Raw genomic sequence first — 69,163 nt, forward strand, 5'->3', positions numbered from 1 at the left:
TTCAGTATTGCCTCTTTTGTGCACACCTTGCAGTCGCTTTTCAAGGTGTCGTTTGTTACAGGTCGTGTTAACCAGCGGCTGACCACTTGAGCTTGAAAACCTGGTAAACATGACGTACTCGTCTGATATGTCTGGACTTTACAAGTTGATGAAGGACACCTGAATGCTCCATTTAACAATTTAGCAGCATGCCGTGGATTGTGGGATATTTACAGAAGGGCTGCAAAGTAAACATGAGTTGCGTGCTCCAAACTCAGACTGCATTTCTCGGCTGCACCTGGAGGAATCTTTTGGACGGGGACACAGCTTGCCAGCTTGTTATGACATATTTAGTCTAGAAAATCAGACTTTGAAGGATCCAGCGCCTGAAATGGGACACAGCTTATTTCTAACAATAACCCCAACCTGAAGCCCGCTGTTCCTGTGAAACTTCAGATGGTGCTCTACTGTCACCTGTGAGTCACATGACACGCAGTTGAGTATCAACAGACTGTGCGGCTAACAGTTTGCACAGTGTGTACTTCCTCCATCACATACACACTAGAAAGCCCAAACTCTTCTCTTTCTCATGGTCATAACACACATAACACACTCTGTGAGTGCTCATTAATCCACTCATTACTTTCTGCTGAGCCTTCTCTTGTTTTTTTCTTGTTGTTTTAAGACTCCATGCTGCTTAATTACTCACATGCTGCCTCATTTCACGTGGCTCACCAAAACTGTCGTTAGCGAGGCTGGTGAATATTTCAACTCCAATCTCACAAGTCACATCGTTAGATTTAACGTGCCATCATTCTTCTTTGTCTTTTTAATTTCCAGTAAGTGCTAAATCATCGTCACTCTTCGTGTTACTGCTTCGAGATTCCTGTGGATGTGCCATTTTCCAAAAACCGAAGCCACAAAAAGAGGGAACATCTCGCTGGCGTAGATAGGACCCGAGGCTTGGAAACTTAAAGACGAATCCCACTTTTCAGCTCTTCTATCTCTGTTAGCATTGGTGTGACTGTGTCATATGATCCAGCATTTTCCTGAATTTTCAGACCTGTGTTCAGAAAGTGAGTCAGCGTTTAGCCATAGTACTTACCCGAGGTCATTATCTACAGAGTGCTTGGTTTCACATAATTAATGGCGAGTATTATTTCTGTACCACAAGGCACTAAAACAGAATTTAGGCGACAGGATGACGGACGATTGGTGTTTCACATGGAGATTAATGCAAACCTTCCTGCTGCGTCTGTCTGGTGTCATTCATTCACCGAGACATGTCTCCATTATGCTTACTGCATTCATGTATCTTGGTTTTCATGTTGTTCAAATGCGCCATCGCCATCATCAGTCAAGTTATGATAATCACCATTATCAATTTGCAGCATTGCACTTGGCAACACAAATGGAAGAAATGTGTGTCAAGAGGAATCATTGGACTACAGGACTGCAGCGCTGTAGACGTCACAGAACAACATTTCCAGTAATATACTGTATATAAAATCAAGCCGTTAAATCATCAACATCCACTCTAAAATAAACGATTCCTGTCCTCTTGGACTGTTTGTTTGAATCCTCAATCCATCAGCAAGGTTTCCAAAAAGCTTAAAGCAACCGACTGCTGGATCCAGTCCTTTTGATATGGTCAATAAAAAACACATGCTGACAGCACATAATGTGATTTTCTAGGAACGTGTGTGCAGAGCTTTCTGTGGTCTTAGTGCCTGTCCTGAAAAAGCTTAAGGCTGAAATACTTGACGTGCCAACAAACTCATCCTCCCATTCGTGATGAGATGTCAAACTATTGAGTCCATTTACTTTAAATGCGTGATTTAGAAAAGAGCTGTGTGATCTGCACTCTTACATTTAACTTTTAACTGGGTGTTTTTTTATGCTTCTGATTGTGCAGTTCAAGAGAAACTATGCTTGCATGTGTTTTTTCCACTTACATATTGATGTTAATAATGAGATCTGCCTGTAGTTTTTAATTGTTTTAACTCATATTTTCCTCTCAGTGGTTTGGGTGGTTACAAATGAGCATTTGTTTATTAAATAGCTGTTTACTCATCGTCCACTAGTTCAAACCAAACTGACATCCAGGACTTCTTTAAGTCTCCCTCAAAGTGTTTAGTCTCATTCACTCCCCAGGTTTGAGCACAGTATGAACGTATCTTCTGATGACATGGATGGTTTCTCATCACAGGCTTCCGAAGCATGGACAGCGTTGGAATTCCACACCAAGTCCAATAGTATCTGACAACAAAAACCACGTCAGATGGGCCTGACAACAACAAAACGAGTGCTCTGACTCACAGCAGATCTCTGGGTTCATGCTCTGAGGGGCTGCAGAGCAGGACAGGGGGGCGCTGAGGAATGACTCACATCGCCACCTTGTGGTGGTGATGGGTAAGACTGTTTATTGTTACTGAACCGCGGACAGATATAACTGGATCTTATGTGCCGTAATGCTGGCCATTCCGGCTCCTGCCAGAGATGATGATGGAGCTTTCAATTTCTGCAGCATTTTTTTCTCGTAATAGTTTATTCTCCAGAGTTTCATTTTGATTTTCAAAGATCATGTATTTCGTTTTATTTTTGTGTTGGACCATAAAATAAGCATTTGGATTTATTCTGAACTTATATGCTTCTCATGTATTTTACACCCTAGTTTTGCTTTTTTTTTTTTTTGTAGATTTCTGCACCTTAAGTTTACTTTTCCCTTCGCGCCCACGTGTTATTTCATATTCTTCAGACAAGTGGAAAAATCTCCTCTCAACCATCTTCAGTTTTCAGAAAGCATGGGTGGCTGAGGCTCAACCAGTCCCGGTTTATCCCTCCTGAAACATGCTTTGAGCCCCACGCTTTGTCTTGTCACCTGTGAGGACGCACGGAAGACTTTGTCACTTAGGGAGCCTTCAGGTGACCGTTTCAGCCATTGCATGACTGCACAAGCCTGACGCATCTGCAGAGGACGAGACTGCGGCAATGGAAAGTATTTCCAATGAAAGTGACTTTTGGCAATTCAACGAATCCTGGCGGAACTCAAGTCTCGTGAACGGGACCGGCTGGTCGAATCAGACGAACCCTCTGAAGAGGAATGAAGAGGTGGCGAAGGTGGAGGTGACTGTGCTCGCCCTGGTGCTGTTTCTGGCACTGGCGGGGAACCTGTGCGTCCTGCTGGCCATCCACACCACCAAGCACAGCCAGTCCCGCATGTATTACTTCATGAAGCACCTGAGCATCGCCGATCTAGTCGTGGCGATATTTCAAGTTCTCCCTCAACTTATCTGGGACATTACATTTCGGTTCTATGGACCGGACATTTTGTGCAGGTTGGTGAAATATCTACAGGTCGTTGGGATGTTCGCCTCCACTTACATGTTAGTTTTGATGTCCGTAGACAGGTGTTTGGCCATTTGTCAGCCCCTTCGCTCTCTGCACAGGAGAAAAGACCGTTTCTATGTCATATTTTCCTGGGTGCTGAGCCTGCTTTTCAGTATCCCGCAGATGTTCATTTTTTCCCTGAGGGAGGTCGGCTCCGGAGTGTATGACTGCTGGGGCGACTTCGTGAAGCCTTGGGGAGCCAAAGCGTATATCACCTGGATCAGTCTCACCATATACATCATTCCGGTGGCAATACTGAGCATCTGCTACGGGCTGATAAGCTTCAAAATATGGCAAAACTTTAAACTGAAGACGAGGCGGGAGCAGTGCATAAGCCTGACGCCCAAAACCTCCAAAGGCAACACGCTGGCCCGCGTGAGCAGCGTGAAGCTCATCTCCAAGGCGAAGATCACCACGGTGAAAATGACTTTTGTGATCGTCGTGGCTTATATAGTCTGCTGGACCCCCTTTTTCTCTGTTCAGATGTGGTCTGCGTGGGATCCAGCAGCGCCGCGTGAGGGTAGGTTTCAATTTTAAAGTTTTATATCATGCCGAGCGTGCGCCCTTGCTGCGCAAAAGGTTCATTTACTCATAATGTTATTACGCATCGGAGGCATTTTGAAACACTCACACACTTCCCATCTTTCCCCTCTTTTTACACAACCTGGGTTAGTGGAAATGAATGGAGATTTGGAACTGACGCATCCGTCTTGCTGTGCGCATCAGTGCTCTTTACGCACGAGAATGCCGGCGCTTGCTTTTCCAGTTGAGACAAAAAACAGCATCCTGAGTTGAGTTTATTTTGCTCTGCTCATCAAGGAGGGTCGGTCACTCGAGTTTTACGGATGACTCACGGAGAACCGGGTTCTGCAGTTATCAGTATCAGGAGAAATAACGCAGCCAGGGTGCGGTGCGGCTGGCACATAGTTTACAGTTACTGAGCTGAAGCTCTGACAGATCACAGCGCACAAGCTTTGACGCGAGGAAAAACAACACAAAACCAAAAGGTAGAGCATAATTTGAACTGCTGCTGCTACTGCTGCTGTCTGCTAAAAACAAATACATTTTGCATCGAATTGCATTTACATCCCAGTATGTGACATTTGAGTGTTTGTGCCAGTAGTACTTTTAATGCAAAACCGTCCCTACTATATACTCAGTTCTGTAAAGCCATCCAAATGTAAACATAGAACATGCTGTCCTTTCTAAATTAACTGACCTACACTACAAGCTGATCTCACTTATTAATCTAATGTTTTCTGGTGCTGTTAATGTTTCTGTTTCGGCCACACAGATTAGGAAAACAGACCTATAGTTTGTTTTTCATCCATTCCTAGATTCTATAGAATAATTCACCTGCCATGTAGTAAGAAAACAGGACAATAAGGCCTTTAAAGTGTAAAAACCGCGCTCAGACTTTTCAACTCTCCTCTGACCCCCCTGGCGCTGCGGAGAGCGACTGACGGCTAATCATTAATCAAATTAGTGTGCGCCACCACGCGCCAGGCGACTTGTACTTGTGCCTGCGGGGCACGTCGGAGTGCGTCGTTGACATTTAACCACAATAGGCCACTAAGCAGCCGTGTACTGTATGTGGTCCCTCTGTTTATCGATCTGCTGGGCCGTGGCCGCACCCATGTGACAGAGATTTAATATGCCAGTTTGACTCCACTGTGTTTTTGCGCCGCGTGCCTCTGCGCCCTTTCCATGATTTCATTTCAGTAATAACCTTGCGAGAAGCAAAGATGTGTTTGATCGGAATGGGATTAGAGTTTGTCTGTTTGGGTGTTTGCTGTAGTGGAAAAGTGAAGTTAAATCCAGTTAGGGCTGTTCAAGATTTGGCAGAATAATATGTCAATATTAGATATGTGAGTGAAAAGAAACAATCACCCCGAGGACAATACAAAGTTGTTTTCCAAGCAGCCTCCATCTATTATTTAAACTTCGCTGTTATTTCCCCAGACAAAGAAGCAAAAAGAGAAACATTTTCCACAAAAACAGACCAAAATAGGCAGATAATGTCAGGAAGTTTCTTGATGAGCCGAGAGTAAACAGACGCTGCTGCTGCTCCAGGCCTCGGCTCTTTTCTTTCAGCTTCTGTGTGTTTGTGTAAAAGGTTCCAGCTGACTGCTTGTGCATCGCTGCCATGCTCCTCAAGCTGCCTCGTTCACACCAGCTGTTTACACTTTGCAGCTAAACAGTTGCACAACGCACTTTGCTGTCATTCAGCTCCTCGGTGCTGAGGGGGCACATTGCTGGATGCATTGAGGAATTGGCAGTAATTGGCTCTGATGCTATCTCACAACGACACTCAAAGTAGCAGTAGCCTGCAGAAATGGAAAAGAAATTGTATAATTCACGTTGCTGCTGTAGAGCCTGGATCAGTGCAGGGAGGAGGCTGACGTCTGATGGCTTCCCTCCACGTGAACAGCACTCAGAAAGGACAGAATTGGCAGTGACACGTGCCAGTGTTTGTGTACAAAAGATAGGCTGGAGGGTCATGTGTGTGCAGATAAAGTGTCCATTAGAGTCATACTCAGCAAAGTGAGCGTGCAGTCCGCGCAGCTTAGAGCAGGAAGCCCTCACTGAAGGAGGAACCTCTCCGCCGCACAGACTGTGGGGACATTAATTGTTGGGACACTGAATCACAGACTGTACCTGTACAGCATGTTTGTGTTGCAGTGACAGATTAGCGACAGGTGAGGAGCACATACAGTCAGACTGATGACTAACGTGTGATCATTGCATGTGAGGCAACCTGCAGACTTACAGCAAATATTTAGATTGCAGCTGATCTCAAACACAGATTATGATTTGACACGGCTTATTCCACATAATCACTTCTATTATTTTACCGATATGTTGCATCAAACACAGCATCATTAACATACATGAAAACTGTCATTCAAATGGATTATTTTTCATTGGCGGTCACTTTTCCACACAGAAAAAAGTCTGTTTGTGCATGTTTGTGAGTGACTGAGCAGACTCCCACACTTTCTCCACCGTGGCCCGTTACTGAAGTAATCGCATCTTCTGCAATGAAATATTCACGAGTCCCTCGGACAATCAGCAACCAGGTGCATGATTTGTCCAAGTTCATAGTTTGACATTTTGGGAAATGTGCATGTCCGGAGTTGTGAGGCTAGTGTGGCTCTGTCCAAAGATATCTCTGGCTTTGTGCCGACTGTTTCTTGGCCAGGAGCAGCAACTTCCTTGAGCTTCCGCTCGTTGCCTGGCCAAGAAACAATCCAGCACATGGTCCCCCGTAAAACGGAAGATCCTGTTTCAAAAACCACAGTTTTTGAACAGATTAAACAAACAAAATATGACATATTAGTGAGAGAGCTTTTAGAGGTGATGGTCGGCAGATTTCATTACCTTTGAACAGCCGAGGCTGGCTGTGTCCTCCTGTTTCCAGTCTCCATGCTAAGCTAAGCTAAGCAGCTGCTGCCTGTAGCATCATATTAAGTGCACAGTTGTGAGAGTTGTCTCGATCTTCTTATCTAACTCATCAAGAAAGCCAATAAGTGTGTTTCCCAAAATGTTGAACCACTCCTTTACTACTCCAAACTCGGACAAGAGGTGTAGCAAACACACACCCTTGAACGAAATTTCGACCCCTCATCATGACAATCACTGTCATCTTTTATGCGCATGAAGAAAAAAAAAAATTGCATCATCCCTCAAAGTTCCACCAAAAATGCCACCATTCGTTACATTTAGCGAGCTGGATTTTCTGTGAAGGAGCTGGGACCTTTCACAGACGGGACGATAAGCACCCCATCAGGCTTATCGATGCGATTTTAGGAAATGTCAGAAGACGATAAAATGGCCCATTCCCGCAAGCTTTGTAGGAGTGACGTCACCATGATTTCACATTTAAGAGCTAGACCGATTTCATCATGTGGAGTAACGTAAAAAAAACACCTTCGGGTTTGACTCAGACACTCACACAAGCTCCCCCAGAAATCTGTGAGCACAAACATGTCCGCCTGCTGAGCCGGTGCCCTCGGACGCTGACTCACACTCTGCTATTGATTTGAATTAAATGCCCGATGGACATAAAGCCCAGTGTTCAGTCTCCAAGTGTTACATTTTTTTTCTTTATAAAGGTCACTACCTACATAGTGCACAGAAAGCAGATTAGTGCTAATGCACCTTTACCTCCACGGAACCAGAACCAGCATTAAGCGTTCTCATTAATGGATTGCAAAGGAGTCTTCTGGGCTGCCTGGGATCAGCTCTGACAGTCAGACACATGTGCCACCCAGCGGATGATTGTTCTTCCTTCTCATTCACTGTGTGATTTGTCTTTCTCCTGTGAAAGACACCGTGAGCCAATTCACTGAAGACTCCTTCGTGATCGTTCCCCCTGTTATTCAAATTAGACCCAGGCTCTGCTCTCGTCCGCCCTGATAAGAATGCTCAATAACCACCAGCTGGGTTTTTCTGCACCGTCGCCAATGATCTGTGCTCTCCATCCACGTCGGCACCATTAAAGTCTGCGTTAGAGCAAGTTGATGCGTGGCTTATGCGCTTTATTGTACAATTGTGTAATATCAGCTGGAAGATGGAGGCGTGCTTGCGTGCCTGTTTGTAGAACGTTTCATAATAGTTTCAGTATTTACCACATTTCTCTGGCATTTTCATGTGTACATCTGACAGTTTAGGACGCAACGCTTACTCAGAAGTAGATTATAAAACCTATGACACCATGAGAGACGGTAATTGAATGATCTACACACACTTTAACTCATGTTTTAGTTTCATAAATCAAACCCTTAATGGCTGACAATCAATTCTTGTTAATCGTGCGTGACTTTCATGCCAGAGATCATTTGCACGGAACAATTTCGTTAGCGCTCGGGGACTGTCGTTAGAGACGCCATGAGACTAACGGGAGCGCAGACAGGCAGGGAGAAAGATTAATAATCAGCAAGAAGAGGTTAAATACGGCATACGAGTCAATTACATGAATCCGAAACTCATTTGCCAAATGTCAGTTGGATGGTGGAGTTGACATAGCTTAAATGTCATCCAACGTGCCACTGCAGGTTGCTTGTCATGATGTGTTGCCAGGAGGCTGTGTGAAGAAGGTGTTCGCCTCCCCCCTGCTATCCTTGCAGGTGCTTTTGCAGGAAATTTTAGAAAATCAGTACTTTCTTAAACTCTCTGGTGTTTATTTCTCATCCTTGAGTGACGAATATAATGAAACTACCTCCTTCCTCAGAAACCTCTGATGTCAAGGACAGAGAATCCCTCTGGATATAGTGTTAATCATGCAGCTGTAACTCTATGATTGAAACTTTTAATTGATTCCACATTGGCTAGATGCTCTGAGGCTGTTCTGACTGCTAACTAGCATGCTGGGCTAATGCCAGTGGGCTAACATGTTCACGGTGACAAAGCTGACATGCTGGTGTTCGCATGTAATGTTAAACATGCTCTTACTTGATTGTGTTAGCATGCTAACATTTGCTAATTAGCTCTAAACGATGTAGCTGAGGCTGAGTGTAAAATTGTTAGTTTAGCAGGTATTTGATCATAAACTAACATTTCATTTTAGTTAAAAAAAAATTACCTTACAATTTTGCTAGATTAGAAAAAGGGAAAGTCAATCTAATAGTTATGGAGGCATTTCACTCAAAACCACTAATGTGAACCTGGTGGTGGCGTTAGAGGAAAAGACAGATGATTGCCAAAGTTACTAAAACTCATCCTCTCAGGACCATGTTCTGTGTGTCTGTACCAAACCTCATTGCAATGTATCTAGTAGTTTGAGATCTTGCAGAGTGGTGGACCACCCATCTCCATCTTCAACTCTATGTTACCAGCATGTCTAAAAAGCATGAATTGAGATCAAGTTGCAAATCATCACAAGTAAAACAAAATGCATGTGCATAAAATGTAAATGTCAGTCTACATGATACGAATGGCAGCAGACAAGCTTTCAGCCACTAACAGCTTGACTTTCTCAGAGAAACCCATCTGCTGCTTCATTTTTGTAGCACACTAACGTTCCTCTCTCCGTCTCATCTCCTGCAGCTATGCCCTTCATCATCTCCATGCTGCTGGCCAGCCTCAACAGCTGCTGTAACCCTTGGATCTACATGTGCTTCGCCGGGCATCTGTTCCAGGATCTTAGGCAGAACTTTCTGTGCTGCTCCGCTCGCTACCTCAAGTCATCCCAGTGCCGCTGCGAGCATGACTTTGACTCCAGTCACAAGAGCAACTCCTCAACCTTTGCCATTAAGAGCACGAGCAGTCAGAGGAGCATCACACAGACTTCCACCACATGAACATCCACCCTCCGTTCCCACCCTCAAGCTGCCCACCTGCCTGTCGCCAGATGCCATCGGCCGCAAGACATCAAGCAGTTCAACTCGTTCAGATACCTCCCGCCCTGAGGCTCGCTGTTCGAGGCCAGAAGGGAAGAAACAACTTAAGTCTTAACTGTTTTATTTACAGTACTTTACAGCGTAAAGTGGAAATGGAATTGTGAAATAAAAAAATGTACAGAATATTATTCAGCGTTATTTTGTTTATAAAAACTTACATGATAATCATGGCCAAGCTGAGCAATCACCTGATGCTTTTTGTTTGTTTTCATATTTTTCCTGTGTAAGATGTGCAGTACATATTCGCAGTGCAGAGAAAGTCAAGGAAAAACAGTCTTGACTGTTGATCCTGTTGTTGTCACCAGCAAAGCTTATGGATCCTGTTTGTCTGTGTTATGATGAAGTTGCTCACCTGGTCTAAGTATCGTGTACAATGTTGTTCACTTTGTTACATTTGCAATGGATTGCATACATGTAAACTGTTACTTGAGATATTGTTAGATGTGAGATGTCATGGCTGTCACTGGTAAAGATTTAGACATATATATTCAGAAAAAATAAATAAAGCACAAAAAGAACAAAAGCAGCAACACTGCACTGACAGCCTTATTATTCACACCTAGCTGGTGCTCATTAGAGCTCCTTTTGCCTCCCAATTTGGCTGAAGAAATCCTTGGCACGGTTGCTGGAAATGTTCTAGAGGGATGTTTGTCCGCACTGAATCAATAACGTCAGTGAGTTCCTGTAAATTTTTGGCAGCACACTGAAACATTGAACATCCTGTACGCTTCAGCCCGAAAATGCGTTATTGGGTCGAGATCTAGGGACTGTGCAGACCATTGGAGGTATCTCCAGGCAGCTGCTGTGTGACATGGTGCATTATCCTGCAGGAAGAGATAACAAAGGTATTCTTCCTAGCATTCTTTGTTGCACAGCTAATTAAGTCTGAGGACGTGAACTGTTATTTTAATTACAGCACATCAATTATTATTGCCAGTAAGGAGGAGAGACCTGAATTAAAGCCAAATCTGTACAATAAGAACAATCCAACAATGTTTCTGCAATAAAATAAGAACTTTGTGATGTTTTAATGTTCAGCTGTAGGACAGGTGTTGATTCAGCTCTCAACTCTATTATTCAACTTACTATCGCCCGCCTTACACCCCGCTTACAATACAAGCCCAACACCACAGAATTACCATTGCAAGCAGGTTGGTTATTGCAGGAATATTTAGCTTAAAGTGTTGCTTTACTTTCATTATCGAGTGGATTGCAGGATTAATTAATGAAGTGCAATAGCCATATTTTGACTTAAACAAGTGTATATATTTTTTATTTGAATATTATATTCAGGGGGCGTTTGCTTGACCTGTAACTTGATTATATGACCTTAAATAAGACAATCGTCTTCCCATGCAAAATGTTTTATCAGGAGAAACTCTCCACAAAAAAGGACATCAATCTTTTAAAGGCAACAATTGGCACAAACCATTTAACAGACCACATCAAAGACCTTTGCTATGAATTTCAAAGATTGTCAGTAACATTTCCATTCTCAAAGATCCTAATAAGTGTGGAGGGCAGTTTAAGCGTGCAGCACGTAACTGTGCAAGCTCAGTTAATCATTCGCAGGAAGCAAAAATATAAAGAAATGCACAAATAAAATCTTGAGACCTTTTGTGGAAAATTTGTTGTATTTCAGTTAAACCAAACATATTCATCTATACATATTCATGGTCTCGCTATAGATTCGGCTAATAAATCACTCATGCTCATTCATTACACCGGTTAGTCCAGCTCATTTATCAGAATAATGCTTTGACACAGCGTGCTGGTTCAGCTCATATAAACTGTAGCTGTGCATTTCACAGCACGACGAGGGACTAAAAAGAATCAGGAAAACACTGAGGTTGTGGACAAAGACCGGCGTGGTGAACGAGACACACAGAACAAGACACATAACATACCTTCAATCAAACACTGAACCAATGGTTGCAGCCTACTTTACCTGTTATAACATAACATAACATATCTATTAGTTTCAGTATAATTTGCCTTTCTACATTGCAGGTACACAATAGCAGCATATGATACTTTCCTATGTAATCAAAATAATGGGCCTCACAGAGAGTTCATGACTTTACTGCATCAGGAGTTAGGTCCATACTTGTTTACACACACTTGACTGAAATATGCAGGTTTAGTATTCCACTCATTATGCTTTGGTAAAAGGTAATAGATCATCTGCCGGTTGGTTCCAAGCATATTCCTAACACCTGCAGGTCTCCAGAAAGTCTGTTAGTCCCCTTGGAGTCATCACAACTGAAGAGGGAAATATGTCAGAATACATAAGAAAACATCAAGCAAAATAATTATGAAGAGAAAAAAAATTCATTTCCTTTCTTTTTGTTAGTTTTTCTAATAATGTGACACACATGACTCTCAAATTCAACTCAATCAATATAAAGTTCAACAATACCACACACAGCAACATACAGCATCACTGTAACTTTGAAGCGGGGCCAAATGTAATGCATACAGGCAGTGTCCGCAGGTGCAGCAGCAGAGCGGACGTTGTTTCATTTGCTGTGAATGAGCAGCTATGGTCTGAGCTTGTTGTGACACAAATAAATGATCCTCGTCGTGGCAGGCGGCCCTCGTCTCCCTCGGTGAGGCGCACTGAGCCTTCCAGGAGTGCCAGAGCTGTCACAGAACCACGTTGGCGGCTGCAGCTGTCACAGAGCGTCTGGTGGCAAAAGGCACACTGGGCACGCCATGACTCAGAGCGGAGAGCTTGAGGGTGGGAGGGTGGGGAACAGCATATGATGAAGGGAGGAGGAGGAGTATCGGGGAGTTTAGCAAGACAGGACTGATCTTATGGCGTATAAAAAGATACCACACATCATCCGATCGTACTATAAACACCACTGTGCGAGTACTTAGACTTCTTTGCGCAGTGCAACGCGCACACTACTGAAGATCTTGCCCAGGGCTTCGAAGAAGGGATCGCAGAAGGTCTGGATGCAGAGGGAGTAGATGCGGCTGATGCACTGCGACTCAATCAGACAGCTCTTGATGCAGGGAACCACAGCCCAGATGTGGCAGAATGAGATGCATGCGAACAGGAAGCCCCAGAGCAGAGCAACAGGGATACCGAAGACAGCAGACAAGATGCGGTAGCACCAGTACTTGGACACGGTGAAGGTGGTGTAGCTGAGCTTCCACACCCCGTCCAGGCTGTGTGTGCCGTCTGGCTCTGCTATGACATCCTCAAACTCCACCTAACAGGAAATTTAACAAGAGGCTGTCATTAATACACATCACTGAGCGAGCTTTGCTTTTATCCCTCTCCCTTCTCCCTTCACCAGACCTTTGTGGCCTCAAAGTTATACACTCATGCCAGTGTTAAGTGTGAGGATTATGCCTGTGAAAGCTGAAGAGTGCTAGGGTCAAATTTATGCAGAGAAACCAATTATCTGTTACACTTCATAGAATAAAAAAATAACTTAATCTAGTGGCATGCAGGCGAAGTTATAGAATGGCTTTTGATGCTGGGCCCAAATCATATCTAAAAGCTTTAGTCCAACACATTTTGTCTTTTGACTGAAGTTCACCTCATGTAAAATGTATGAGAGCAACTGTACGCTGGTCTAATTTGTTTGCAGCATGTGCCACCTGGTCCTCTGGGCAGTGTTGTACTCTAAGATGAGACTTGGCTATGAAATGCTAATCAACTTGTCTGTAATCATGGCAGATGCGCCCTGCATCTAAAACCTTCTCTCTTCTTCCAGACCGCTGGATAGGATCAGCAAGGGAAGCAACAAGTCACTGTCCGTTTCCTGCAGAGATGGCAGCCAGAGATCATCCTCTGAATGAATGGCTGGACATGCACAGGCTTATATTTTCTCTGCAAGGTCTTTCAGAGCCACTGCCAAATTCAGCAAATGAACAATCTGTGCTCTTTAGAAACAAAAGATGGACACTGGTGTGGCTCAAAGCTGGTAAATCTGATTGCTCAGAGGATAACTGACTGATTAGGGACACTGTTTCAATAGATATTACAGATCCACTTTATTTTGATGGTAAGGCAGAGGAGAAACATGAATCATAAATGTTCTTGTAAAGATACTGCGTGGATTATGTAACTCTTCTACCAGGCTCCTGGGAGTGAAGTTAAACAGTTCACTTTAAAAGCATATCATGTTGAGCAGCTCCCTGATGTCTGAAACCAGACGTAAGCAGACAAGTAAATCATTTCAAACTGAGCCATGCACACACTGAACACATGAACACATGCTGTGCTGATAACTCATGTACCAAATCACTGACCGTGTTAACATGAACTCCTTCCAGTCAAACAAAAAAGGATTTATATATTATCAATATTGTTATCTGTACATTTGGTCCTGTCCTCACTGAGAACATTAGCATGGCAACAATCGTAGGATAAACAGTCAACCACAGTGTATCAGTTTCACACTCTTCTACCCCATCCCCAGAATAAACTCTATGTCCTGCTCAGGCCACAGGAATAGCTCCTGGTCTATTTAAGGAGTTTGCCGACAGTATAATAACCTGTTCTCCTGTCTTTGCTCCTACTAACCACTTTATTCATTTTCTCCGCATGCTTCCTCACATGCCAAGACAGGAGCTTAGATCTTAATCCTTTCTGTGACAGGGCGGCATCTCCATGCTGCACAAACCTTCACCACGTCCTCATTGATCTGCTTGGGGTCTCGGTTAATTAGATCAATCTCCTTGGTGTGGCTGTCCTTCACGATCTTCTCCTCGTTGGTGTTGTACTGGTACTGATCCGCCATGGCTACAAGTCCTGGACGGCCCGGAGACGGCGAGAGCGAACCTTCCTGGATCAAACGGCTCAGTTCTCTTCTGAACCCCTGTATCACCACTGTGACGCTCCCTCTGGCATGCCAGTGGACAGCTGCTGCAGGCGCCCTGGTAAAAATGGAGGCCTGACCCCCACCCTGCACACACACAAACAGAAAATGCACAAACACGCACACACAATGTAATGCACACAGACAGAAAAGGCATGCCTTAAAGGAGAACCCAGGGCCGTGTCACATTTCACATGGAGTTGCGGGGCTAACTGGGCAGGGTTTGCACAGTGGCATGAACTTCCACCACACAGTGAGGCAGCGAGCGCAAACACACCCTCCTGCTCCAGCTTCAGTTGAGACAGTGTTTTGTGCCCTAATCCTGAAAAGCAAAAAAAAAATAGTTGTGTGTTTACAGCTACATTGCACAACAGAAGAGATAGATTGAGTGTCACCATGCGTAATTAATGCAGACAGTACTTGAGGTGAGCCTGAACTCACCGGTACGCAGCACTGGCACTTCTACTGTTTGTACTGTGACTTTTTCTTGTGCACCAGAAGTTTGTCAGAAGTGCTCTCCTCTGCTCTCTCCATGTCAGGTTCTGTGAAAACTTGATAAACTGCATTACCCAGGAGGCACTACGTGACGCTCACCTGCCTGGTCAATTCTAATAATTGAAATAGTTGTCCCCTTGGTTAAAAAAAAATAAACATTGTGCAACATCGGTATCTTTTATCCAAAATGTAATATTGATGATTTGCTGATGCACACACCAGCAGTGTCAATAAGGGAAGTACTGGCACAGACTTTTTCCACTTATAGCAATGAATGTAGGAATTCACATAAAAATACTAAAGCAAAATTCACCAGTTCATCACTTTCATCATGCTTGATGACTGTATGTGAGTTGGGGAGGTGGCCTAAACAAAGTCCAGCTAAGTTGATGTACAGTAGTTGACGAGATGTCATCTTAATTGTTGGCATTACGCCAGCTGGATAAAATCTGCTGTAGCTCATCTGTCAGTGTAACTCTGCAGCTGACTAACACTCTGTGGAATAGCAACACTGTGCTCCAGCCTTAAACTATCGACATATAGATTGTAAATTTCAGCCTGTGCTATTTTGTTGTTCGGAGGGCTTGTTAGCAGAGATCTGCTTATATTGCATGCAGTATTTGGAAATGTTCATGTTTCTGTGCCTGTGCAATGCCCCAAAACTTGTTAAAGAGCTGCATCGACTTTAAAGAAAATGCAAATCAGCTAGTGGGACTCAGAGAGAGAGAAATGAGGATACGTCGTTTGCTATCATATTCCAATCAGCATAATCACCATCCTTACAATAAAGTGGTTCAGTGGTTCATTTGGTGCAGAATAGAGTTCACACAAGGTAGTTGACAAGTGTGTGATTCCACATATTTCTGATTGTAGAAAGGTCCGACACATAAAACTCAATAGTCCCCCAGAATAAAACTCTGATTCAGTCATCCTAAACTGCGCAGTTGTTGCTATCAGTCATCGCTTTCTATATCAGCATGTTGCACAAACAAACTCCAAAAAGAGGAGGAAGAGGAGGAGGTGCCTATGAAAACTGGTACAAGGACTCATGGCACCCCCAGATCTCTGTCGCTATTTATCTTAGCTGGTCAGGTGTAAGAAAAGTACAGGAAGCGAGACTCCGGCACATGGATTGGCATTCCCTGCCCTGGTTCCCTGGTGGCTGAGACAGGGACGAGGAGGGAGGGGGGGGACTGGGATCAGAGCGCATGTGATCGGAGCCAACCCAATTAGAGGAGCACTCTTGGCGTGGCAGTGGAGGGAGTGGAGAGAGAGGCATTGAGGCAGAGGGACAGAAATAGCTCAGCAGAGAGTCATGGTGGGCATACCTCTCCGCTCCTGCCTTCCATTTAATGTAGACAGACACACACTCTCAGATCTATATTTAGACTCATATAGAATGTAATGGTAAGAGTAGGTATCAGTAACCCGGGTTACTATACAAATATCAGTCATGCTTCCCTTGAAATGAACATTTGGCACATACCAAATACTTCTTAATTTTTGTTAAGCACACGTAATATTCTTCTTAATATCTTAATTTCTGAAAGCAGTCATTTGTCGCAGGTTTTTAACGTACTTTGTTTGTGTTAAATCCTCAGTGCTACAGTTCAATTCTCTTTCTTGACAAGAGTTAGACGAGAAAACTGACACCACTCTCATGTCTGTCAGTTCAGTGTCAACCTTCTCATCCAGCTCTCGTTAAGAAAGTGAATACACACACTTCCCAAAATGTCAAACTGCTCACAGCCAACACACTTGTCATTTTTTACTTTGGTTTAAATCAAAGTAATGTGAATAAAGCAGTGTTTTCTTTTAACATTTTATTGTCATGCCCAGCTGATTTTCTTTAGTTTGCTCTATAGAGCACTTTCTAGCAGTCTTTGAAAAGTGCTGCACAATGTAAATAAAGACGTTTTCAAACCCAGCTTGATGATTAGACTAGTGATGGGACTGGTAGATTGTAACTCTGCTCCTCTGTCTGCACAGCACACGTCATGTTTATCTGAACCACATTCATATTAATGACATGATGTTTGCATTGAACTCAAATAGATTTTATTTAAAACAGAAAAATGTTGTTGCTGTCTGCAGAAATGTGCTGTGCCACGTGCTCGGTGTTTGATATGAACTGGATCTGATTTGAATGTGAAGCTACTTTGGCATCTTTGTTATTGCTGTCTGATGATTTGCTTCACCAGGGGACGTCTTTTACATCTTTTCGTCTTCAGTAATAAAATGACAACAAATATTTTAACTCCACACAAGACATTTCAGTACATTGCAATCAAAGAAAGACAAAACATTTATTAAAATTCACTAATGTGTTTTCATTCAACTTTTTTTTTTTTTTTTTTACAGTGGCTTTACATCAATATATATTATTAATGCTATAATTTAGTCTTTCTCAAAGAGGCTGTTAAGTTGCTCTCAACTCCCTGAATCAACACCTCTGAATGTGTGTTGGTCTCTTTTGCTTTACAGTTTTATATAGATCATTTTCTAATTCAACTGCAATGATTTATACACATTTGCATTCCTATTTTCTGTAATTACCCATTAAATAGTTTTAGTACCGTTTACCCAGCACATTCCATAAACACACGCTTGTTCAGGGCCTTTCTTAGGGTTAACTTTGCATCATTAGAGAAGGGACAACATGCCAAATATCATGACAGCAAAAATACAAAATAATCAAGATTATGATGCAGATTATAACCAACGTGCAAGGAGTTAGTATGTAATCTGTTACCACTTGCTCATTCTGTATATTCTCTGTTTTGAGCAAACATTCACACGGCATGTTGTTCTATCTGTCTGCATCCTTTGCCAGATGGACGGTGATTTGACCACAGCATTTTCCAAAACTGGTAAAGAAGGGGCTGATGAGAATGTTCAGTATGCTGCCCCAGACAGTCTGGACCCAGTGCATGTTGATAAGAAGCAGCTGCACACAGGGCATGATCAACCTGGAGAGATACAGGGACAACACGTGAGCTCATCCCACTGATAACAAACAGAAATTCTTCCAGGCTCCTAAAAAGGGGGGAAAAACCTACTGAGGGGGAAATCTGGAGTTACCATCTCAAATTCAAACAATCCTTATATACAGGAAAACATTTAGCATTTCATCCTCGCCTGTGAGTCTACCTCATCTCAGTGTAACAACAGTCCTACCAGATGTGGAGGCAGCTGAGCAGAGCGAAGAGAAGCCCTGCTGCCAGTGAGACCGGCACCGCCAGGAGGAGGGAGATGAAGCGGTAACACCACAGCCTGGACACCTCAAACAGGGCGTGACTCCACAGCCACACTTTATCAAAGCTCCGCACCGAAGGAGGCTCTGCAATCACATCCTCAAACGTGACCTCAAGACACACACAGACACTGATTTTAAGAGAGGGTTCTTTCCAAGCATAAGTGAAATGTAATACTGAGAGCCGGGGGCTTACATATGTAGGCATGCAAACTATATGTTACAAAATCTCAACATGCAGAATGATGACGGGTATGCTCACAAATATACTGCACTAAGCACTTTTTTATGTTGTTTTTTTTAATCACTTGTACTTTGCAGTGTGGGATCATAAAGACAGGGGCAAAAAGAGAAGTGTGTGTACGATCATGTCCACTTGAGGTCAGTATTTTGCAACATATTCACCAGAATTAATTGCCGGTCTTAAATTACCTGAGGTCATTGGCCTGCATAGACATTTTTAGTTTCATTTGTAAATTGCATGGATTCTCATCATCATGAATCATCTGGAACATTCTGTTTCCATAGATTCTGCTCCAGTTCAGCATTGCATTACTACAGTCACATCTGGTTCAGTGGAGACAGGAGGAACGGTGCAACGGTGCAGCTTGTGCTGACCCGTTGAGTTCTCTTTGCCGCCAGTCGTAAAGTACACATCTCAGCCTTTGTCTATGTGTGTTCTGTTGGTTAAATCTCTGTGGCGGTGCACATTAGTTACCTTCAGACTTTTGTTGACTCTCTTGGGATCCCTGTCGTGAATCAGAGGCCTTGTGTCACTGTGGGTGGAATGCAGATCTTCAGATTGCACTTTGACTTCCATCAGTTCCCCTCCTGGTCCCATGTCTTTTAATCTCTGGTCCTCCATTTCCGCTAAGTCGGGCTGTGTCTCGGCTTGGTTGACTGCTGTGTTCATGTCACTGGAAACATGGAGGATGAGCAGGAGGACGGCTCACCACTCTAAGCTCTGCAGGCTTGCCGCTGACACCCAGGTGGAACATAGTGGACCGCTGACTGCCTTGCTCCTTGTTGTGGAATGCCTTTATTGGCTTTTAAAGGCCTGTCTTCAGCAGCATTTTCCATGTGACACACTACATGGAAAGTCTCATTTAGACCAGCGTGACAAATGTAAGCTGGCCATCGCTAATAGCACAAAGTCAGCCTTCACTTCCGCCTTGAATATTAAAGGAGTGATGATTATAAGTGGCCATCATTTGAGCACTGTCATGGTCATACAGTCCTTTCATCATCAGGGGAGAGTTGGCAGTGCTGGCCCATTAGGAGCAGGCATCTCTGCACTTCAGCGGCTTCCTGCCAAGATCTGTCCTGCTAATCGGCCGTCTGAGCTGGAACTTTGCTCCTTCACTGACCCTGTCTACAAAAAACTGACTGTAGTCCGACTCATGTGTTACTGTTGAGTGCGGCAATAAGCATAATGCCTGCATGTGGTCTGTGCACCTTTTTTATCTAGCTTGTAGCAAAGGACTCTTCACAGCTCCCTCAGGACCTAAATGCTCCTGAGCATATGGAAACACAGGCTTTCAAGCTTTCATGTCATACAAACAACCTGACGTATTGTAAGTGCCTCATGAGATATGCTTCTGCCCACATGCACCAAGGCAAGTAGAAATGTAATGGCCTTTATACTTAATGCATGTCAATGCAGCCGTGAACTCATGGCTGTATAAAGCTGCTAAGGCACCGTGGCATAAAAATGAGTTGCGACCCACTGTTGACCCCCCTCTCCCACTCTCTGGGCACTGTGCATGTATTTTGTGGCCAGATACAGAGCACTCAGCAGACGAAATGCTGAGTATTACTTGGATGCAGACCACGGTGAAGTGAATTTGTTCACGAAAATGAACACCACATTCCTAAATATTAATAAAATAAAAACTAATTATCAACTAATCTGATTAAGATTGCAACCTGCATGAATTGCATTTTGCTCCCTTGCAGACGCGGCACTTCAGCATTATCACCCTGTGAAGTTGATATGAACTTGTTATTTACACATCCAGTAGTTATAAAGCAACATTGGTATTCATTTGGAGTTTCTGGACACCTGATGAATGTGAGCCTATTATTCACTCTCCTTTTACCTCTGTTTTGTTCTCCACCAACTCCCGAGTGAAATATCTGGCTCTTGAGCTGGTAAATTATCGAAACATGCAGCTGTCAGGCTATGATTCTCTTTAGGCTCGACTCTGCGAGCTTCCAATCTGGCATACAAGTAGTCATGTGCTGTATTGTTCATATGAGAATACTGATTTTTAAGATCTGCTCACAATTCAGGCCTTTTTCATATCAGCTGACATCATGCTTTCCCCAGCCTTGTACATCTTTTTTGGTATGTGACGTCCACTTTCTGTTCCATCCCCAGCACTGCTTTTCTTTAACACTGTCTGCAAGGTCCTTTTCTCCCCAAAGTGTGTCGCTACTGAATAACCAAGATGAATTTGTGCACTTGTGACACTGCACTGCTTCCATATTTCCAGGTTTTATCAAATCTATACTATATGTACTATATGTTTGGTTATTTTTTTACAAACAGCAAACATCATATCTGCCCTCCCTTCTTACCAAGTCAGCTACATTTTCCTGCCTAACTGAACTGTAAAAAAAACCTATGTGACAAACCTCAATGCATTTTTCATTCGCCTCTAGTTTAGAAATTGTGCTTGTTAACATGCTGTTTACTTACACTGATCACAGACATTTCACAAGCAGACAGCAATCTGACTCCAATATCCTATGTGCATTGGGACGTCATTCACATTTTGAAAAAAGCATGACCAGACATTTGGCAGACAACTCGTATCTCACTGTTTGTTGAAAATTCCTAGAAGCCAGCCCTGTCAGAGACGTCCAAACAAAGAGGAGGGAGGGGGGATTCGCTGGTATATAGCGCACTCTGTTGGCCGTGGTTTACCCTAGTAGTGTTTTAAAAATAAACCCTCATCACTTGTGGTTAAATGATCTGCATTTTCCACTAACACATGGTCAAATAACTCATTTTCTTTCAGTGTTTGCAGTAAAACCACAGTATTTGTTTTCCTAATTGCGGCAGCACTGCAGTGGCAGTGGAGTGGGGGCAAGTTCTGATTAGCAGATGATTAATGTTTGTGTGTGTGTGGAAACCATGGTGATGGAGAGCCCCCGACATTGTGTTGTGATTGTGTCTGAGGTCTGTAGATCCTCAGCTTAACAGATGCTAATTGAGTTACATCTGGCACGTCTCCTGACCTGTAAAATAATCATTGGAATCAAATCTAGTGCCATTAATTCAATTGAAAGAGAAAATATCACAGAAACACAACTGATGCTGCCAATTTAGAATTTAGGCCTCTGGAGAGGCAACACGAAAGTACCCTCACAAAATTAAAAGCACCAAGTGTGCTTTGTCTAGATTAGGTTGTGTGAATGCATGCTGTGTGGCAGGCCTTTCTGAAGCAGCAAAAGACAAGTGTAAGCAGTGCTCTGTAGTGTTTGTGCTGGTGGTTTGCTGGAATAGGAGCATCTGTGTACTTTTCATGGTGATATATTTCTACTACTCAGACATCTTAAAATGTACTGATTGTGAATTGATGGTGAAGATTTATTTGTCACAGTATGATGTGCTAAGTTCCAAATGTTTCACAAACAAATTGTGGTGCATAAAAGTAATTTGCGGCTGGATGGTATGAGAACATGCGTCATGAATGTCTTAGAATCTATTCTGAGTCTGTAGGTCAAAAGGTCCAGCTGAAGTGGACAGTGCTTATGTGAATTATCAGTAAGCATGTCTGTAAGATTGTCCTCTGCTGTTACCTGAATAACAACAGAAACCTTCTTTGTTCTTTTCTGTGTAACATTCCTTAATCCATGGACACACCCCAAGACTTCATGATTTCATTTTCATTTTCTTGCCAGCTGCAAGAGACATCAAAGTATGCGAACTGCCATGCATAAGTCTCATCAGTGTTGTCTTTAATCAGTTTAGGCCAGATCAGGCCTTTGACATTTTTGGCCTTCCATTTGTAGATATTCAGCCTGATGAGCTGGCAGTGCTTGTGTAACAACAGTGTACAGAAATACCAGAAATATCCGGCTCAGTAGGTGATCTTTGCTCCTGCTGCCTTCTGTGATCCATACAGTGCATAAACCACACTCAGGCCACACTCAGGTCCTATACATCTAGAATTAAATACCCAAATACTAAGTGTAAAGGATGGATAAATAATAAATAAACCCTAACACGCAGCATTGAAATATGAAAAAAGAAAAAAAACCTGCCATTTTCCACTTATGCACATGCAACTTGATTAGATTTGACAAGAGAAATCAAATAGCTGAGCTCCAGTAGTCACACCTGCCCTTCCAGATGTTTCTTGAATGACGTGCTCATGTCTTTCTAATCTGTTTAGCTTAAAAATCATGTCTGAACTCGGGTTGGAAATACAAAGCTCTGAATAGCGTGAATAGTGATTGCTAGTGACTGAAAAGTCTGTCAGGTCACAATACGAGATACGCTGTAACGGCCATCCAGTGTCCTAATTTGTTTTCATAGTTTTACAAATGCTACATCTAGATTCAGCAACTCCATTTTTCTCATTGTATGGACACGATGTTTCATGAAATTAAAATGTCAGCATGCACGCTGTTGATTTTTTTACCTTATGTTGTATGTCAGCGGCTATCATGTCCTGAATTCTGAGAAATCAGATGAATCGTATAAATTTGGCCTGCTGGTCTCATTATTTAATGGCTAAACATTTCTGAGGAGAAAATGAGTATGAAGAGAGAAGTGGCTACAAAAATAAAAAAAACAGGTTGATATCCATACATGTGTACAGACACAAAAAAGTCTCAGTACGTTTCCATGCTGTGTTTCTGCAGCACCCACAGGCTAGTGCAGTATTCACCACAAAGTATTGAGTACACAACCACAGTTATGTAAGAAAGGTGTACTCCAGTTAGAGACAGCCATGCAGCAAAGTGGTGTTTGACGTTATTTGCTGTAACCACACTGTTCTTCTTTATTCGTCATGTCTGCTGTTTGTGAAAGACTAATACAAACAGCAGAGGCCATAAAACAGCACTTTGTTACCACTCAGAGCATTATCAATGGCCAGTAATGATTTCCATTGTAAATTCTCTATCTCCGCCTCACCGTATCCATGTCACTGTTATAGCAGTCCATGCTCACAGCGACTTGTGCAACCTTACCCTATTCACATGCTAATGAGGCCGACACCCTACTCAAGCCTCTGCGTGTGGAAAGCAGGCATGAGCCAGAATTAGTTGACTCCGATCAGGATCTAAAGCCTGAAGCATACATCCAGCCGAAAGGTCCTCGTTGCTATGTGAGTCACAGGCTCACTCAATTTCCTTGACAACATGGGTAGATGACATTCACCGTCTATCGGCATATCTGTTGCACACAGGAACTCTGAGATTCACGAGAGGCCGCCGTGTTAGTGCTCATTTACTGATATGTGGGACTGGCTTTTCGCTGCTGTTTATCAAGTTATTGTTTTGATAGAAGAGACCACAGCTTAGAAACATTTACATCCAGTACTTTACAAAGCTCAATGATGTCAGTCACAAATTTACATATTGTTATTGACAGGCAACAATGATGCAGTGGAACCAACACACACCCATATGGAACACTTCCTTATTAAATACAACAAAATATTTAAATATCAATCCAATCATGTTGTTATTGCAATTAAATTTTCACATTTAGAAACACAAAACAAATTTCTGCAAACATCATTAAAAACGCAGGGCTCAGCTGTCATATGAATGGGAAATATGCAAAGGGCAAGGCTGCCCAAAGTGGGTTCAATTCGGCCCGCCAGATATTTCTAGCAATATTAATTAAAAATTAATTAAAAAAAATATTTAAATAAATAGCTGTTTATGCTGTTTTGTTTTCAAGGAGGTAGAACTGGTCTTTATGTATGTAGGATGCCCATTTATTATTTGTTATTCATTATTTCTCATGACCTGAGCACAGTGGGCAGAATTTTGCACAGGAAGCCAGTAAATTAAGGGAATTTGAGATCTTCATACCAATCTGCATCTTAACAACACAATAGCTAAAATAAGTGTGTGCTTTTGGTCCGTGGGCCACCATTAAGTTTCAGTTTTGGCCCTTCCCTGCCACATGAGAACATTTATCACTACCTCAGTATATTAATGTTACAGTACAGCCACAGTACCTTGACCTAAAATCAGAGAGCCTACCTGAATTAGACAATAAAAGGCACAGGCGCATTTGAGATGTACTTAAAGGACGAGGTCGTAAATCAATACTGACACATCCATATGTACACTTGAGTGATTATTGGTTGCTGTAATTTTTCCTCTTGTCCATACTGGCCACAAAGAGATGGTGATGCAAAAAAAACACCTTTAATTCAGCTGCAGATAATATGAGGCTTCAGCAGACTGAATTATCTAAATCAAGCAGTGATTTCACAGGACAATGACTGAAATAATAATTTTGATGTAAATATTGGCATGTCAGTATTGTTTAAAGATAGACTTAAAATGTGAACCTATCAGTTAAGACAAAAAGGCCATAAAAAACTGACATGGCTATTTATTTATTAGCACTGCAGTCCATAACTCATGTCTAAGCGTGCTCCTCGGGTATTTGTCCAGGGATCTTTATCCCCTGGTCCGTAGTGTTTCTGGGAAGGGAGTTGGCACAGCTGGACGGGGTTTCAGCTGTGCTGCTGGTTCTCTGGATAAACTGAAGGAAGTTCTCCTGAAGGGATCCCTCGTGGCTGGATGCCCCAAACTCCGCCGGCTGGGTCAAGCAGCAGCGTCGAAACTTCACCAGCTCTTCCCTGATCTGCCTGTTCAACAGACCGTAGAAGAACGGGTTAACTGCAAAGGAGGAGTAGGCCAGCCAGGTGACCGCCTCCTCTACGTCCCCGGGGCTCTGCATGGAGCCAGTCAGAGACATGTACAGGTGGAAGATGAAGTAGGGCAACCAACAAACTAAGAACTGGCCCACGATGAATACCAAAGTAAGGGCAGCCTTGCCTCCACTGAAGGCCCTCTCTGGAGATAGTCTTTGGGGCAGACTGCGGGTGGTGGTGATCATGGTGGTCTGGCTGTTGATGGAGTCCGAGCGATGCTTAGCAGGGCTCGCGTTTGCCCACGTAGGCACAGCAGGGACTTGCTGCAGGGCTGCGGAACGAGCTACCTTGTACACGGCACAGTAAACGGCAAAGATAACCGCCGCTGGGACCAGGAAACAGACTGCGCTGAAGATCACAGCAAACACATTTCTTAGACGACTGTGGCTTGCATGGAGAGAGCAGTGAGCTGCAGCAATAGAGCTCTGATGTCCATAAGCTGGCCATCCAAACAGCGTGACCAAAGCTAAGAGGACTGACTTAACCCAGATGAGGAGCATGACACCAATAGCAAGGTTGATGGTCATCTTGACCTCATACCGCATAGGGTGTACAATATAGAAGTAACGCTCCACACTGATGGCTGTGATGGTGAGAATGGTCAGACAGATGAGGAAAACATTGAGAAAGATGTAAACCTTACACTCCAGGACAGTAAACACCACAGTGCCAAAGAACGGTGAGCTGGATATGATACCCAAAGGCATGAGGAGGATGGCACACAGCAGGTCCACTGCACAAAGGTGACACACAAAAGCAAACCTCTTCAGGTGAGGCGCACGAGCAATGGCCACCATCACACCAGTGTTGGCCAACAGAGCAATGAGGTTAAGGGTCACCATACAGAACAACCCGAAAAGGTCTTTGATCTGTGACTGGGAGCTCGTGACGACGGCCACATTGGCAGGAACTGTAGGATTGGGCTCCCACAGGGCAGTGGTGAGATTTGTCAGTGAGTGATTTGGCACAGAGGCTAGCATGGGACCAGACTTGTCGGCCATTATTCATTCACCACTTTTTCCATTTGGATCTCAAATGTCTTCATATGTGGATGTCCTGTGTTGAGAAGACAGAAAAAAAGTTATTTCCAAACATGAATAGCACAAATATGCAGCATTTCAGACCATGGACCATCCATCCTTCTGTATACCATATGTTATCACCTCTACCAGTATAATATATGGTTTACACTGATTTAAATGAATAGCACCTAATGTAAACTATAGAATATATGCTTACTCAGACCAGTGAGGCGCCCCCTGGCCAACCTTTGTCGGTGTCGTTGATGTAAACAGTTGCTTGTATGTTTGAGGTGTAAACAGATACATTTGTGGGTAGGAATTAGGAACTCTAATACAGAAATGCCTTTAACATTTAATGTTGCAACTGTGAATCCTCTTTTTAGATGCTCTCGAATGTCTTTGACTCTTGAATTTTACCTAAGAAATGAGAATCCATGACAAAGAAGTAACAAAATGATGTGATAAACTAGATGGTATCGTATCCAAACAAAGGAGCTTTTTTGAGTTTTTGTTGGACATACAGGGGGAAAAAATCAATTGTGATACCATCAATCCGCTAATATCTGAGAAATGCAAGCGAGTCCTTTCTGTCACATAACTAAATCAATCTAAATAAAGTTTTTCTTCCCCTAAGGTCTACCTAGAAAAATGTCAATACCTGAAATTCATCCTATCTGCAGTGCATAACGATGTAGTAACTATAAAAAGAATATATTAAAAAACATCAATACCCTCATATCTCGTTGTGGGAGAACTTATTGATTGCTGACTGAAAATAAACTGTCTACATTTTCATCAGCAAAAAAAAGAAGCACATACAGCACTTACCCATGATCCACTCCGTTTGTCAGACCAAACAGGTTTACCAGGTGTCCGACTTGACAAAGCTCCAGTTGAAATCCCACATATGTTTAGATATGCCCTAAACAGAGGGAGCCCGGGTTCCCGCCCCCCCCACCCCCCCACAAAAGCGAAATAGTCAGTCGGCCAACTGAAAATCCATGTCAAGAAGTGCAGTTAACTAGGCGTCTGAGGTTTGCTTCTTCTGTAGAGAGGCTTCAGAGGTCCAGGCTTCTCACACATGTGTATCTCCAGTTAAAGAGATGCTGAGTCCATGATGACAGTAGACGGTAAAGGATGTTTCCTGTCTCTCCTCCAGTAACACTCTCATTCCTGTCCTGTGCTGTGTATGGCAGTGACTGTCACACATTGTGTTGTGTGCGTGGGTTTTTTTCTGCTTTCAAATAGACACACACTTCACTGTCCCACTTCCAGAGGCCAGTCTTCCCTGGGTCCTAATTTCCACCAGTTCCCAGGGGAAAGACAGCTGGAACATCACTGGAGAACATCACTGCTCCACTGAGTGAGGGATTGACTGTTGTTGTCACAAAAATAGTTTGCATCTATACAGGTGAATGTGTTTTTTTACACTCCAATCACCTGTATTTCAAAGCAGCATGGCCCTAATATTTCTATATTAATGAGAGAATATTTTTTTCTTGTTGAATTTGTCTTGGTGCTGAGGTATAAAAGCTAAAAATTTGATCCACCCTAACAAGTCTTGATCTGGGTTAACTGAACCAGTATATCCAACTGTTCTGGCCTTTAACTGTAGCAGCCTCCTTCAGCTAATTTGTGCAAAATGCAAACGGGGGAACGAAAGTTTCCCACAATCTGATGAACCGTGCCTGAACACTGTTTAGACACTCATCTCATTTTCAGAGGCAAGAATGAACTACATAGTCCTGTTTATGTTGATAACAATTTTGCAGTCAAGTTTGAAATCAGGATTAAAAACAACAGGTAGAAAAGACCATTTTCTCTGGAAGATTTGCAGACAGACATTTCTTTCTTTCTTTCTTTCTTTTTCTGAGGAGAGCCAGAGACGAACATCAGGTGATATTGAAATGCATTGTGATTGGATAATAATGTAAATCCATACACATGACTCAGGAACCAAAAGCAATTTCCAGTGGTGAAATAAGGTTAGCCTGTACTGTATTCAATTTTTAGTCTTCCATATATTCCCAAGTGCTTTAATTGCTTACTCTTCTCTTCAGGGAGGTCAGAGAGCAGGATTATTATCTAAACCCAAAGTCACATCAAAGGAGAAACAAAAAAAAAAACATGGTTATTGATTATATGCATTTCCATTTTGCAACACATGATGTAAATTTGAAGTTAAACTGAATGCAGAAAGTTTATTAGCATCTTTCAGACTTTTCATTTGTTCACAAATCATCTTTTTTTGGATGTATTACTGCCATAGAAATAAACTGTATTACCTTTTATAGTCCAGCAGCCTACTGAAAATGTCTTACATAAAAAAAATATATATATATTAGTAAACAATAACTACCATGTAAGCTGTAACACTGTAAAACACCCAACATAGCAAGTATACAAAATCGTCAAGCTCAACATCCAGAAGGAAAAACATTGCAGCAGGTTGGAGGGGCACTTTAGTTTATTAACTAATTCAAGTGACTGATTCAAGTAATGTCTTAGTGCAAAAATTCTGAGGGAATTACATTACAGTTGCTGCTCATTACTGACACCACATGGTGACATTTGTAATGTAGCTAGAAGACCTAAGGTGCAAGAAATCTGGCAAGACTATTAATGACTTACATGTTACATTACTTTGCACTGCAGGAGCACTTTCAGAGTCTTTCTTAACAGTTCAACAAAACATTCAATTTACACCAGTGTTTTAACATTCGCCACAAATTCCATTTTATACATCTGCTTGTAAACATATTGCTGCTTAGAGTATTACTTTTACTTCTGCTCTGCTATATAACATAATTCTAAACATCTATATAACTGCAAAAGCGTGCAGTAACTTCATCCGACAAAGATATTTTCTTTCATAGGGAGAGGGTTATATTACCATTTTCATTTGGGTTAAATAAAGCTATACGTAAAAGGTAAGCTGCTCAAACCGCAACTGAGATGCCAAACAGAAAACAAGTTGCAGCATATAATTCAAATTAAATAGTGCAAATATCTACAGGCCTTTCAGACTTTAAAATCATCAATCATCATCATCATCATCAACCATGATCAAGTAAGAAGTGTAAAACTATTTTTTTTTCATTGTAGTGCAGAAGAGTAAATCAAAACAAATCTAAATATTTTTTTATAATGCAAGTGCAGCCTATGAGGCTCAGGCCAGTTTTACAGTGTGCAAAATATAAGGCACAAAGAAGTATGAGTCATTTACGCGTCATGGTGAGAATATCTGCACAATAGCTGTAATAATGAAGATTACTATGTTATTATAAGAAAACAGCACAGCCAAGCCTTTTAAGAAGCCCCTTATACAGAGGGAATGAGGAACTTTGCTCGTTCAAAGGACCTGCTTCTTTCCTCGAGCAGAATTAGTCCCACATGTGCAGCTCCAGCAGGTAGCGAAGGCGACACTGGCTCTCTTTGTAGATGAGATACTCACTGTTGCTGAAGTGGCTATCTGAGAACTGGGGCTGCTCTACGGGCTTGCCCTGAGGCACGGCAATCTTCTTGCCTTCCAGGGTGATTGTGGTGTCCTTGGATGGATCTGAAAACACAGGAGTTAACAACTTTAACAAACACAAGATGCTGCATGATATCATATAACAAAGCGGTTGTCAAATGCTTTTATTTTTAGCAGAATTGGGGAAACAACGCAACTTAAAATTTGCGTTTTTAGACACGAAAGATGTGGCTCTCTCACAATACTGAAAATGAACTTGAGCACAAGCGTTAAACTACATTTTACTGTATGAAAAATTGAGGAAGTTCTGCACCTGGTTCTACGTTTCCTCGTGCCACCACACAATCATAGCCTGGAGGAGCCTTCTTCAAGGAAGAGTCGTCTTTGGTGATGGTCTTCTCTCTTCCGAGGGCCACCTCACTCAGAAACATCACTCCAGTATTTTTAGAGGTGCGCACTAAAAACACAGGACAGGGCAGAAAGATGTGATTTTTAAAATGCAATATTATCATTATAATTTCACTGTCAATCGTTGCCTTTTCATGCAGCCTCACCATAACATGCAGACTTTCTGTTTTCAGATGCAAAATAGATACCGCGACCAACGCGGCCTCCTGAATGGGGCATTATCCTCAGACCGCTCTTCAGGATGGCTGCCACCACCGCAATGTTTGTACCGTGCCACAGCAGACGGCGGTTCTCTAGACTGTCATTCTCGCTAAACCGGTCTCCCTGCAATGTGCAACGTATGTGTTATGTCACAGGAGTTCAGTCTTTTGTTTCACATTAGTCAAGGTTGACTGTAGGTCCTACCTCTGTCTCTCGATCCACTTCCCAAACATTGACAATTTTTGGTTTATGATAGTCATCTGAAGTGGCTTTCAAGTACTTTTCGATGACCTTTAAATGCAAAAAAAAAACCCTGTACATTAATATTGGTGGAAAAGAGGACATATGAATGGAATGTGATCAGAAATTAGTCCTGACAGTACAAGAGCCTCGAATTTACTGAACCTGACTGTCACTTCTTCACAGTACCTTGAATGTGTCTGTGCTTGTATCCATTAGAGTGAGCTCGCAATGGAGAGAATTGTAGTCCTGGTCTAGAGGGTGAGGAACTGTTTCTATCATCTCTTCCTGAGCCTTTTCAGTCTCTGACTTAAGAGTCTGGGCAAGCTCGATGTCAGCCAGCACCTGTAGAGATCATGTGAAGGGAGAGAGACTTTGATAGTGAGAAAAATTCAGGGAAAAACACCTCACTCCAACATAAAATCTAAAATCAAAACCAAAAACAAATAAGCATACCATAAGCATCTCTTTCTTCTTCTCCACAATTTCTTTGCTGTTGATGGTTGGCGGTCTGTTCCGGCCAAAGTTGTGTGGGATTGTGGTGAAGAACTTTGAGGAAAGTTCTTCCAGACGTGAGCCTCCTCTTTTTTGATTCATGGCTGCCTCGATCTCCTCCAACACTTCAAAGCCCTTCGCAATCTGCGTCTTACTGAGTTTGCCCAGAGGCATCTTCTTGATGTCTGTATAAAACACACACACACAAAACCACAAATCCCAACAAGACTACTGAATGATTTCTTTGTTTTTGCTGAGAAAAGGCACATCAAACTGTGTATTGTGCCTATTTGAAGAGCAAACTGTTGCTTCAATTACTTTTAAAATGAATGAAATGAAAAAACATGCAGTAACAATGATCATATTATCAAAGCCCAAGACACCAAGCAGATACATTCAGATTGCTAAGATAAGGTGCTGTGCTTTGTAAATGCAGACTTCAACCTTTGGTCAATCATTTACATGTTGCATTCTGCACTCTTTGATCTGCACTCTTTGAGTTTTAAATTGGAACTTCATTTAGATCAACAGGCAGCTTACCAAAACAGGGACGTTACAGGATGGTTATTTAGGGAGACTGAACTTAAGGCAGCTGCAAAAACTCGTTTTTATTGTTGCAAAGGGCTGGTAAACTGAGACACACCCACCTAGGTTCATACATTCCATCGCCTCCTTGAACATGTCATTGCTAAAAATGAGCTCAACAAGCTTCTTTGTAGCATCGTTGAGGGTGCAGGGCAGGACGTTTTTAATGACTTTGACAGCCTTTCCGTCGACAGTGTCCACCTGTGATACCAAAGCGTACAGGCAGTGAGACTTTGCCAGAGCTTAGTGTGCTGAACTTTTGAAATATCTGAAACACCTCCAACAAGTTCTTCGATGAAGTCTGGTGTAGATAGTAGTAATCGATTCAATGAGATGATGCTTTCAGGTTTCATATTCAAAGTTCATTGTTCTAGTATGATGTATGTCTACCTTGACCTCAGCATCCTCGTCTCCATCCACCTCGATCAGGGTGTACTTCCCAGCGTGAGACACAAAATTCAATCGATCGCTCCAGTTGTTCTTTGTCTTGTCCTTAAATTTTTTCTCAAAGTCTTTGATGGCATTTTCAGGTGAATTGAAACTGTTAAGTTTGCTTTGTCCCACTTCCCCCTGAATCAGAGATCAGAGATGAGGAAATTAGGGACAATAAATGCTGTAAAAGGCCAGATATTATCATCACAGTATATTAAACACCATCAGTTATGCCGATGACAGCATTTATTCAGATAATTAACATATTCATTAGCAGAAAGATTAGCATACACAATAAAAAAAAAATCAGGAAAATGGGAATCAAACAGATGTTCTCATCCCAGCTTACAAGTAAAGCAGTTGCAAATATTGAAAGTTCTAAAGAGATAAATAAACTTACCACTCTGCCCCATCTGTTCCATGTATAGTAACTGTTGTTCACGTTAATAACTTGAACAACATAAAACTTATTGTTGTTGTGTCCAATGTTTGTCTGATTGAGCATGCAGTCATAGTCTTCATGCACCTGTTGGAGACAGCACAGACCATTTCTCATACTGTATTCTTCTCTTTAACTGTTGCATACAATTCATTTGCATTTGTTGAGTAAACTCATAGGGTGAGGTGGGATTTTTCTTACCTCTCCTTGGCTCGACAGTGAGCAGTGCTCATCCACCTTCCTCTTCCCTTTCACCTGTGGCCCTGCAGCCAGAAGGGCCTCTTTGGCAGAGGTGAAGGCATCCTTGGGCTTTGGTGTCTCCGCTTTCGCCTTCTTGCCTCCTGCCTTGGCAGCAGCAGCTCGTCTCTTTGGTGGCATGATCCTGGCTGAAAATCCTGCACAGAAACTTGCCATGTTTGTCATCAGGGGCTTGATGCCTGGACAAGCTCAGACATGCCTGACGATACACTGGCCTGCTAACCCGCTCTGCTTGTTCAGCAACACAAATGAATCCCCCATAACGTGTACTTAATGTGTAATTACCACTCAGCTACTGTACAATACAGGCAATTCAACGTCATGCAGTAGTAGTTTTGATGTGTTTTGGAACAAGGCCGCCGGAGAGCCTCCACCCTCCATGGTTTATCCCGAAGACGAGCTGACTTTCCCCCAGCTGGAAACTCACCTTTTAACTTTAAACAGTGAGAGTCGGGCAGCCAGAGAGGAAAGCAGGCGGACAGGCAGACAGACAGGGGCTCCTCGGCGCTGTAGTTGTCAGGGTCTGGCTGAAGGCAGCTGGAGGCAGCTGATTCCGGGAAGTTTACATCCACTTTACAGTCGGAGGAAGAGGCGGAGCTCAACTGTAGTGTCTATTTCTCCCTTCTCGCTGCTGCTGGGGTGGAGCCGACGCAACTGCGGAGCGAGCTAACGGCTACACCGCCACCTAGCTTTGCCCGGTATGTATTGTTCTGTCGCAACTGATACAGTTGTTACAAATATTCACGTAAAATGTAATCTTGCCCGAAGTAAACTTCTGCTATTATCTTCTGTAAACACATGAAGAACACATAACTCCACAGCTGAACACATATGGTGCTTCAAAGAAAAACAAACAAACAAACTAGTTTTAGAGTCACAATAGCGTGCTAACGAAATTCACACAGATAACTAACGTTAGCTAGTAGTAGAGGAGCCAAGCATGGCTACAGATTTGATTTAAAATATATATTTAGTCATGTGTGACATCTTGGAGAAGTTCACAGCTGGGAACATACGAATAACGTAAATAATTTTAAAATATCTGCATCTTGCATCAGGGAAAATATAACAAGAAGAAGGAATAGGTCCTTATTTAAATGACCTCCTTATTCTCTCTTCTTCCGCTATCATATGATCTCTGTTAATTCAGCTCAGGTATGAAACTAAGGCTCTAATAATGAACTGTATGGGCAGGTTTTCTCCACTAAATTCACAGAAACATCAGGGAAGACAACTCTGAAGAAGTAAGATGTAGAGTAGTTGCACAGCTGTGTAGTGTGTGTCCTGTGTTTAGGCCTTAAATTAAAAGGTTGGTGTGATAAAGACTCAACTTGATAAACACAGATTAATATTACATGTATGCATATCAATAAATGCTATCATAGGTGGTGTTGTTGGCAACAATTTCCTTTCTATTGCAGACTGCTGTGTTTGATCATGACATTGTGTTCTCCCTCTCTGGAAACGTTAATTACAAGGAATGCTGCTATATTCTTATCATCTTCTAATTATGCCTCTAAATATTTACCGTAATATGATGGGGCTCTGTCTTTAACCTTTACACACTTTGACAGTCTTGTTCGATCACAGCAAGGAGTTGCTGAAGTACATGCTGTACCTGGTTTATATAATAACAGTCATGTAATGATAGCCACTGAGCAGATCTAATAAAGTAAGACAGCCTGCTTCCTCCATATGCAAATACTCTATTTACAGCCTGCCTCAGGGCTGCCTACATGTTGCAGCGTGCAAGATTATATGAAAAGTTTGGACACAAGATGGCAGTATTAAATCACAGATACTGTATGGGTGTATTTTCCAAAGCATCTGCCTCATGTACACATGGGTAATGACTGCTGTGTGTATTCGTGGGACAGCTTTGGGGGATTTTATCCCATATCAGCAGATGATGATATTTGTGCTGGTAATTTTCATGTAGAGACTGTTTGGTCTTGGCAGATGGTCTAGATTGAAGCTAATAAATATTAGACAGCTCAGATTTTAAACCCAGACTAAATGCAAATTTAATTCGCACTAACATCATCGTGTATTTTAAATAGTCAAGGAACTTGACTGTGTTGCACTTCTTCTGCAAGTTAATACATGGCTTCCTTTAAGGTAGGTTGAGCAGGATGCCCGTTAATCACAGGGTTGATGGTTTGATGCCCGCCTTCTTCTGTCCACATGTTGAAGTGTCTTTGAGCAAGACTTGTAAGCATGACAGCTCTCAATGTATGAATGGTGTGAATGGGTGATTGAGAGGCAAAGTGCTTTGTCCTATGAGCTTAAAGAAATATTTGGTTTTATAAGATAAGACTTTATTAGTCCCCAGCTTGGGAACAGTAGGCAAGCGGTAAATGACTTACAGTATATAGTATGACTTCAAGGTTTAGTCTGTTTTTCTCAGTGTTTACAGTGTACAAATCAACATCTCAAAATATTTTTACCTCTACCATCTCATGATGTTGTGCAAAGAAATAGCCAGACTATTAGTCGTCTTGATATTAATAAAAAACACATTTTATTTACATAAATTACAAGAAAGCACAAACTGGTTCACCAAAATCTACATTAAAAACGTCTTGTATATATTACATTTAACAGATTTACTATAATTTACTCCATTGTTGCAAGTAGAATCTTCAATAAAAACAAGGGCTATATGCGACTTTATTGGCATCTCATTTAAAATCGCTACGAGTCAAAGAACAAAATAAAATAATTGGGACATTGTACTCACAGCACTTTGAGGACAACAAAGTCAGGACGGTCGTCTGTGTGACCTCTTCAATATCTGAGACACCTGATTCAGGACTAGTGATTATATGACTGTTTACAATGCTTGGCAAAGGAACTCAGCTGTTCTTCACAAGGAGGACGTTGTGGAGTCCACCACCTCTCGTCCGTTACACACTGTTGGAACAACATTGGAGGCTGATGCTGAAAAACAATAAAAGAAACCCTTTAAATTCTTTTGGATTACACAAACAATACAGATATGCCCCTGCCATTTCATTTCCACTGAGCTTCTGCTGCAAACAGCCGTGATGACCACAGGTTTACAGACCAATTAGCAGCATGATAATCAAAGAATGAAATCTGGTGATTTGCAGTTATGTGTGCATGTGTTAATATCACAATTTCAATTAATTATCTAGAGACAGTGGGTGCCCTCTGGCCTGCAATTACTGATTTAGATGACAGGAAGGTTCTGCATTTTACCTGGCTTGTTTAATGGAACAAAAGAATACTGGAAAAACAGCCAGTGCTGGGAAAATCTGAAGTCCGACGTATTTAAATGTCACTTGTCATAACGTTTGGTAAAAATAATTCCCACTAAGAACAATTGAAATTGAATTGTATTAAAATGAAATTTCCATATATCATTTTATTAAAGAAAAAAATGTTTAAAGAATGGGCAGCCTATTGGCTAGCCTACGTGATTGTTACTTCATTCTGACAGTCGCACGGTGGGATTGAATGCAGTAACCTGCCTAACCACCATAACAGCTAACAGCTACGAACACGAGAGACCTGCAAACCTTAACAGCTATTTTCTGAAAACATGGTGTCATTCTTTATAGCCTGCTCATCAGTTGGTATTAAACTCAACAAAGATAATATATGTCTATTTTTCTCCTATTTATCCACGTCATTGAAATTTTTCAGCACACCAATTTTTCCAGAAACCCTGCCTCACATATCGACAAAGTGATTATGAGGAATGTAATAACGTCACATTTCAATAGAGTTACGAGAATTGTGCTACTGTTTTTTCTGTTGAGCAATAGCTACAATGATGCTGTTATATATCAGGTAGTACCTTGTGAGAAACTGGAGCCTGGGCCGGTGGTGACGCTGAAGCGGGTGGTGGCCACCCGCAGAGTGCTGACATTCTTCTGCGGCTGGAACAGGATGATGTGAACCTTGGGAGCGAAGAGGCAGCCCAACACCACCGACCCACTCAGACTGACGGAGATGCACATGGTGGTGGTCTGCACCTGGAGGAGGAAAGAGAGGTGAGAAATTCACTCTCAGTAAACAAAACCATGGTTAGATAACAGGAAGTCTGGCTTCAAGCTCTTGCTCCTGCACCTGCTGTATGTTTCACAGTTATTACTTAGTGATTTGAGTTTACTTTTATGTAACAGAAAAATAAAACTTAAGAGATTGTAGGCCCCATCAAGCACCAGTGTTAATGTTTATGCGCAGCCCAAGTCCCAGTGTTAATGTTGATATTTTCAGTGGCATTCATTTGGAAAAAAATAGTTATTCAAGTGTTTGATCATCCACAGAGCTGATTTGACTCTGAGGGGGTGGTTCAAAACAACCAGAAAGTGTTAAATTAACTCTGCTTGTTTGGAATCATACAAGAACTGACCTAAGGTTGAGGACTATAATGCTGCACAAAAATATTCATTTTAATAAGAAAGAGATTCAGAAGTCAGAAGAGAAATACTTTAGTCATCTTTCATAATTCAGAATCAAAGCCAGGTGGAACAGAGGAGGCAGCAGGAAGCTATCAGCTGGGACTGCTAAACAGAGGTGTTAAGCGATCTGTTTATTTGCTTGTCAATCAACTGCTTAACCCTCGCTCCTTTTCCCCATCACTCTGCCCACATCTTGCTATGTGTCATCAGTCTGCTCCTTCACTTCCAATCTCCTCGCAGCTTTCTTTTTTTCTTCTTTTTTTTTTCTTTTCCCGGATAACAGGATACAGCCCCGCATCGCATGGTGTGTGGCAGGTGCATCCCATTTTCACAAGGCACAGCAGGTGTCTGTCATCACCCTGAATGCTAATGTTGGTATTAAAGTGATGTGGGCACCAAGTATTGCACTGTGCACACACCGTTCTGCAACAAAGATAGCAAACAAGATAACATGATAATAGCATACAATTAGTTTAGACAGGGATGTAACTGACACCAAGTCAGTAAACCCATTTTTTATTTACAGAACTGAGTTAAACCCTCCATTTGTTTCTGACTCTCTTACAATGCGTAATTGATGCCAATAATTGTACTAGTATTCTTAAATTGATAGTAAATAATATGACGAAAGGTACTAATTGATGAAAATATCATCAGAAAATGATTTAGGACTAATACATTTTAGATATTTGTATGCAACATAGTGGCCACGAACGACCACAGTGTGTACCATGCAATGTGAAACAACTACATCACCAGATGTATTGCAGGTTGCCATGTGCAATGAATTCAACGTTAAGATTCACCTCATGCCACCTCTGAAATACAGTATGCACAGTGACATGCTCAGGCCCTGGGTTGAGATGTAAATTCACAAAAAAATCCATCATTACCTTTTTTTCTTTGCTCTATCTCTGACCCATATAGTTGAATACAGGGTAACATACAAAGGCAAAGGGACGGTTTATACATAATAATCTGAGCAATACAGAAGTGCACAGAGGCTTAATGCCCTCTACATACTTCAGAAATAGTTTTGAACAAAACCAGGGACAGTACTGCATAGGAATGACCTGTTAAGTGGTTTTAATAATTGAAAAGATGTTGCTTTGGAAGAGCAGTGGACAAGGAATCTGCCTTTGCAGTAATATTTTTCCAGATGTCTTCTGCTCAAGTGTGGAGAACAGGATGTAGAGCATGGCTACTATGGTTTTGGCTTGTGTCTGTGTACTGTTGTTTTTACTGTGTTTGGCCTTTGAATGTATTGTTTTATTTCGCACATACAACACGGCTGCTTAGATATGAATAATGTCTGCTGTGTTCAGGTAGCTTCTTTCCTCCAGAGAACCTCACTGCGGAGATGAGATTCCCCCTTTTATTGGGCTTCATGCTGTACATTTATTAAAAGGCTTTATTGGATCCACCAGCCACAAGTCGGTCTTGGTAGGCTGGCATGGATGTTAAATTGGCAAAACCCACAAGTAAGTCACTGATGGAGACCAGTGTGTAATTTGTGAGAGTTGACATGTCACAAGTGGAAATATAATCTTAATCTCTTCTGTAATTTTAACTGACTGTAATTAGACGTAGCAGATTAGTCAGGTCAATTAGCATTTATTGTAAAAAATATATATCTATGGTTTGGAAAGGAATGCCATACCTGTTCCCCACTGGTTTCATCAACTGATGAAGTGCACCACTGTAATTATATTTCCTCCACTAATGCTGCATTGGTAGATTTATTCTTGTGTTTCCTCTCAGAGGTACTTCCTGGTTCAGCTGATCACTATGAGAGCTGATACTCGCACTATGTCTATTAAGCGTGAGACAGCATCATCAATTGGATCTATAGCACTCGAGAGCCAAAAATACTATGGTGTTGAACTCAAAGGAGCTTAACTGACAGAGATTAACAATGATTTAGGAACGGCTGGTTTTTAATGATCCAGTAATGCACTATGCCGCAGTTCTAAAGATCACAGGCAATACCTTTCTGTCTCTTAGTACTGTCTGTACCTTTCAGTGTTTTCATAAAAGTGCTGTGACTTTTGACAGCAGTAGCTGTTTAATCAGTTGTGTTTGCTGCTGAGATGAGATGACCAGCACTGGCATATGAGGAGAGCCCCCTCCCTCAGGGTGCGGGAAACATCTTCAATATTTCATGTAATAATCAAATGTGTTATTCATGGCTCAACAGACTGTATTTAGTTTACTTTAACATTTCATGACAGACCACAATCAAATCTGTATTTGTTATTCAGCTGGAGATTTGCATCAGGCTGTGACAACAATTTGAGAAGTGGTGTAAAAATAGGAGAACACTAGTAAAATGTCCCTGCCTGTGAAAAACTAGAGACACTGTGCCAACTCAGTTGCTTCAGGAATTATTTATCGGCAAAGGGGAGTTTTGCGTCTATCTGATGAGCCCGTTCTGGCTGTGAATCGCTCGTGTTGCCTGGAGGGCCTAGAGGAAGGGTTCCTCTGAGCCTCACTGCAGTCTCAGGACAGAGGGCACAGCTGGGACTCAACATCCCAGCCTTTCACGCTCCATTCCACACAGCTACGCACAGGGACACACAGGGACGTTCAGTTCCCTTTAAGCCCTCATGGTCTTGCCTGCCTTCTCCCTGTTTCTGCAGAGGCAGCTGTGTCAGGGGATTCCTCTTGTCTGTTTCTCCCTTCTGCCTCTCTCTTGCTGTTCAGATCCCAGAAGAATAAAATCCCCATGACTCGGCCACCCTTTTCTCTAAAGTTCTATCAACTCAGTGTACAGTATGTTCACTGTATGTTGGATATGTTGGTCAGAACCTGGACATTATTTGTCTTGTCAGTCCCCATTTTTCCACATTACACACATATCTATCTATCTATCTATCTATCTATCTATCTATCTATCTATCTATCTATCTATCTATCTATCTATCTATCTATCTATCTATCCATCCATCCATCCATCCATCCATCCATCCATCCATCCATCCTCATGAATACTGTAATGAATAAATGAACTAGTGTCTGACTCAGTGAGCACTGGAGGGATTTACCTTTACGTTAGAGGCGTTGCTGCAGATATGAAGTTTAAAGCCTTAAGTTTTGAGGGCAGGTTTAGGAAATGCTGGGGATGGAGGGATAAAATGACTTCCTGCCATAAACCTTTTTTCCAGAGGAGTTGTGAAGGAGTTGCTGTGTCTTCCCTCATTTCACTTGTAAATGGTAACCACTGTTTATGTGTCTTTTGTTCTTAGAAATAGAATACTCCTCAACAAAACACTACGTAAGTTATACCACTGCTAGAAATGGGGTTTTGTTGTGGTAAGACTAAGGTATTTGTCAGCCTGTTACACTTCTCCATGACTTGAGCATCCATATTTTATAATTTGCTCTCACTTTATTAATATTTAAACTTTGAAGGTAAAAAAAGCTGTTAAAGTTCTTACCTTGTAGAGTAACAGACAGTCTTAAGTATGCAACTAATCATGAAGAATTAAAGCAAATGCAGCAATAAAGAATATATACTGTATATTCCAGAGAGCCACAGGCAACAAGACACAGCTGACTGCTTAATCAATAATAGCTGACGTTAGTTTGTGATTTCATGCATATGAAATCCAAATTCAACCCCACAAGAAGTTATTATCTGCTGAGCTGTATTCTGCTCAGATTTGAACCTGAAGCCATTTGAACAAATAATTTAAGACAATTCATTGCCCACAGCATGTATTTCATCTCGGAAAGAATAAAGGAACATTTCATGGATATGAGAAACGTGTGTAGTGATGATTCTATTGTTTCTTCATCTTTCTTCAACTTAACTCACCCTGTAGTCACTGGCAGTAACGTAGAAAATAGGCTGGAAAGCCAGCCAGATGATGCAGGTGGTGTACATGGTGAATCCGATGAACTTGGCCTCATTGAAGTTCTCGGGGCATTTGCGGGTCTTGAAGGCGTAGACCGTGCAGAGGATAATGAGGATGCAGTTGTAGGTGAGAGACATGAGCATGCTGGAGTCCTTGCTGTTACACTTGAGGGTAACCACGTCTCTCCTCTCCGGGCTCACTTCCTTTCTCACCCCTGGGGCCTCCACCAGCAGCCAGACCACCACCACAACCAGCTGGCAGGAGATCAGAGCACCGCAGATGGCGACCTGGGAGGCTGGGCTGATAAATCGAGGCCGCTGAGCTCCATCCTTCACTCCGCTGAAGATCCGAGCGATGCGATTGGTCTTGGTTAGCAGGGCTGAGTAACACACAGCAAAGGAAGTGCCTAAACCTAACCGGCGCAGAGTACAGACTGCCGTAGACGGTTTGGCAATGTAGATGAAGGTCATGCTATAACACATCAAAACTCCCAGCAGAAGAATGTAGGAGAGCTCACGTCCACTGGCCTTCACCACGGGTGTCTCATTGTGTTTAAGGAAGAGGCCAATGACGAACATCGTACACATTATCCCCAGACAGCTAATGGTGACGGGTCCAATGGCCCAGGCATCTTCCCAACGGATGTACTCCTCAGGCAGATCGTAACAGCCTGTCAGGTTGGCCAGGGGCCACTGTCCAAAGCTGCAGTCAGCACAGGTGAACTCATCCTGCAAATACTGGTAGGGCTGACAGGGGATACAGATCCAGCAGCACACATCTCCAGGCTGCATACTCTTCACCTCGTTCTTCCTGCAGGGGTCACTACACTGGGAAGTTGGTGCAACCTGGCCAGCCCAGGGGATCAGGCTGGTGTTAAGGGTCAGGCTCTGAGCCCAGTAGCCGACCTTATGGTAGACATAGCGTCCGCCTTCTTTATGGTAGTGGAAAATGTTGTAACGGCCAAGGCTGTCCCCAAAGGCATCAAAGCGCACTATATTCTCTGTGTCTGGTGGACGAAATGGCGCTGAAGGTGAAAAGAAAAGAGAGAGTGTAAGAAAATAAGAGATGTAAGGGGGGACACAGCATGGCAACTGCAACTACGATATACAAACTGTCAAAGTGGAATCAGAGCATGACAATCAACATTTGTTTCAATTTGTGACAGTTGGACTGGAAAAAAGGCTGTGGACTTTGCACCATGAACTCGCACACATTTTTCAGGTAGGACAATCCCATCTATCACTTTGCTTATTTATGTGTCTCAGGTGACATTTTATTCATCTCTCAGTACAGACTGAACAGTGACAGTGATGGGACACAGGTCCAAATTGTCAATTTACATGATAGAAGCCACAGTTACTATGATGGAAAGTTCATGGATTGAACAGTGGAACGGGAATTCCAGACGGATGGCATATTATGTACAGTAATTTCAATTTTCCTCATGAAATCAAAGCTGAAATAAACCATTTTACCATTTTTAGAGTTAAAAGGGACTTTAATAGAACTAGCAGTGCAGGATTTCTGCATTCCTGATCGGGAAATAGCGTATGAAGGGCAGCAACTAGTGATTTTCTTCATAATGGTTAATCTGCAGATTATAATTTTGTCCATAAAAAAATTGGAAAATGGTGAAAATTTGTTCAGCTTTTGTTTAAGAAACGACAGAAATGATTCATCAGTTATTACTGCAACACAATGTAGTTGCTGTTGATTTTTTCTCCATTGACTAATTGATTAATCGACTTATCGCTTCAGCTCTAATAATATTTGTATCATGTAATTGTAAAACACGGAATGTTGAATAGTATATATAGTAGTATTCACTAAGTGTAAATAGTATATAAAACAGCCATTATGTTATACATTGTAGAATATATATCAGAATTCCTTTTTATGTAGCACTAAATGTACATTCGTAGTTTATTATGATTTTTTCAAATAATAGTCAGTGGTCGGTCCACCTGTTTCTGTGTGTTTTCTCCTTAGGGTGTTGAAGTCCTGTAGGGACTGACTAAATTCAAGCCTCTAATCTAATCCAGTCTCTGGATAGTAAAATCCTTTGGGTATTTTTTTTCCACTAATTGTGAAAAGCAGAAAAGCACAGCTGGATAAGAGCACACCGGTTCACTTCTATGTCCCATCAATGAAAATGTCAGTATTTCCATAAATCGATGAATAAAACAATACAGCTCATTTACGGAAGTGAGAGCATTTGGATTGTTGGGTCTGTCATTTGTGATGTCTGGATGCATTGATGCAAATACTGCTACTCGTTTTGCGTTGCAGACAAGCAGGAAACCAGTGCTGTTTGCATGATCAGTATCTGCAGTGTTCAAACAGAAGAACGCTCTCTTTCTTCACACTTAAATCAGGAGGCATGAAAAGAAGGAGCCTCCAAGCACAAGTGTGAAAACAGTTTAATCTTTGCAAATTAAATCATTACAGAGTTGATCTGCTGCTGCAGTGTATAAACACGTAGAATTACTCTTGCACTAATCCAACATTTTATATGAATTGGTACAATGAATCTAAATTGATATAACCTAATTTGGCAGCATACAGTATGCGCAGAGTGCACTTGGGGAAATTAAATTATATCATATTGAGGTTTTATTCAGATGACGGAATAATGAGAACAAAAGATGTGTGGCATCATGAAAATTCAAATTTGTTTGATTTTACTCACCATCAAACTTGACCTTGAGAATGTAGTCCCTGTAAAACTTTCTGCCATTGCCAGGTTTAAGAGCATCGCACACCTTGGTCGAGTTGGGGCATAAGGCCTGCCTCATGTTATGTAAGGCAGCAGCCATTGCATAAACAGCATTCACTACAAACATGATCTTGGATTCTGGCTGGAAAGGAATCTCGCGGAGTGAGTGCTTCCCACAGCCCAGATCATGGAGGCTGCATTGGAACTGGTTTTCCCAAAACTCTCTGAACCAGGGATTCCTGGTGTTGTTGTAGGGGTGCAGGCCAGTGAAGTATTCATTAAACTGGGGGATCTGATAGGAAGCCAGTTCAATGGTGAACGCCCCGTCGGCCACAGCCTCGCTGCCTCTCACCACGCTCTCCTGCGCCCCCCAGCCGTCGCTGGCCACCCAGGTGAAGGTGACGTTCATGCGGTTGGCCGCCACCAGCAGCTCGCGGGCGTCTTCGCTGCGCGTGAACAGGATGACCACCTTGGCGTTGGACTTCTGCTGTAGGGAGCGGATCACGTTCTCATAACTCCAGCGGCTCATGGAGCGGCTCACCTTGGCTGAGGTGGCAATGCAGATCTGGCGGGCACGGGCCTCCTGCTGGAAGGCATCAATGCCAGTCTCACCATAGTCACCCTCAGATGCCACCGTTGACACGTACGTCCAGTTGAAGTAACGCAGGATCTCCGCCATGGCCTTAGCCTGGTAGAAGTCGGGGGGCACAGTGCGGGCAAAGTAGTCATAGCGTGTCTTGTCGCTGAGCTTGGCACTGGTGGAAGCGTAGCTGATCTGAGGGATTTGGAAGAGTCGCAGAAGGTTGGCCACCTAAAGTAAATGAGAGACACCAGAACGATTATGTTTGAACTTGAATCAGTCGTCACACAGAATCAGTAAACCTTCATTAAGGGTACTCTAAGTGTAAATGTGCATGTTATTCTGATCTGTTGGTTGGAAAACTGATAATTAGTTTATTACAATTCATACAGAAAACATACACCTGCCAACTGTGAGAATTGCTTTAATTGCTGATCATTAAATAAATGAATGAAACTGGCTACAGTACATGGTATTCTCCCTGCAGATGCAATTAGTCTCAACCCATTCAGTCTCTTATTTCTTCACTGGATTCCTGCTGAGCCTTTCACAGCTTAACTCTCCTGCTGACTGACTGGCAAGATCCTGCATTCAACAATTATCTTTTCTCATCTGTAATGCTGTCAACAGTGTTAACCAAAACATGCACGCGGAGGACTGAGTGGCTGCAGGTGTTAGTGGATGGAGTTTGTAGCAGCACAAAAATGAGCACATTTTCAGAAAGTTTGCTCTGCTTCGACGAGAAGACAGGCGCAGACAGGGGGGGACAGAGATGGGTTGAGGGCAGGGATTAGGAAGTGAAAGGGAGTCAAAGTATCAAAAAAATCTCGAAACTCTGCGTTTTCTGTGTAATAGGTTTTGTCAGTGTCATGACACTGCGCGGTGTGCAGAAGCAGCTACTGACTAGCTTTTGCTTCAGGCACTTCTGTGGAAGCCTAAGGGGGCCAGTCTGATCAGTCAAAAGAATGCCAACCTGGTTGACTTTAATGCCGACTCTCACACCAGCACACTCATGGACCAACATCTTGAATGCCAATGAATCATTCCTGAAGAAGTCAGAGAGGAAATTCACATTGAAATGAATCCATTCATTTTAGTTTATGATTCCTATATCGTCAACTATGATCCACGCCTGTGTGTGTGTGTGCATGTGTATATTTGTGTGCCTTTATATACGTATTTGCTTTTATGACCTTTTACTATTTTACACATTGTCATTGATCATTTTTGTGCTGCCCTGTCCATTTAATACTTAATTTCTTTAATTATTGCTTAATTTAGCTTGCTTTTATTGTCCTGTAAGGCACTTTGTAACATCTGTTTTGAAGTATGCTATATAAATACAATGTATTATAAATGATTGTAATGAAGGAAAACTACAACTTGCATAGGTTTTGGGAAGGACAAAACAAAATGTAACTAATCACAATTAAAAGGCATCCATACAGTGCAGCAGGGATGAGATATGTAGTATGGTGCGGTCGGTATTTGGCAATTTTAAGAGTTCAGGTTCAGTGCAGGTCAAGTCAAATGAGATACACAGACACTTCAATGATTAGTATGTATCAGTGCCGTATATGGCGGCAGTGCATGGAGACATTACAATAAATCTAGTGTGATTTGCCTCAGTGGATTTTAATAATGGAATCTTTGTTATTCTGCAGGATCAGAGAGATCAATTTTAAACGAGCCAATGGCAGCGATTTCCAGACCACTAGATTTATTGGAATTAATGAAAGAACGTTTCACCGAAATATGAAATGCAACAGCACAATCAAGAGCGACTGGACTCGATTTTTTACCACTACCCAAACAATGTCATACAGAGGCAGTGCTGAATAGATTTACCAGTTTGACATTAGAGCTATTTCTGACTCGTCTGTGGTGCAGCAAGTGAACAAAAACGGAATGAAAATCTAGATTGTTGAAACACATGAATGAGCATTTCATATCTGTTCAAAGGTTGGTTTCCCCTGAGATTTCCAGGTCAGCTAGAGAAACCCTTATTATGCAGACAGGCTAATAATCACATTTCTACAAAAAAATCATCTCTCCTCCTAAACAGTCTTGACAGCCTTTCTCAACATGTGGTGAAACAGCTGGAAGCAGTGTTCTTGCTCTCTTAGGAGGATATCAGAGTATGATCTAGAATGGCAAGTGACACATAAACAGTAAGTGATTAATCATTTTCACATCACTCAATTTTATATTAAAACCTGCAAAACCCATTCCCATTATAATAAATCCTCATGAGGGTCTTCTCCATAATTCCTTTATAATTGCATATGAATAGTTTTCATCATAAAAGATGTGTTTAATATTGAGGCCAGTCCACTTCTTGGATTTAGTTGTGTGAACTTTGAGTGAACTGGTCTTGTCTTTGCATTCAGCTCCCCACAAATACATCACAAAACAAAGCATTCACCAACTCTCAGCTTTATTTCCAGTCCACAAGAGGAATTAATCATGTTGGTGCCCCACGAGTGCTCTCCATACATGAGAGAGATCACTTGCTCATTGTGAACAATGGCTGAAAATATTCTGAATTTTTACTGAAAATGTTTAAAATCCACAGCCTACGTGCGTTCTAACATTTTCCAGGATGTTTTCTGTGCATTAAAGAGAAATCCCTGACTACAGAGTTCAGCCATTTATATTGTCGTTCTGTCATCATGATCATGATCATGAAAATATTTTTCCTGAACCCTCAGGCTGGTGTTCAGGCAACATGTGTTCAGCGATTAGAAAGCTGTATATTTGAGGATTACTGACTTGAAAGTAAGGAGTATGAATTTCAAATTATAAAGCAGTAATGCCTTTACATTTTAACAATAAGAAACAGCTGATATAAGGTCAAAATCTGTGCAGAAAGGTAAGAAGCATGCGCTAACACATGAATAGGTCAGTAGAAGGTATAGACCTTTTAAAGCCTGATATATGAGCTTGAAGATAATTAGTAGTATAGATGCTGACTGAACGATGGAGGGTTTTAAATAAGTTAACGACTTCCTGAAATTGCTGTGACAGACGTTTTTTGTTCACTTTAAGGAGCATGGACGCACTCTGGTTCCCATTAGTACGTTTTAACACAAAGGCAGTCGGAAAGGCCGTGAGGGCTCCTATAGGGGAGATACAGGAGGTTCTGGTAGGATTTGAATCCAGGCCAGTAAGACTTCATGTGATTCTTAAGATAGGGTCTTACCCACCTCTGAGCATTCAGGCTTTGAAGACAAAGAACGCACAGAACACATTCAAAGATTCAAAGCAGAAGATCTAGTTGTAGACAAAACAGCTGTCAATTTAAACCTTCACCTGCTCCTTATGCTCCGTAATATTAATTTAATGCTCAATCAGCTAGTCAAAAGTTTAACTTTGTAGAACCTTTGTCTGCACATTGGTATGTTATTTGACAGCGGTAATACTTAACCTCTAAGATAAATGTATTTTCCACCTGGCATAGTGCGTTAACGTGATCATTTTCTCTACACAGGTACAATACACATCCATTCTGCTGTAATTTTGCTATGCCCACGGTAGTGAATGAGTAATTTCTCTGAGCAGGGTATTAAAAGGAGCTCTATGCCAATTGAGTAATCCACTTACATGTGGCTTATGTGCCAGACGTGTCACCAATACAATAGGCGTATTGGAAATCATACTATAGAAAAGCCAAGTCTCTTCCACCTGCCAAAGCCTGAGCCTGACAGAGACCTTTGGTTGATATCAAGATTCAAACTGACCATCAAAGCTTTATTTGTGCCAGATCCTCCAGCAACGTGATCCAGGACCTCCCAGACTGGGACTGGTGCCTCTTTGATTGGATCCTGCACAACCTTTGTTAATCTTTAGATACATTTTGTGCAATATTAAATGTTATTGCCCCACAGCTAAGCAAGTGGGCTTTTGTGTTATGACCTGGTGAAATGAGTGTGCTTTATGAGGGGCTGCTTGTGTTACGGAAAAAAATCATTGGATGGACAGAACAGGTCGTCCAGTGTGCTTCAGGCACTGTAGGTTTTGGCTCCATGGCTTTTTCTCTCCCCCTGACCCTCTGAAACAGCACCCTCTCTGTGTTCCGGGACCTCCTGATTTACAAAGTAAGCATAATGACCACGTTCTTCTTCTGGACGCTTCCTATGATCATACATAAGCTTTGCCATTGTGATGAACAGGAGTGATGCAGCTTTACCTGCCCCCCTGCCAAGTCGCCATAATTGCACAAGGATTCTCACTGAAGAATCTCAACTGAAACGGGTTCAAAGGAGCACAAAAGTCCTAGGGCTTAATATGCTAGAGGACAAGAAGAGCTTGAGATATAAGTCGTGTGACATCAGAAAAGCTGAGCCAGAGCCGGAGAAGATGTGCAATGCATCAAAGGCTTCTATGGCAAGTTTGTATCCTGCAGACATTGTTGTTCAGCAAATTGCGCTTGGAGGGTGTTGTGTCTTCCTGCCTACAGCTGCAAGTTTTAAGGAGGCTGTGAGAATGTGTTTCCTGCGTTGTGAACAGAATTCAGGATGTGCAAGCAGCAACTTGTCCAACATATAGACAGACCTGAAAGTGTATTATTGTCTCTGCTGTGGTACAGTAAATTAACATTGAAGTCTGTGTACATGTGGAATCAAAGAGGAAAATGATTGTGTATTTAATAGAGCATATTTTAGTAAATGTAGTAATTTCACCACCTATTCATTTATGTATCAGATTTTTTTTCTGTAGTCTTGTGTTTTTCATGTTTACAGCACTAAAAAGACAACCATATGTTCAGCCTTTTTGTCCTTTCTCATTTCTATTTATACAGAACGAGGGACAAGAGGAGGGTTGTAGAATCGGTCTATACAAGAGGATTCTGAACACCAGCAGACTCCCTGAAATCTCGGCCCACCCTACAAGAATTGTTGCCCGCATGTAAGGCAGACCTGATTTTTGATTCTTTCATAAGACTAAGCCGCAAGTAGATATGCCTGAGGTTTTAGCTGCACAGTATGGCTTACGGTCTCACACTTTGAGTTCTAGGGATCGTTGTGCATTAGACAGCACCTTATTTAATTAAGAGAAGTGGCCCAGTGTGGCTTTGCACTTCAGGGTCTGTTACTGAGCAGATTACTGTGAAAGTGGTTTCCTCCCAAGCAGTGAGAGCATTCAGGACCTGGTAGCTGCATTTGACACATAGACACCGAGTAACAGGATTGTTCTTTTCAGCTGTCGTATACTGTTTCCATAGAGATACCCCTAAGGCACCAGCGAACACTATGAGCTAGAATAATTCAGACGGCCCCTGTGAAATGTCAAAATACAGTTGTGCAACGCAGCAGAAAAGCTCTTTATACATGATAAAAATTTGATAAAAGTCCACAAATTTGTACATCTCAAAATGTCTATGAAAATGACCAACATGGTGTTTTAGTTTGCAGTTCGTTGCCCCTATAAATGCCAGATGTGTAGGATTTATTGGAAAAGTCAGTCGGTGGTTTGTTCATTTTTATCCGAACGGATTGCCAAAGGGAGCTCCCCCTTGGCCCCACACCGCCAACCAACACACATTTAACTGACCCTAACCCCAACCCAGGATCACAGAAATATTACAACATAACATATTCAACTAGACAACCCCTCAGTCCCTGCACTGTCTCTGCTGCTAGGGGATAGAGAGGGGGGATGGCTGGTTAACAAGGAGGATGCATTTTAGTTATTTCGCTAACAAAGGGGGTGGCATGCATTCTCAAATCGCCTATGGGGTATTGGTAATTAAAAATTCAATAGAAATGCAGTTTCTTTTTGCAGCACAGCTCAAGCACATTACACATACTGCACTTAATACCTCTGACAAGGAGGTCAGCAGGTTTATGGAAAAACTACTGGCCCGATTTTCATGAAACTTGGTGGAAGGGTGGACCATTAACCAACGAAGGGTGGGAGAGTGGGCCTGAATCACAGAGTGGATACACAAATAATTTTTCACGTTTGTGAGATCTTAAACTCATGTAAGTGGTAGTAAAGTTTCATACTGACTAAACACAGCCAGTTGTAGAAGTACAGTGACTCTACATCACAATCTACATTCACGGTACCAGTAATCCTCTGGAATAGCCAACACATGTAGTTGCTCAAACTTCATACAGAAAGCAGGTACAACTGTAACATCACCACAATTGTAGCAACACTTTTTCCCCAAACTAAGGCATAGCTATGGAAATGTAAATACACACATATCATGCAAGTGTACTCTTATTTTCTTCCAAGTGTGAATTGAATGCAATAAATTCCATCAGAATTATTAAGGAAAATTTTGAAGGAAAAACAACAAGCACTAATACTGACTATCATAGTAAATAGACTGGACTATTGGCCTTGGTGGAGGTCTCTCCGGATATCATCTAGCTTTGATTTGTGTCTGCTCCACATACTGATGAATGGATGAGAGACATTAAAGAGTAAGAAATAAAGGTAGGAGTGAGATGGGATTACCCACGTTGCCCCAAAGTTGAGGCAATAATCACATAACAGAGCTAGAGGAATACAGGGCCACAGAAATAAGAGACTGAGAGAGTGTCGTGGTCCAGGAAATATCAGCCCTACTTTGTAGAGATGTCATGATTTTTTCTACATGAAAAGCCCATCTGCTCTTCCCAGAAGACTGTCTCAGTGTGCTTCTACAGCAATAACACTGTATTCCCAGAGCAGCAGTCCTTAGCTCCACTCAGTATCACACATATACAGCCCACTGCAGTGCTCCGAAACACACATGCAAACATATTCATGAGAGGTGGACATGCATGCATATGCAGTATAGCGTAGTGTACTGTATAGTTAGAGCATGTGCTGGATCATTATTAGTTTATTTCTTTTGATTTAGTTGCTTGGCAACAGCTTTAACAGGGTGGAAATACGAACTGTTAGATACCTAGAGCAAGGATGTTTTTGATCAGGTCCTGCCCCCACATCCTGCTGGATAATATTAATCTCCTTTATGCTGCAGAAGTCTTTCAAGGCCCCCAGAGTCATGCATTCAGACTACACCGCATGTTAAGATATGGCTGCACTTCCATTCATTTACAATGTCCGTAACTCAGCTTTTGACATGCTCTCGCTTCCATTCACTTCATTTCTTTCCTTTGTGACTCAGTGCATTAACGTCTCTTTAGAATTGGTTCTGCTGTCAAACATCACAGGCATGCGCAATGTGATCCAGCAGGAAAGTTACGTTTGACTAAAAATCCACATGCATGACGAACCAAAACGGGGCGCAGCTGATTTTAACATTGATTGATTTATCATTGAGTTTGTGCGGTGGACATTATATGTATTTCAACTGCACAAATAGTGCGTTCTGCCAAGCCACTGAATAATCCAATCACGTGTGAATTATTCACGATTTTGGAGGCACGTTCTTTACTTTCAACCATGAATAATGCATTTTCACTGCATGGTTTTACTGATACGTTTCATCATTATTGTTCTCTCTGGCATGGATTCTGTCATGTGTGTATCCATGTTTAAATCCTTTGTATGACTCACAAATGCTCCAGAGATTGGCACTGTCTACCTGCAGATGAAGACAATTCTATAAATAGGCTTGTTTGTGCAAGGGAAAAAAATGAGATTCTCCTCATAAATTTACTTTATTATTCCGCTCACACAGTTGAGTCTGCAAATGTCAAGCAGTGTGTTCATATCAGAATCTATACCTTTAAATTCCATCTTCTGAGTGTCTTCTCCTGTCTGATTAATCAGTAAAAATTACAACATCTCAGACAGTGCGCTAAAATATTCCAATTAATTCACAAAGGTGCCATCATACAATAAGAGCTTTCATCCAGATACCCCAGAACAAGCCAAGGTTCTACATCCAGACATCGATTTGTGCGCGCTGCTCTGAAAGATCAGAGCAGGCCATTTTGCATTGTTTGCAGATGGGTTCCAGAAATTCCCTCTCTCTGTGTTTCATGCCTGAGAATAATTCTTTAGTGCGTTTGAGTATTTGACATTCCAGAGGTGTTGTTCTTCTAATGCACCCTGGTGATTATGATGTTTTTCCTGAGGGATGCTCTCTTACCAGTGAGTCATATTTAGCAGCACAGACTGCTGTCAGGGCAACAAAAATGTAGTCCCTTCCATGTATTAATCTCAAACCAGCCCTGAGGCGAGATGTTCCTGGACTGCAATTGTGGAATAAAATACATCTCCGATTAACCGACGCCTTTAGGTCACTGAGGAGCAACAGCTCTACTGTTCTCTATAAAGCACCTATATCCAGAAACATCCATCTACAGGATGCTGACTGACAGCATTTTGGAGCTTCAAAGAATTTGCTTTTTGTATACGACAATACTACTGAATATCCTGCACTGTAGTTAACAGTGTATCTTGCAGGGCCGCAGCTCTTCACACATGAATGAAGATGCTGAATGCACTGAACATGTCACCACAAGGTCATTATTCACCTTATTCACCTTCAACACTTGAATCACATAAATATTTCATAAATATTTCCACAAGTAGATTCATTCAAACTGTCCAGATGGCATCACAGACTTCCCTGTGACTGTTTGAGATACAGGCTTTTGATTCTCAAATGGTTCAACGCCATATGATGCAACGTGACTCACTAAATCCCCCCCCTATCATTTCTGCCTGTCACTGTCTCAGTGTTTCTGCGATACATGATCTCTCATTTGGTCGCTCTACATGCTCTGTGCAGGGCAGGCACACCTCTGCCAAACCATCAGACAGCCCGGCAGCAACCACAGATGGGGAAGACGGGACCCAGCCTGCAAGAGCGTCATAGAACTTCGCCTCCGCACTTAACTCAATCTGTGCCCATGTTACGCCAGCATGGCTAGGCCTGCAGCCAGATCCTCCCCCATATCTGCGATTGTCACACCACAACACCAGCAGCACAGCAACACGCTCCTTCATTGTGACAGATTTGGACAGCACTCAGCGTTCTCACCACCTGTCGGTTCACCATGTTCCGCCATGTCGCTATGGCGATAAAGGTCTTCAGACCAATATTGTTAGTTGTCCTATAACTGCCTTGCCTTTGGGGTGAGATATATGCATCTGACTTAACTGCCTGCCCTTCACACAGAGGGGGCATGGTAACCTCTCACACAGCCAGGCTGGTTCACTCAAACGTCTGATCATACACAAACCAGGCAGCTACAAAGGACTGAAACATGATGTAGAGATGGTATCTGCAGACAAACAACCAGTGGCAGCACAGAAATGCACACATTCACACGCTCCAAATGCAAATCTTCGTGTAATAACCTTGCCCCCAAAAACACAGGCGCACACGCAAACAGGTCCACCTTGTCTTGTATTCAAAGGGCACACCTCACACAGGATGTAAAACAGGAAGATTAAATAAATCACACATGTTATATTTTGTAGCGGACATAATTATCTGATCACAATTCATCTTAAAAACCTAGCAAGTGATTTGAAAAATAAAATATAAGATATAAGCAGATTTAAGGTTCCAGAGACAGCGAGTGTAGTCGCTCAACAAACCAGCTCGTAGAAATATAGTACCAAGAGTTAGCACACCTCATAACTGAACCACGTTACAATGTAGAGGGTTATTCATGGTAAGAAAGGGAACTGTGTTGAGGAAGATTCAGTGAGAAGCTAGGGCAGACCTCAGACCTCAGGCTTGTAATAGTACAGTCCATAAATTACCTCAAGACAAGGGCACTCTCTGAGGAGCCCCAGATGCAGGGTTCCACTAAAATTACAGCTCGTTTATCAAATCCTTTAATTCCAAACTGTCCTTTTCACCAGGAATCCCAATATAGGTGCTCTGAATCCTCCTCTTACATCATTTCCCAGGAGGTCTCTGCCTGAATAATGTATCAATGTACCGTACTGTATGTATGGCATTGTGTTTTTTCAGCAGGGAGACTAAATAATTTGCTTTGGAACTACAGAAAACAGACTTCCAGTCCAATCAGGCAATGATAAAAAACCTAACGAACTTTTAATAGTAGCATTTACTCATTCAAATAAAAGCAGATATATATGAGTAGATTTACTTTCAACACACTGCTTTTAAATTGTCTACAAAATATGGACGAGGTTTTCACATGCCCATTTTAGAAAAAAATGGTAGTACAGAAGGTAGACGCTGAAGCAGCCATTCACTATGATACATTTGTTGTTGGCATATCGTTGTCTACTGCTGGCCACTGTTGTCTACAAATCATGACTACAAAGTATGGAAGGATGCCACCACTGCTGATTGTCCAGAAGTACCCACAGCAGACTGCCACTGGCTGGGGTTCCTACAAGATCTGTGGTTTATCAATCATCTGAAGCCAATTATTATTTCTGGATGGGCAGAACTGTGCTTCTTTCTTCAAACAGGCAGATATCTGGAACACGAGGCTGCGGGTCTCGAGTGAGGTGAACCGTACTCTTCAGCCGAGACAGCAGACATGCTCTTCTGGCTGACTGATCCGGGATGATGACTTTTAGTTAATGCTTTAAGGCATGTATATTTGTGGATACTTACAAATCTCATTTCCACGTGACACACTTCTGTATCTCTTTTCACAATGACTTGAAATTACGCCGATGTGGCAGCTATGTTACGAGGGAAGATTTGGAAACCCAATTAGCAGAGCTTTCATCACGTCAGCCTGAGTGAGTGGAAAGGAGCCACTGCTGCTGAGAGTAATCATGCCGTCACTAGTCATCCTGTCAGCCCGTCCCGAGCGCAACATCTGTAGCATGTCTGCCTCTGACAGGGCCGTAGCTGAAGTGTGAATTACCAGGAAAGAGAAAGAGATCTTCTAAATTAGATCAGCCGAGCATATGGGCATACAGGTAAACAGATCCTCCTTGCGGAACCGATACTCATTAAGTCCCTGTGTTAACATCTCACAAGGGGTAATTGCACATGGTACTTAGGTCTAAATGGACAGTTATATGACCATCCATCACATTCTGGCTCTTGCTTGTAGTCCCTCCTCCCTCTCTGCCTCTCTCTCAAGCCAACAGTAGCTGCTGCTGCTTGACTACATCTTCTGTAATTGCACTGTCTTACAAAATAATGTCGCTTTTGACCAACTAATGTTGTGTTATCAAACAAAGATGATCTTCAACAGCAAACAACAGCAACAGCAAATTGAAAACTGCAGATACAATGCAGACAGCCCCACCTCCTCAGTTGGTGTGTTTTCATTAGCTCCTACCTGAATGGAGACATCGCTGTAGGAGCCTCCTATGACCCCAGAGATGGCCAGAGGGACGTCATCGTGGATGGCGTAGGAGCCATCGGGGCACGTATACTCACTGTCATCCACTTTGGTGAGGGAGGCCCGGACAAACTCCAGAGACTGTTCCAGTGCGTAGGTGTCCTTAGAGCAAGTGTCCAGTATATGAGCTCCCAGTCTGATCCCAGGCAGGATGCGCTCGTCCTTGTTGATTTCATCTAGTGCTAGCAGCATGGCCTCCAGTCTCTGGATCCCTCTCTGAGCATTGATCTTCCCACAGTCCTGTGCGCCCTCACCCTTCTGGTGCACAGGGAACAGGCCGCCAATCATCAAATCTCCGTCCAGCGTGATCTCCCTCTTGGAGTCAGTGTTATAACCTACCACAGGCAAACCCTGGGGAGCCTGGGCAAAGAGAGATACATATAAGCACAGCAGGCTGAGGTGGGACAGCCAGAGGGGTCGGGGCACAGGGCGCACCCCCGACACAGGGGATTTCCCCAATGACATATCCCTGGGCAAAACAAGGTCACCGTCCTGCCTGTGGTTTCTGGTCAGCGTCTGGTCAGCTTTGAAGAAAAGAACAGTAAGGCGCAGCGGCACCAGGTCTCAAAGCACCAGTGTTCTTATTCTGACAGAGGCCATTTAGAGCATCAGTGTCATCCTCTTCGTCCTTCTCTTCTTCAGAGTTTTTTGTAGATTACAGCCTGCAGATCAAACAGAGAGAAATTCAGTCACAGCCTTTGAGTTGGAGCACAATGATCCCTTTGTCTCACACATTGTGTCTGCCAGCGACAGACTCGTCCCATGGAAATACTTGACATCTGCACAAGCAAATATTTGTATCTTTTGATGTATTGATGATAGATATGCTGGACAGAAAAAAAATACTGACAGCTCATTATTAGTAGCCATCACAAGTGCTACTACACAGCAGAAGAAAACTAATCAAAGAGTCTAATTTGACAAAACACTTATTTCACTTGGTTTACAGAAAACAAAGGGACAATGGAGTCAGTTGTATGTTCTCAGGGTCCTGTGTTTTCCAGATTTATATGGAATAGAATGGAAACATGACCTGGTATGTTCCCCTAGTTCTCTATATGTGCTCTCCCAGGGCTAGAGTGAAGAGTTAGGGTTTTGACTTGAGCACAGTAAGTGGGTTAATGTGTGTGCGTAACAGAATACTGAACATACATAGGACCTTGGGAACACAGATACTCTCCCAGGGGACAGTTAGAGGACAAGACCTGACATGAGTCTGTTATGCAGAAGGAATATTGAAGAGGTACATACAGTTCTGTATATTAATAAATACTGGTTGAAATAATCAACCAGTAAAATGTTGGCAGAAGCTTTAGTTAGAGTTCAGCATCAGAGCAGAGTTCACTGAGGACAACACAAACATCCTCCAAATGGTTTTCTTGTGTTTTCATGCAACACACGGTCAAACCGTCATTGTTAGAGGCTTCACTCAGAGTGTGTGTGTGTGTGTGTGTGTGTGTGTGTGTGTGTGTGTGCGCTTTATTTTGAAACTTCTCTCCTCCTGTTACATTGTCTGTCTGACCTCGAGTTACTTCCCTTCTAAGGCAGATGATCGCACAGCTCTTTTATAATCACATGTGCACATGCTCCTGCACACCGAAAGTCTACAGAGATCATGTCCCCAAGGAACGCTTTGTCAAATCGCATCAGCTACTCACGCATTCTTACAAAAACCCCATAATTTATGCACTACAAAAGCAAAATCCACATGCAAACACAAGGAGATAAAGAATTGAAATCTATTCCAGGCATACAAATTCATTTTGTTGCCTACTGATTGCATTAGTGTGATTTTATCTAGAGCTACATAAGCGTACTCATTTGTTCGGTCTGTAACGTGCTACATGATTTACTTTCAAGACAAAGCAAAATGAAGCTCCAAAATAATGTGAGTATTTCTCACTCCAAGCTAAAAACAGCACGTTAACACGGTGCATTGGGGGTTTCGTTGTTGTTGGAAAAACACTGCAGAGTTGAGCCTTGTCCTTGAATTATTAAGGCATTTACTGTTTGTCTACATTTAAACTAAGCATAACACACAATTGATCCGGCAGGTTAGAGGTTAGGGTCAGCTGCAAAATGAAATCCTTGCAGCCAGAAGAAAGAAAAATATGCACAATCTCAGTACTACTAAGTTACAGCAAAATACAGTCGACGACAGATTGTACTTTGCACTGAATTGATTCTGCAGTACTAGCCATCTGTTAAAGGAATATTTATTTCCCAAAATGTCAGGCTATTCCTTTAATTTAGACTTTAAAACCACATAAACCTTAAGTGGTCTAGCTTTTTTATTAAAACTATATTATTTTCCTTCTACTATATGAAAGCCCTAAAATAAAAGTCTGAAATAGATCACCATGGTAAATAAAATTAGTTTTTTTCCAGTTACTCAAATTTGTCATAAATCTGGCATCAATACTGTGCCGAGCCACATCCCCATTTAATGTGACACTATGGATTTATACTATATGGATTTGCAACAGAAGAGTCGCAGGGTTATTGTTCAGTCCTGCTGTCAGTCCCCACAAATCCCAGAGGCTTAATTAAACAGAGGGTTGAGTGTGGGAGAAGTTTGTCGGAGTGAATTATTGAGCTAGAATGATCTGTCTCATATCCACTGTCTCAACGAGTCAAGTAGGCTGACAAGCAGTAATTAACTGTATTGATGAGAGATTATGAAACCATAGGAGGGAGATATTAATACTCATATTTCTTTCTTTCCATTTCAAATAGTAACATACCTATCAAAACAACGTATAGCTCTCAACAGGAGTCAGACTGCTGACCACATTCTTTGGGGGTTTTCTCTGTTTCTGTCTTGTCTTTCTCTCTCTATCATCTCTCTTCCTGTTGTTTCCATGGAAACTTGCCAGCAGATAGAGAGGGTGAAGAGAAAGTGGAAGACAGACCAGGACAAGTGGACCAGTCAGCCCATGCATGGTGCATGGTCAGACCGGTCCTGTGGGAGACCCGGGAAGCCTTCACTGTGAACTGACTGAACTGATCTGACTGCAGTCGGAGCCATTCATGTTCTGCCTTTTAAACACATCCCAGAAAGAACAATGACTGAAGCCTCCCTTTCAAACCACCCATGTGTTTAGATATTGCTTTAATATCTGTTTGACTATCTTTGATCAGAAGTGACTTGATAAAGAATTGCTGCTGAAATAAGATGCGACATGTTGCATTACATTTGATAAACCCTCAGCAAAACCTAAAAGGTCTTTTTTTTTTCTTCCACACAGAATAAGTGTGTGGATGTGAGACCTTCCATTTGCTCCCTCTGGGGCATGTCAACAAGCGAGAGTCCAATGCAACAGCCTGTGCACATAGGCCAAGTCACCGCTACTTCCCTCGCATTCAAAGGCAGCTGCAGACAGGTGAAGGGGCGCAGTTGTGCACAGCAGGCGTGCTCTAATGTTTGGCGGGTGTATTCTGGCTGAGCTGTAGCTGTGCGCCGTGTGAAACGTTGCCGCACAAGTGACCAAATGGTGAAAGAAACTCCAAGTCTGGGCTGTTAGCTGACCAAATGTGTTTATTCTGAATCGAATTATGCATTGAAAAAATGTTGGCAGTAACACTGGTGAAGCACTTAAGCTCACAGCCTCGAGAGAGAACGGTGACAAAAGGATTTCTGGCTGACACATTGTCAGTCTCCTCCCCTAGATTGGAGTCCCACAGGAGGCCTCCATCTCACCAGTGGACTCTATTTCTGTCTTTGTCCACTAAACTTCGATTCAACCTATTGTGATAGGACGCACTTTCCTTTTGGAAAATCTACCTAGACATACGCCGTCATTGCAAAGCCACAAGCAGTAAAGGTTGCTAATCTCCATATCTTCTCTACTTTCAGACGCTTCACTTGCAAATCATGCTCAAAGCAATACTTTGACATTTTGGGAAAAAGGCGTATTTGCTTTTTTGCTGAGAGTTACATCTGAAGATAGGTATCGCTTTCATCTTTCATATGTTAAATATGAAGCTACAGTAGGCAGACAGTTAGCTTAGCATAAAGACTGGAAACAAGGGGAACCAGCTACCCCAGAAATCTCCAAAGGTATCAAAATTTGCTCTAAAGCTCCTTAATTAACACACATTTAGTTTGTTTAATCTATACATTAAAAAAAAAAAGCATTAGAGCATTAGAGGCGGTAATAGGCTGATTTTGTTACCTTTGAACAGAGCTAGGCTAGCTCTTTCCCCATTTCCAGTCTCTATGCTAAACTAAGCTAAGCAGCTGCTGGCACTAGCGTCATATTTTCCTAACTGACATGAGGATCAGATCGACAGCATCATCTAACTCTTACCAAGAAAGCAAATAATCTTCCGAAATGTCAAACTATTCCTTGTGTTTACTTTGTCTAGCAGGCACCAGGATGGTTATGGTATTTTTACGGCTGTGGGTATTAACTCTGTTTCCAGCTAGATCAGTGTTAGGCAATCCCAAAACGCTGTGTGTATGTGTAAATGACAGATGCTAAGAGTAATATTTACACGTTTGATGTAATATCCCACCCAGGATTCTGTCTACACGTTAACTTCAAAGGAAAACTATGCCGCTCATTTTTCCTCTCTTCTCCTATGCAGCCATCTCTGTTTCCCTCTTCACCAGATGGCCTTTTTAATTCAAGAGCGTAAAGCCTGCCAGCCTCTTACACACTTCAAATCAGACTGTGTGAAGGAATGGGAGGAGTGCATGGGGGCCGAAAAAAATAATAATAAAGAAAGATAGCAGATGCGAGAGGGCAAAAAAAAAAAAAAAAGACATAAGAAAACGAGGAGTGGATGGCAGTGTGGGCAGCAGTGAAAGAGAGATGAGGGTGGGGTTTGAGAAAGATGCTATCCAGGCTGCTTTTTTTATGACACTCATTTGGCCCAGGAGTGGAGTGCAGCATTAATATGGTAATATCCCCCCCAGACGACAGCAAGTGTTTAAGAGTGGAGGTCATCTACTGTATATGCAGGCCTGAGCCTGGTTGAGCAGGTTGCAGATCCCCTGTGGAGTGACTTGGAGGCTGGCTAAGAGGAAGCAAAGGTAATGGGAGTCAGGCTTCCCTAAAATCACATTTCCAGCTGACAAAGAGAATGGTCCTGGGTGGGGGAAGACTGAAAGTGCTCTGCTAATGGGAAAGACGACTCAGGAGTGCGCGCACACACACACACATATTACTGGGCACAAACAATGTGTGAAGCTTCGAATCCTCGAAGCACCTGTGACACATGAAACTCTGTGATAGTTTGATATTGACAATTCGATACTTGAGTGAATCTCTTGAGACATATGGACGGATAAGACTGGTGATATTCTGGATTTCTCGTACTGTCAACAAATTTCATAACAAGACCAAAACCAATTAATTCAAAAAAGCATTTCATTTTTATTTCTTCCTATTTCTATTCTAATATAGTTGCTCTTGTGTTTTTTTCCAGCTTGCAAAAACCAACACTGTCTCACGGTAGTTTGTTGCTCTTCATACTACATTTGTACTGGACTGTAAAAATCCAACAGTGATTCACTGGATTCCCTCAAAACCTTTAACATGCGCAGTGTCTATTGTGAGTCGATTCCACAAATGCCATCCTCTTCATGTAAATACTAGGCAGAGCACCAAAATGTGCATATATTAATCCACAGCTAGAAGCAGTTCTCAGTAGTTGCAATCACTACTCCTGTTTGAGTAACATTTGCTAAAAACTACAGTGCCCAGCTATTCTATGAAACCTTTTGTAAAAACGATTCTTTACATTTGTGACTCATTTCATGCGCTTAGAGCTGAGAGTCACATACAGGGCAAAGAAGTCGGAGAGTATTGAGATTAAAGATATTTTTTTGATATTGACCAAATGTTGCCAAGCTTGCATGCGTGAAGAGTTACGTACTGCAGCTAGTGATGAGAGAAAGGCAGAAAATCCTCACATCTGACAGGCTGGGAGCAGCAAATTCTGGCATTTTTGCTTAATAAACGTGTGGAAATAAAAAGAGCTTCTCCGGCCTACACATAGACGCATGTGATCAGGGGTTAGTTGTAGATGTTCATGTGTTTGTTTCCTTTTAATCTTATATGAACAGCTCTTGTATCAGTGTGCTCACTGTGCGTGTCCATGCGACATGTTCTTGAGATCTGGGCAATTAATCCTGCATAAGAAAAATACTCTTGGATTCTCTTTACACATCCTCACAGTAAACACAGGGAACAACTGTATGCTGTGCTTTTGTGACTTGATTTCCACTTTGTAGACACAAACTAATGCCAGCTTTAGTTTCTCTAATCTCATCACATCACATAGTTTCTCCATGTTTGTCTTCTTGCATCCACAATCCAACCACCTCCTGGGAGGTCTTTAGGCGATTTAGAGCTTGTATCTGATATGTATCCATATTGGAAGCATTTCCACCTATTATGAACTCATTTTTAAGTTTTTCTCACTTATCCCCTGTGGAATTACTCATAATGACTCATACAAACATGACTACTTAGCACAGCAAAGTGCTTTAGCCTATTTAATCAGCAGCTTGATCTAAAATGATCAATACAATATAGTGACGGCAGACAAGATATTTACAGGAAATCCTACATGGATTACCTCTGAAAAGTCCAACGTCTGAATCCTTTCAATTAATGTTGCGAAGAAGATTGACTGGAGCAATATCAACTGAAGTTCCATCAGTAAAACAATGAAATGTCTCCCAAAGATACAACCGCTGACCTTTTCTGATAAGGTCATTTATACAATTAGCAATTAAAGAGTGAGGAGGTCCTTTCACAGCATCTTGGAGTAGCAGCTACTGCAATTAACGTGATACAGACGTGGATCCATTCAGAGCTCGCCGCATCGCTGCCGCACACGCTTACATTCACTTGAGACAGTCAGTGGAACCTCTTATTCAGGTCCTGATTATCATACAATCCACCTCATCCGATGTATGCTTTCATGCTCCTGTTTTACAAACAGCTCGCCCCATCTTTCATCGCTGACTGTGCCGCACCTACCCAACCCCCCCTTCATCCATCTCCTCTTCTCTCTCCACCTGTAAAGGGGGAATCCCTCGCATGTGTGCAACGGTCCCTTCGCCTCCCAGGAGCCCCATTCTGCCTTCCTCATCAAACATTCATCCTCTCCCTTTGTCTCTCAGAGATCATTACTGCCAGTCCTGTGATTGGCCAGAGCGCAGTGATGGATGTATGGTGCTTTTGTTTCAGAGGTTTTTATTGTATCTTTGCATTATTCATCATCACACCACCACAGTGTTAAAAGAAAGTGGCCTGAAACACAGTGATTCTTTTTGGAAATCATTACTAGTGCTGCTCCTAGACTGACAATTGAGGGAATTAAAGCTATATTGTCTTAAATGTGATGGGATGAAAGCTCATATTTAGTTTTCCTGTTTTTAAATAGCATCATTTATGTAACTTTAAAAAAAAAGCAATATCTCAGAGCAGTAATGATTGTTTTTATATTGTTGCTTCTATTTCTCTTAATTTGACAGTTTCATTGCATTCAGACTGTTGTGATATTTTTGGAGGAATACCACCATGCAACATTACATGGTGTTTTTTCCATTTTTATTTCTATATTCCTCTCTCTTTTTCTTATGATATCATCTCAATCTAGTTCAGCTATCCAGTAACACTCAGAATCATGTGGGAACTTACCTCAACACGTCTGCTGATCTGATTGACAGAGTCTTGGAAGTGCACACAGTTGGTGTTTTCTTTCAAGCCCCACAAAACTTCAACTCAAAGCATTTCTCTAAAACATTAAAGAATTGTGACTAAATTGTTTATTAAGTTTAACACTCAAAATCCTGACCTGAACATTAGCAAACAAGCCCTGTCCAAGTTTTTACATTTTCTCCCACGCTGACTGGTTTTAACAAGGCTAGGCATTATTGTTCAAGATATCAGTGTTCACTAGTGAGTCAATAACAGCCTCATTCAAAAAGAATAACACGATTACAGTAACTCAAACTTGAGAAATGCAGCGCTAAAACCTCACAACAAAGACCACTTGTCACCAGAATGCTGATAAAAATGAGAACGTTAACAGAGTGAGTCCCACTGGGGGTATTTCTTGTGGGCCCAGTGGCCTCATGCCCCTAAAGATTATTAAAATTAAGCAATCTGAGCAGGGAGAATTCCTCCAATTGAGCTGCTCTTAACTGATAGACAAGCTATGACAAGAGGTTTAAAGTAGATACACTATTGCCTTGTGTTGAGTCATCTCAAGCAGAAAAGGCTGGGAACCACTGCTTTAATGCATCAACACTCACAGCTAATAAATTAAGAACAGTTTAAATGCTCTCATCAACCACACATCATCTGCCACCACTTTTTATGGTGTAACAGTACATTAGCCGCCGTAAAGAGAGCTTGGGCTCCACTGACTTGACAGTAATAACATTAACAAGCAGCTGCCTGTCAGAAATCTATCTAGGATAGGGGTACAAAGACAAGCATACTGCGTATCTTTGTGCCCAGAATGTCTTAAAATAATGGCTGAGGTGGAAACCACACATCCATATGAGTTGCAGAAGCAGAGGAAGTCAACAACAGTTCCTTATTACTCACAATTGAAATTATTGATGCCGCTGATGACCCAGAACTCACCTAGGAACTTCTCACACATACTCCAAGAATGTAAAATAGGAATGAGTCATTTGCACTCAGTGCAGCAGATAATTTTAATCGGAGAGTCATGCGCACATCATTAATTAATTGGAAGCTTCTCTATGCTTTCAGTTGAGTAAGTCCATGCTTAAATCCTTCTACTTGAGTAGAAATCTACTGAAGATACAGTGCTTTCCTCAGTTCAGTGTGTGAGGCTGCATCGTCAGTGAATGCTAAACGGACTCTGCAGACTCACTGAATGTGTATGTTTGAGCTGAAATTACATTCAGGAAATATACACACAGTTCATTTTAATAAATGTCTGTTCAGTCACTATGTATCCCGGTAATGAGGTAACACAATGGCGACTGAGTCTATGCAATATCTATATATTTGCAGTATTACTACATTCCAAGAAAAAAAAATGCTGTATTAAGGTGCTGTGAATACATTTCTTACTGCAGCAGCTTCACATTAAAAGCATTTAACCAAGTTGACTTTTATTAAGAAGTAGTCACAGGAGCTGTGGCGTGTGTCAGTCAGCTTTGGACTTACCGCCACCATTCATCAAAAATGCGTGTGCAGTGCGTTTTGACAGCGGATCAGTGAAATGTTGCAGAGAGTAATGGAACAAGAAAGCCACAGTGAGGTGTGAGATGAAGAGCTGCAGGCTGCACACCATCAACTTCTCAGCAAGGTAACCAGCTCCTTTCACTGCGTCCTGCTGTCTGCAGACTCATGCTGTGTCCACCATAAAATCAGATCATGGTTATTAATATGACACTAGTTTGTTTTGCTGCCCCCAGAATTCTGTGACCTGCAGAATTAAACCAGTTACTGTTATCACACGTAACTGTAGGTGACATCAAATCAGCCAGGACTGAAATCTTCCAGATGGCTTTAAAACATGTCCATTCATTCTGTCAATCTAACATTAGGACCTGCGCTCTCTTTTTTTCTGTCATTTCTTATCTTTCATTGTCACTTTCACACTAGTGGAGATGTGCTATCAGTTTACAGGATACAAATCAGCACATAAATACCTACTTTTGCAATAGTGCAGAGGGACATTAGATACTGCCTTGAAGGGATATTGTGGGCGTCAGGTGTACACTATATACCGGTTTTTATGTGAATGATGCCTGCAGACATCCGACTGCCAACCTCACCTGCACATGTGCGAGTGAGTAAGTACATGACTATAAGAAAGAGTAAGGTATTAAGCTGTCATTTTTGATCAGAGTGAGTGATCAGAGCTAATACAACACACATGCAGCCACTTTAAAGAGTTTTTAAAGGGGTCTTGCTTATTACCAGACTGGTCCTGCCTGTACTAGCAAGATCAGGCATTTGACGTAAGATATTACAAGTGAACATATCTGAGCAGAAGCCTTTGTTGCTTTGGTTTCTCTCTGCAGGTAATGAGTCATTTCTGCATTGTTTGTTCAGAAGCTCTTGCATGCCGCCACCCAGCGCTCATCGTCCAGCACCCAATGCAATAAGCAGGGTTTCTCCATCCTCGTGCTACGCTGGCAGCGAGTCCCCCCCGTACATCAAGTCAAAAGTAACAGGTGAGACGGACTCATTCAGGACAGAGCAGTGAGAGACAGCCTGATTCAGATGACGGCAGTGGAGCATGGTCTTCTTCAGTCAGCCATGACCTGAATAATTTACTGTAATCAACATCTTGGGCTGTGAGCGCCGGGCTCGCTCATCATTTCAGATTCTCAGTCTTACTGATATGCTTCTTTCTGCTCTGCAAGAAATTCAGAAACAGTCATCTGACATACTAACGGTCGGTTAAACACTTTGCCCATAATTTTTATTTCTGTGTGGATGTGTGTATTGATTGAACTGATCAAACTGCATGCTGGGGGGGTGGGGGGTTGGGGGGGGGGTTCTATTGTGTGCTATCTGCTGAACGTGCAGCACACAGATGCCCCTGGGACTGGAGGAAGCATCCACAGTCCATTTTGCTTCCCTTAATGACTTTGTCCAGCATTAGCGATGCAGCCTCTAAATATTTGCGCCTCAGGGTATGCATTTAAATTCCTCGTGTTTAAAAATGTATTTCAAACTCCTGACGATATAATAATGGATAATAATCAAAGAATTACACTGAATCGCTCTATCCATAGCCACACATACAGCATCTCACTGTTCTCATGCTTTAGAGCAGTGTGATATTAATCTGCACTGATGTGGCTCCTTCAGTTTGCCTTATTTTATTTCAAGAGGAAAAAAAGGATAATGAGCATCCTCATGGTAGAAACAGAGTGACAGAAACCAAACGAAATGACGCTTGTCTTCCTCTCTCCTGCTCCCTGTGGCACACAAACTGTTCCTCGAGTTTTTGACTTTCTCTGCATTCTTTCACACTTTTTAGCACACAAAGTGATTTTGCCAAACGAGCGGATTTGGAGACATGGCGCTCGCCGTGTAGCCTGCTGCAGAGTCTGTTTAGTAGTTTGTCAGCAGCCTCGCACATGTGGAGGGCTGTGCAGCAAGTAGACGCACCACAGATGTAGTGGTCAATAACAAGAGGGCAAAAATATGCTCATCATACGGCGAACAATAACACTATTGACAGAAAATGTCACACTAATTTATCCCTTCATTTATCCTTTTGGGTGACATGAATAGGACAGGAATTTAAAGATGTAAACTACAACCTAATAAAAAAGTGAGGTCAACTCCTCGTTAAATCCAAATAATAAATGAATAAACTGACTTAGATCAGAAGCTCGTGGAAGTTCTTTAAAAAAAAATACGTTCAAGGCACAAATCAGACGAAAATCCCCACGCATCCTCCACAACATGTCTTACCTGTGCGGGTTCCTCAGTGTCCAGCGCTGCCGAGCGGTGAGCGGAGCGTGCAGAGCCACCGCATGTCCTCCTGCAGCGGGTCCGAAGCGTGAAGCGTGAAGCCGGAGCGACGCGGCGCGACGCGGCGCGGCGCGGAGCGGACTGACCGGACGAAGGGCGCGAGCCTCAAGTTTGAACCGCGTGCCGCTTAGCCGCGCGCCAGGAGCTGTCCGCGGTGCTGGGGGAAAAAAAACCCTCAACCACACGACGGATTCCTGGAGGTGTGATCCGCTGCCAGCGGTTCAAAAGTCACATTTCCTAAACACGCTGAGAGCAACTGCAGCTGACGCCCACTTGATTGTGCTCATGGAAAAAAAAAGAAAAGGCGTCTGACTTTCTTGAGCGTCAACTGTGGAGAAATATCATCAATTTAGAAGTCGATCTAGAATAAAGTGTGACGTTTCTGAGTTTGACGGGAAGCCAGATTATCTGCTTTAGCGCTCAAGGAATCCGGACACAAAGTTGGGATTCTACCTGTTACTCAAGTGAGCTGTGCGAAATGTTGCGCAGCCCGCAGCGGTGTTTGCAGAAATGATCTGGCTGCAGACGAGCCACCAGCCTCAGAGAGCTTCAGCTCTCAGAAGGTTTGGACACCTCAACGAAGGCGCAGCTGCTTCGCGCACGAACTGTCCTAGAGACAGTCAGCCCCATCGCAGCTCCGGCAAATGAACATTATGTAATTTAAAAGCTAGTGGGAAAGATTTCTGTCAGCCGCTTTGTTCTGGTTTGTGAGCTGCTGGGTGTCAGTGGGGAGACGGTTTGAGAGTCGCCCCCTATTTGTTCGAGCGGTCAGGAGGAGGGTGCAATATATCAAAATAACGATTCTTTGGAGACTACTTGTTCTCAGCGGTGGAAATTTTATTCGGGATCCGCAAACAAGTTGTGACATGGCGCGAGAGAGTGTGAGGTCAGTCTCAGAGAGGCGCGCGGGGGGACAGGCGCCTCTCCGAAAGCCGCATCACGCGCAATAATCGGCATCTTTGTGTGTTCGTCATCCCTCTCTCTCTCTCCACATGCAATGTAATGAGATTAATAATTAACATCGTAGGAAGGCAATAATTGCAGTGCCCCCAAAAGCTGCATGACACCCCCTGTGGGTTTCACAATTAATTAAATCAGTTGTTGACCCGGTGTGTCATCGCACTCTCTTCCAGGCTGATTCTCAATTTTGCCTCTGGACAAAGGTTGGGGTGCCAGGATTAAAAGTGAAAGTGCAACAGACATGTGGTGAGGGCATCTGTCCCTGCAGACTGATCACACCAGTCTCATAATCACAAGACTAAATGTTGCCTGCAGACTGTTAGGTGACATATTTCCAAACTTTCATTTCACCCATGGTCTGAGAGCAAACAACCAGGGCGATATAATGAATGAGTCAAGTGGCCAGCATGAGAGGCGATGCTACATTTCCATACTGAAGACATGCAAAAGCAGAATAAAGGAGATATGGCGGTCAAATTAAAGGAACAGTCAACATAAAAGCGTCTTATGAAGTTGTGAGAACAGCTTCGCTGGCTTGGATACTGACTCCATGAACTCCACTGGAGCGATGAACACCACTCTTCCATAAGATACTCCCTCATCGCTCCAAAACCTCCCATTGGTGTTCAGCCGGGTTGATGTCTGGTGAATGTGAAGGCCATAACGGGATTCAAAGAATTTTTCATACTAATCAAACCACTCAGCGAACCATGTATAGAAGCCTCAGCATTTGTTATGTGTTTCCAGTTATTTATTCCCGTTTTTCCTTGGATTTGTCTCTTGTCTGCTGTGTATCTTCGGCCATTATGGATTCTTTTCTGAACCTTGGACCGAAGGAGGATTTTAAACGAAAGTACAGATATTGGTATTTTAGAATTTAAAGTAATCAGATATAGTAATAACATATTGGTGGATATTAATTTTTATACATGAACACATAACGTAAAAAGAACATTTGTGATGAGGATCCCTTCAGTTTGTTTTGTAGAGAGTTGTGAGCAGGATATGAACTGAGCTGGACTTTTTAAAGATGAAA

The 69,163-nt window shown here is 42.3% G+C and overlaps 6 protein-coding genes across 6 annotated transcripts; 1 reads left to right on the top strand and 5 right to left on the bottom strand.

The window, feature by feature from the left end:
• Positions 1–2,848: 2,848 nt before the first annotated feature.
• oxtr (oxytocin receptor) lies at positions 2,849–9,790 on the top strand. The gene is made up of 2 exons (XM_041947783.1): positions 2,849–3,889; positions 9,418–9,790. Exons 1-2 carry the CDS (start codon positions 2,971–2,973, stop codon positions 9,669–9,671), a joined length of 1,173 nt encoding a protein of 390 aa, XP_041803717.1. The 5' UTR covers positions 2,849–2,970; the 3' UTR covers positions 9,672–9,790.
• A 1,275-nt stretch (positions 9,791–11,065) lies between these two features.
• cav3 (caveolin 3) lies at positions 11,066–14,604 on the bottom strand. The gene is made up of 2 exons (XM_041957783.1): positions 14,414–14,604; positions 11,066–12,991 (listed from the first exon to the last, which is right to left on the bottom strand). The coding sequence occupies exons 1-2, from the start codon at positions 14,528–14,530 to the stop codon at positions 12,650–12,652; spliced, it is 459 nt and encodes a 152-aa protein (XP_041813717.1). The 5' UTR covers positions 14,531–14,604; the 3' UTR covers positions 11,066–12,649.
• Positions 14,605–17,912: 3,308 nt separating this feature from the next.
• Positions 17,913–19,269, bottom strand: LOC121624170 (caveolin-2-like). The gene is made up of 3 exons (XM_041961807.1): positions 19,075–19,269; positions 18,281–18,468; positions 17,913–18,072 (listed from the first exon to the last, which is right to left on the bottom strand). Exons 1-3 carry the CDS (start codon positions 19,267–19,269, stop codon positions 17,913–17,915), a joined length of 543 nt encoding a protein of 180 aa, XP_041817741.1.
• A 5,709-nt stretch (positions 19,270–24,978) lies between these two features.
• Positions 24,979–26,271, bottom strand: gpr61l (G protein-coupled receptor 61-like). The gene has a single exon (XM_041962000.1). It carries the CDS (start codon positions 26,269–26,271, stop codon positions 24,979–24,981), a length of 1,293 nt encoding a protein of 430 aa, XP_041817934.1.
• A 2,251-nt stretch (positions 26,272–28,522) lies between these two features.
• On the bottom strand, positions 28,523–33,410 carry parp3 (poly (ADP-ribose) polymerase family, member 3). Its single transcript, XM_041954732.1, has 11 exons — positions 33,253–33,410; positions 32,769–32,962; positions 32,529–32,654; positions 32,087–32,266; positions 31,759–31,897; positions 31,073–31,296; positions 30,806–30,961; positions 30,581–30,667; positions 30,322–30,499; positions 30,081–30,224; positions 28,523–29,851 (listed from the first exon to the last, which is right to left on the bottom strand). Exons 2-11 carry the CDS (start codon positions 32,943–32,945, stop codon positions 29,676–29,678), a joined length of 1,587 nt encoding a protein of 528 aa, XP_041810666.1. The 5' UTR covers positions 32,946–32,962; positions 33,253–33,410; the 3' UTR covers positions 28,523–29,675.
• Positions 33,411–35,691: 2,281 nt separating this feature from the next.
• On the bottom strand, positions 35,692–56,134 carry grm2a (glutamate receptor, metabotropic 2a). The gene is made up of 5 exons (XM_041953132.1): positions 55,607–56,134; positions 43,802–44,639; positions 41,073–42,136; positions 36,649–36,826; positions 35,692–35,765 (listed from the first exon to the last, which is right to left on the bottom strand). The coding sequence occupies exons 1-5, from the start codon at positions 56,132–56,134 to the stop codon at positions 35,692–35,694; spliced, it is 2,682 nt and encodes an 893-aa protein (XP_041809066.1).
• Between the last annotated feature and the right edge of the window lie 13,029 nt (positions 56,135–69,163).

The sequence above is a fragment of the Chelmon rostratus genome, chromosome 2 (assembly GCF_017976325.1).
Source record: "Chelmon rostratus isolate fCheRos1 chromosome 2, fCheRos1.pri, whole genome shotgun sequence".
NCBI lineage: Eukaryota > Metazoa > Chordata > Actinopteri > Chaetodontiformes > Chaetodontidae > Chelmon > Chelmon rostratus.

Excerpts from the sequence above, each read along its gene's own strand:
- LOC121624170 (XM_041961807.1), bottom strand. The coding sequence starts at position 19,269 with ATGAACACAGCAGTCAACCAAGCCGAGACACAGCCCGACTTAGCGGAA. Across the intron at positions 18,469-19,074 it reads GAGTCAACAAAAGTCTGAAG|GTCACGTTTGAGGATGTGAT; the intron begins GTAACTAATGTG and ends GTGTGTCTTGAG. Across the intron at positions 18,073-18,280 it reads CTCAGCTGCCTCCACATCTG|GTTGATCATGCCCTGTGTGC; the intron begins GTAGGACTGTTG and ends GTATCTCTCCAG.
- gpr61l (XM_041962000.1), bottom strand. The coding sequence starts at position 26,271 with ATGGCCGACAAGTCTGGTCCCATGCTAGCCTCTGTGCCAAATCACTCA.
- oxtr (XM_041947783.1), top strand. The coding sequence starts at position 2,971 with ATGGAAAGTATTTCCAATGAAAGTGACTTTTGGCAATTCAACGAATCC. Across the intron at positions 3,890-9,417 it reads TCCAGCAGCGCCGCGTGAGG|CTATGCCCTTCATCATCTCC; the intron begins GTAGGTTTCAAT and ends CATCTCCTGCAG.
- parp3 (XM_041954732.1), bottom strand. The coding sequence starts at position 32,945 with ATGCCACCAAAGAGACGAGCTGCTGCTGCCAAGGCAGGAGGCAAGAAG. Across the intron at positions 31,898-32,086 it reads ACGAGGATGCTGAGGTCAAG|GTGGACACTGTCGACGGAAA; the intron begins GTAGACATACAT and ends TTGGTATCACAG. Across the intron at positions 29,852-30,080 it reads ACGAGGAAACGTAGAACCAG|ATCCATCCAAGGACACCACA; the intron begins GTGCAGAACTTC and ends CTGTGTTTTCAG.
- cav3 (XM_041957783.1), bottom strand. The coding sequence starts at position 14,530 with ATGGCGGATCAGTACCAGTACAACACCAACGAGGAGAAGATCGTGAAG. Across the intron at positions 12,992-14,413 it reads TCAATGAGGACGTGGTGAAG|GTGGAGTTTGAGGATGTCAT; the intron begins GTTTGTGCAGCA and ends ATTTCCTGTTAG.
- grm2a (XM_041953132.1), bottom strand. The coding sequence starts at position 56,134 with ATGTCATTGGGGAAATCCCCTGTGTCGGGGGTGCGCCCTGTGCCCCGA. Across the intron at positions 36,827-41,072 it reads TTACTGCCAGTGACTACAGG|GTGCAGACCACCACCATGTG; the intron begins GTGAGTTAAGTT and ends TTCCTCCTCCAG. Across the intron at positions 35,766-36,648 it reads AGGCTCCAGTTTCTCACAAG|CATCAGCCTCCAATGTTGTT; the intron begins GTACTACCTGAT and ends ATTGTTTTTCAG.